This window comes from Rattus norvegicus, chromosome 13 (assembly GCF_021556685.1).
Source record: "Rattus norvegicus strain SHRSP/BbbUtx chromosome 13, alternate assembly SHRSP_T2T, whole genome shotgun sequence".
NCBI classification, from domain to species: domain Eukaryota; kingdom Metazoa; phylum Chordata; class Mammalia; order Rodentia; family Muridae; genus Rattus; species Rattus norvegicus.
The window spans coordinates 62,870,968-62,943,056 of record NC_141546.1 but is presented as its reverse complement, the minus strand read 5'-3'; the positions used below and the strand labels follow the sequence as shown (position 1 = coordinate 62,943,056).

The 72,089-nt window shown below is 37.7% G+C and overlaps 2 long non-coding RNA genes and 1 other non-coding gene across 3 annotated transcripts; 1 reads left to right on the top strand and 2 right to left on the bottom strand.

Moving 5' to 3' along the window:
• Positions 1–3,999: 3,999 nt before the first annotated feature.
• Positions 4,000–4,132, top strand: LOC120096405 (small nucleolar RNA SNORA17). Its single transcript, XR_015636426.1, has one exon. It is a non-coding gene; the product is annotated as a small nucleolar RNA SNORA17 (small nucleolar RNA).
• A 33,407-nt stretch (positions 4,133–37,539) lies between these two features.
• On the bottom strand, positions 37,540–45,105 carry LOC148001663 (uncharacterized). Its single transcript, XR_015636358.1, has 3 exons — positions 44,985–45,105; positions 42,279–43,486; positions 37,540–38,229 (listed from the first exon to the last, which is right to left on the bottom strand). It is a non-coding gene; the product is annotated as an uncharacterized LOC148001663 (long non-coding RNA).
• Positions 45,106–71,220: 26,115 nt separating this feature from the next.
• On the bottom strand, positions 71,221–71,732 carry LOC148001662 (uncharacterized). The gene is made up of 3 exons (XR_015636357.1): positions 71,644–71,732; positions 71,509–71,561; positions 71,221–71,382 (listed from the first exon to the last, which is right to left on the bottom strand). It is a non-coding gene; the product is annotated as an uncharacterized LOC148001662 (long non-coding RNA).
• Positions 71,733–72,089: the final 357 nt, after the last annotated feature.

Here is a 72,089-nt window from a genome sequence, read left to right as displayed (position 1 = left end):
ACACTAGATACACAATTAAAGGCAATGAAACACCATTGCTGAATATATCTGTAGCAAGTGCTTAATGTTCAGAAATTACAGAAAACTCAAACAGTTCAATGTAGAATGGAACATAATCCAACTATAATTGAGAAATACAGTGAAACTAACATTTATAAAAAAAATAAATAGATAAAACAAAAAATTAACAATCATATAGCATGTGTGAGGAAATTTACTATTAGAGGGGGTAGAAATCTGAATTTCAGTGAGATATCCTTATATTCAAGCTAGCATGACCATTAAAATAAGCATAAATTGAAATTATGTAGAAATTTATACTCTAGAGGTGAGAAGGTAAATAATAAGATTACTACTGAAAATAGTGAAGAGGTTCTATAGAAAATTAAACGTGGAACCACTAAATGTTAGATCGACCAATCTCAGCCAGGGACACATTTCCAAAGGAATAAAGATCAGTTTATAAAATACATGTCTATATTTTGTTCATTTCAGCACTCTTTAAAAGCAAAAAGCATTAACATGTTTCCAACAACTGAAAAACACAGGAAGAAATATTTCACATGATCACATTCTTATACTACTTCATAATGTAGGAAACTTCATTCTCAAGGAAATTGAGAGTAGAATCAGCACATCTGCAAGGGATTGTAGAAAGTAGGTGGTATACGGAATGTTTTGTTAATAGGCACTAAATTAAAACTATATTTTAAAAGATGTATGATGTTATATGCCATTCATAATTGTAAATAACACTGAATTTCTACACTTAAAACAGGAGATAAAAATGGTAGAGGAGTTGTAATCCAGGAACATGACTGTTCTGGCTGTATTACAGATACACGCTTAGTATACCCTTAATCCCAAACAATGTACATTAGGTTAGTTTGTAGAGGAATGTCACCATATTTGAAAATGAGGTCTAATTGAAGGGCAGACAAAGTGACAAATCAAAGAAAGAATAGGCAAACTGAGTCAGAGGTAGTTTATGCTCAGCTCTCATGAGGACAGCTCAGGAAAGGAAAACTAATAACAGTGCAGAGAGAGTCAATCATTTCTGCTCAGTCAATTGAGTTCAGTGCAGTGGAGTTTAGCCAATCACTTGGGAGTCGGGAAAATGAATACAGTACAGGGGAGTTGAGTTCCTTTGTAAGTTCATGCAGTTCATTGCAGGTCAGCAGAGGTAGTTGAAGACAGAGAATGAGAAGGAGCTAGAAGATTAAAAAAAATCCTATATTTTGAGGCCAATCAGAGCAACAGTGTAAGAAGCTGAGAGAAGCTAATTCCAATCAGCTTGAAGAGGAGTTTGAGCAAAAACAGCTGACTTGAACCAGCCAGTCAGAGTTCAAAAGGAAATAGAAAGGGTAACCTTATTCAACAGTAAGTCTCAGAAGCTGAAACATCCTAGTCCTAGATAAAATTATACTAAGGTTAGAATGTTGCAGGACTAGGCTGAAGTTAGGGGATGGAGACAATAGTCCTCTGAGATGTCAATTACTTCAGGAAAATAAAAGTTACTTTTACAGAAAATAATTTGAAGATATTTCATTCTAAACAATGCTAATTACTTAAAGAAGTATAATTAATTAATAAGATAAGTGTATTAATCTAACAAGGGAAAATCAATTGCAAATATTAAAATATATTACAGGGTTTTGATACTAGTAATAATTTTACCAACATCTCAGTCTGTTATAGTCACTCCTTCTTAATTATCTTGTTTGCTTTGCTGTTTATTTGTCCTTAAACTTCTTCCCTTAAGTAGATACATAAAAATGTCCCCGCTTCATGTTAAATACATATTTTTCTTCTTTGACCTTACACACACACACACACACACACACACACACACACACACACACACAAACATAGCACTATGTTTAATTAATTAGAGGAACTTCTTAAAAGCATTTAAACTGTAGATAATCTATACTATGTGCAGCCCAATATTTTAGCACAATTTATGGATACTTGATGATTCTGGAAGATGACTGTCTTTGCGTTGACCCTCCACAGCCTAACAATAACTTCATTGCTACATTATTTATTTCAGAATCATATAATTTGTTTTATTTCTTAGAATCCCAAGTTTATTATTAAAGAGAATTTTAGTGAATTTACCTCAAATGAGATTCCCATACTATATATGGCCTTTAACTGGATATCTGCAAGATTGCCCATCAGGTAAAACTTACTGCTGCCAACCTGAGCAAATTAGATAGATAGATAGAAAGATAGATAGATAGATAGATAGATAGATAGATAGATAGATAGATAGAACAAATGAAACTTTAGAAGTTTTATATCGTGAACATTGTGCTTTGCATGTTTAATATATGTATATATAACAATTAAAAATAGTAATTTAAACATTGTTAAGGTTTTATAATGTGTTTATTCTCTTTTTCACTTGTTTTGTTTTGTTGTCAGTAATTTTCTCAGTTATCCCAGTTTGGTTTTAGAATTCTTTACATTGAAGTCTGGGCTTGAACTCTGATCTGTCTCTATTTCCCAAGCACTGAGTTTACTGTCATCTTCTTCCACAACCAACTGTATTAAAATACATTTTAATTTTAATTTTTGAGATAAGAATATAATTACATCATTGTTTCCTTTCTTTCCTTTCAAACCCTGCCATATACCCCTGCCCCTTGCTCTCTTTCAATGTTTAACCTTGTTATCTTCGATTAGTGTTACACACATTTATGTATACATATTTTTCATACACCCAACTAATGAAGCACATATCTGTGAAAAATATTGAACATATGCACATTTTTTAAATCATGGCATATTAGCATAATGAAATGTACTATAAAGTTTAATGGTAAAGTAGCTTTTGGGAGTAACACATATTCCATTTCACGATGCTTTGAATGGAGAAGGCAGAAAGCACAACAGGAAATACTCTGTCGAATCTAAAGCATTCAATGACCTCTTTCCGACCCTAATGATCCTAGAACTGGAGAGTCTGATGCCAAACAGCTTGTGGGGGCAAAGTCTCTGGTAGTCAGCCACGGTTCTTTTCTTTCTCACTTATGTAGTTCTAATAAAAGTAGCTTGATGTGGTGATTAAATTAAATTAGATTATCCATGTAAAGTGCCTGCACCTACTAAATTCTTACTTAATGGTCATTATTAGTTGCATTAATTGTGGCATAACACCTGCTATAGGCAGCATCATGCAGGGAGAAGACAACTGGATTAAAATTGCAATGCAATAAACAAAATCCACTCTATATACTAACGTTAACTTTTTAGGGTATTCTGAGAAAGCAGCTACAAGTTTCCAGCATGCTTCTGTAAATCATTAGCTGGACAAGGCACTGTCAGTTAGGTTCATCTAAAATATTCATGTTATATTTTTCCTCCCTCTAATGAACATTTACTTTTAGTGGAATTGCATCTTATTTTTCCTTCCACATATTTACAGACCAGAAAATGAGAATTGCTTTTCACAGTAGGAAGGGACAATAATTATGCCTTAAAATTTTCTGTTTATTAGTTTAGCCCTCTCCATGTTGGAACACTGGAGAACACTAATTAATTGGTAAGATATAATTTATTTAAATTTTATTGTGCAGAATATTTTATGTGTAAAAGCATTATTAGTCATCTTGAACTCTCAAACTTATTAGGATTCAGAAAAATTAGTTTTATTCATTTTTCCTCTCTTTCCTTTTTATTTTTCTCTTCACTTAAAGTAAGATACTAGTTTTTTTTTTTAAAGATAGTAGATAGCTAAATGTTAATATATGAAGTTGTTTATCATTAACTCAACTTCTATTGCTGTCTGTCTTGGTGTACAAAGTATTTCTTAGTTTCTTATGTGTAAGAAGGCTTACTTATTTTATCATAGCTATTACTATTACTATTAATTATTGAGTCATTTTGAGGTGTGAAATTAATTGGCTAAGAAACAACATTTTAATTTGAAATCAAAAAGAAAAAGAAGGGAGACTTTAGGAGTAGAATAAAGAAGAAAATAAAAATCATGAATTTGTCCCTAGAAGCATTGCAAATGTGTCTATTGTGTCACATATGCATCAATCGGCAGCAGAGAGGAGAGATACTATGTCTAAACTCAAGTGTTCTGTCCTATGAACAGCTAAATGATTAGTAGCCTAGCATTACCTAAGGAAAGCAAACCTGAGACAACCACCAGTCTTTTGCTACAAAAGCTCTTATGGCTGCCAGGAAGATGAATCATCCAGAAACTAAAAGAACTCTCCCTGGGACAAAGAGAGCAAGAGAGTTGACCCTGTCCTTACCCAGCTCCAGAACTGTGTGGAGTTGTGGGAAAGCCAGTGCCGAAGGATAAGAGATTGGGAGACCTGGCTCTAATACTCATCTATTGTGAAGGTGAAGTAGATACAGGAGAGATACCCTACTCTTCCTGCACTATTCACTGCATGCAGCAGGTAGGAGACCTGGCCCTGGGGACAGGAGAGTAGAAGAGTGGATCTTGCCTACCATCAGCTGTAGCACTCAGGAGAGTGTGTTTTACAAAGACTCTTAATGGTTCCCAGGACCATGAGCCAACCAGAGACTACTGTGACTAGAAAACACAGTATAGCTGACTCTGGTAGCCTGGTAGGACAGAGGGCATGGGCATGTAAGAGCTCATCCTGGAACTTGTCTGCTATATGGTGAAATGGACAAAGGAGAGGTGATCCCCACCTTTTACCCACTGCTACCTACAGCAGGCAGGAGAACCTCTCCCCTGACACAGCACTCAGAAGACCAGACACTGGACCTCACCTGTGTAGCATAACAGAACTGACCTTAATGGCAGAGGTATGGGTAACCTAGCCCTGAGGACATGAATGTGGAAGTATTGTCTGCTGGGCAGTGGTTTTGGATGAGGAAAAGATGCCCTCCTCCTATCCCTAGTCCCTTGCCATCCATGGCAGGTGAGAGAACAAGGTCATGAGAATAGGAGTACTTGTCATGTCCCTCACTGGCTACAACACTCTGGTTTGAAAGGGTGGGGGGGTGGGTATGAAGTGAGTGGAGAAGAGTCAAATAGGAACGGATGGATGATGTGAAATTCACAAAGAACCAATAAAATGTTAGTTTAAATAAAAAGAAAAATAGGAAATAAAAGTTCAGGAAAAACAGTGATGTGAAAATACGTATATAATCATAAACATGACTTTCCTTTTAAATAAACTTATATTATCTTTGTTAATAAGCACAGGCATTAATTATATAATTACTTTCTTAATATTAGATTTAAGCCGTGTATATTGGCTCAAGCGTATATTCTCAAATACTGAGTTTAATCAGCTCTAAAAAGTCCAGGATCGCCTGGCTTACAGGATAAATCCAGGGCAGCTTAGTAATAAGTGAGCCATGTCTCATTAAATAGATAAATAAATATACCCAAATTAGCACATTATCAAAAAATACACAGGTATAATGAATGCTATTCTTTTTTTCCATATTTATTAACTTGAGTATTTCTTATTAACATTTCGATTGTTATTCCCCTTCCCGGTTTCCAGGCCAACATCCCCCTAGCCCCTCCCCCTCCCCTTCGATATGGGTGTTCCCCTTCCCGTCCTCCCCCCATTACCGCTCTCACCCCAAAATCATGTTCACTGTGGGTTCAGTCTTGGCAGGACCAAGGGCTTCCCCTTCCACTGGTGATCTTACTAGACTATTCATTGCTAAATATGAGGTTGGAGCCAAGGGTCAGTCCATGTATAGTCTTTGGGTAGTGGCTTAGTCCCTGGAAGCTCTGGTTGGTTGGCACTGTTGTTCATATGGGGTCTTGATTCTTATTATGTCCTAGGCACAACTGATATCATTCTGTTCAGAGTCTGGAGAGGTGCAAAAATCAGTCCCATGATGCTGAACAACTCTAGAAACAGTTGTCTCTAAGTCATCACCAAGAAGTGTGGAGATTAGAGTTTTAAACTGTTCATCTTTCACTGTACTGCCTTCCCGGAAGCAAGTAGAGAGGAGTAGAGAACTATTGGCACCTTTCTAATGACCTATAGGCACAAAGTTCTAGCCCAAAGTACCCCAATTGCATTAGGAAACTATCCAGAGAGTATGGCTCGCCACTCCAATAGCTGTTCTATCATCACTAGAAATCTCAATACTTACAGAGTCTGCCAACCCATTTCTATGGGGTTCTGTGCATATTCTTATCTAATCCACACATTTGCTTCTAAATTTCACACACCAACCACAGATATAATTAAATTGCATTATATTGTTAACCTACCTTTCCCTCTTTATTTCTTTCAGCATTGAATCTACTTGGCAACATCTCTCTTGAGAAATGTTTTATTGAAGGCATACAGTGTGTTGCTGTATTCTGTTCTTTTCTTTCTGTCTTAAATCTAACACCAGAAATAGAAATGGAATAACAATATCCTTTCCCTCTTGTCTTTGATCCCAGATACTTGTCTTTGGTACATTGACCCTTCAGAATATAGATCACTATATTCACACTATTGGCAGCATAGGAACTGCCTTTCAAAGTTTAATAATTTCAAAGGATACAGTATCTGTATCATTTCAAAGTTACCTAATCATATGTTTTAAATAGTATTTTCTGTCTCTGCTGAGAAATATGATAATCAGTTTAATTTTACTTAAGAAGATTCTTGTAACCAGAGCTAACCAGTACACTGTTCTGTTTGTTATTTGCTTATTATAAAGATTGAGAACTAATTCAGAAATCTTTTAGTAGTTTGATGACCTCTATTAATAATTAATTATGTAATTATCCTAAGCATGAACTCTTTATATTCTTATTTCATTTTTTTATACATTAGAGGAAAGTTTTCATTTTGTACAGCTTTAAGTAAGTAGGAATGAAACAACAAAAATAACAAATATCTGAATTGTTACATGATACGATTCCTAGGTCCTTTTGTTGGCCTATAAATTCATGATATTTAATATATTGATGTCTAGTGTATTGAATTTCTTATATAATTTGGATGTTAGCCCTCTGTCACATGTGGAATTGATAAAAAAATACTTCCAATTCTCTAGGCTGGCATGTTATTCTATTGGTGGTGCCCTTTGCCTTATAGAATCTTTTCAATTTGATGAGGCTCCATTAATTTTATTCTTGTGCTTATGTTACTGGTAATCTGCTAAGGAATTTGACTTCTATGTTCAAGTTTATTCTCCACTTTCTCTTCTACCAGTTTCAGTGTTTCTTCTTTTATATTGAGGTCTGGGTTTATTGGGACTTAAGTTTTATGCACATGGTAGATATGGATGTATTTACATACTGCTACATGCCTACATACAGCATTCTACAACATCATTTGTTGAAGAAGCTTTTATTCTTTGTTTCTTTACTGTATATTTCTGGCTCCTTTATCAAAAATCAGAAGTCCATACGTGTGTGAATATGTGTCTGAGTCTTAGATTTCATAAGATTAATCATCCTTTCTGTTCTCAGGGCAATACTACGCAGTTTTTATCAATATAGCTAAGTAGTATAGCTTAAAATCAGGGATGTGAGATTCTGGAAGTTCTTTTACATATACAAGATTGTTTATCTTTATTGTTTTGTTTATATAAAGTTGAATATTGTCCTTTCAATGTCTATAAAGTGTTGGCTGGGAATTTTGGTGGGGATTGCATTGTAGTCACATGTAGATTTTTTTTATCATTGGCCTTTTCTTTCTTTCTTTCTTTTTCTAACTATACCAACCTTACATATCCTTGAGCATAGTGAAAACTGGAGAAACTAGAGAGAGCATAAACTAGCAGCTAGACAGCACACCTGAAAGCTCTAGAACAAAAAGAAATAAATACAGTAAAGAGGATTAGACAACAGTAAATAGTAAAATTCAGGACTGAAAACAACCAAGTAGGTACAAAAAGAAATATACAAAGAATCAACAAAATAAGGAATTGGCTTTTTGAGAAAATCAACAAGATAGATAAACCCTTAGCCAGACTAGCCAGAGAGCACAGAGACAGTATCCAAATTAACAAAATGAGAACTCAAAAAGCAGATATAACAAAAGAAACTGAAGAAATTAAAAAAAAAATCAGAACCTATTAAAAAGGCCTATACTCTACAAAACTGGAAAATCTGGAAGAAATGGACAATTTTCTAGATAGATGCCAGGGACAAAGTTAAATCAGAATCAGATGGACCATCTAAACAACCTCATCACCCCTAAAGAAATAGAAACAATCCTTAAAAGTCTCCCAAACAAAGGGGAGGGGGTGTGCCCAGGACCGATTGGTTTATTGCAGAAATCTATCAGACCTTCAAAGAAGACCTAATACCAATACTCTTCAAACTATTCCACAAAATAAAAACACATGGAACACTACTCAATTTTTTCCTTGAAGCCACAATTATGCTTAAACCTAAACAACACAAAGAACCAGCAAAGAAAGAGAACATTGGACCAAATTCCCTGATGAATATCTATGCAAAAGAACTCAATAATTTTTTTGCAAACCAAACCCAAGAACATAATAAACATCCATCATGATCAAGTGGGCTTCATCCTAGGGATGGAGAGATGGAACAACATACGGAAATCCTTCAATGTAATCCACTATATAAACAAACTCAATTGTTGTGGGGGGGACACATTATCATCTCAATAGGTGCAGAGAAGGCATTTATTTGACACAATTCAACACACCTTCATGGTAAAATACTTGGAAAGATCAGGAATTCAAGGCACATAGGTAAATACAGTAAAAGTAATATTCAACAATCCGTAGCCAACATCAAAGTAAATGGAGAGAAACTTGAAGCAATCCCACTAAAATCAGGGACTAGACAAGGCTGCCCACTTTTTCCCAACCTATTCAAAATAGCACTCGAAGTCCTAGCCAGATCAATTAGACAGCAAAGAGAGGTCAAGGGATACAAATTAGAAAGGAAGAATTCAAAATATCACTATTTGAAGATGATATGATAATATACTTAAGTGACTCCCAAAATTCTATCAGAGAACTCCTACAGATGATAAACATCCTCAGCAAATAGGCTGGATATAAAATTAACTCAGACAAATCAGTAGCCTTCCTCTACTCAAAGGATAAATAGATGATAAAGAAATTAGGGAAATGATACCCTTCACAATAGTCACAAATAATACAAAAATATGTTGGTGTGACTCTAACCAACCAAATGAAAGATCTGAATGACATGAAGTTCAGAAAGAAATCAAAGATCTCAGAAGATGGAAAGATCTCCCGTCTTCATGGATTGGAAGGTTTAATATAGTAAAAATGATTATCTTGCCACAAGCCATCTCCAAATTCAGTGCAATCCCCACCAAAATTAAAACTCCATTCTTAATAGAGTTAGAAAGAGGAATTTGCAAATTTATTTGGAATAACAAAACCCCATGATAGTGAAAGCTCTTCTCAACAATAAAAGAACTTCTGGGGGAATCACCATCCTTGACCTCAAGTTGTATTACAGATCAATCGTGATAAAAAAAACTGTATGGTATTTGTACAGAGACAGGCAGGCTGATCAGTGGAATAGAAATGAAGACCCAGAAATGAACCCACATGCCTATGGTTACTTAAGTTTGACAAAGGAACTAAAACGATCCACTGAAAAAGAGACAGCATTTTCAACAAACCTGCTAGTTCAACTGGCAGTGAGCATGTAGAAAATGCAAATCAATCTATTCTTATGGCCCTATACAAAGCTCAATTCCAATTGGATCAAGGACTTCCACATCAAACCAGATACACTCAAAATTTCCTGAACACCAATGGTTTAGGCTTTAAGATCAACAATCTACAAATGGTACCTCATAAAATTGCAAATCTTCGGTAAGGCAAGGGACACTGTCAATAGGACAAAATGTCAACAAACAGATTTGGAAAAGATCTTTACCAATTTTACCTCCAATACAGGGCTAATATCCAATATATACAAATAACTCAAGAAGTTAGACTTCAAAGAGCCAAATAACCCTATTAAAAATGGGGCACAAAACTAAACAAAGAATTCCTAGCTAAGGAATGTCGAATGGCTGAGAAGTAGCTAAGGAAATGTTCAACATCCTTAGTCATCAAGGAAATGCAAATCAAAACGACCCTGAGATTTCACCCCACACCATTCAAATTGTCTAAGATCAAAAAATCAGATGAAAGTAGATGTGGGTGAGAAGATAGAGAAAGAGGAACATTCCTCCATTGTAGGTGGACTGCAAGCTGATACCACTGTGGAAATCAGTCTGGCAGTTCCTCAGAGCATTGGACATAGTACTACCTGAGGACCCAGTTATACCACACTGGGCATATACTTAAAAGAAGTTGGAGAGAGCCCAGATGTCCTTCAACAGAGGAATAGATACAGAATGTATGGTACATTTATACAATGGAGTACTACTCAGCTACTAAAAAAAATGACTTCATGATATTTTTTTTGTAGGCAAATAGAAGAAACTAGAAAATAACATCCTGAGTGAGGTAACTGAGTCAGAAAAGAACACACATGGTATGCACTTACTGTTAAGTGGATATTAGCCCAAAAGCTCCAACTACCCATTTACAGAACACGTGAAGCTCAAGAAGGAACACCAAAATGTGGATATTTTAGTCCTTCTTAGAAGGGGGAACAAAATATACACAGGAGGAAAAAGGAGACAAAATGTGGAACAGAGACTGAAAGAAAGGCCATTGGGAGACATCCCCACATGGAGCTCCATCCCATAGACAATCACCAAATCCAGACACTATTGAAGATGCCAAGAAGTGTATGTTGACAGGAGTCTGGTATAGTTGTCAGGCTCTGTCTGTCTGACAAATACAATGTTGGATTCTCTCAGCCAACCACTGGTCTGTGATTGGGGTCCTTAATGGAGGAGTTAAAGAAAGGACTGAAGGAGTAAAGGTGTTTGCAAACCCATAGGAAGAACAACAATATCATTCAACAAGACCACCCCCCAGATCTCCCAGGGACTGAACCACCAACCAAAGAGTATACATGGAGTGAACCATGGCTCTAGCAGCATATGTAACAGAGGATAGCCTTCTTGGGCATCAATGGAAGGAGAGGCCCTTGGTCCTGTAAAGTCTTGATGACCCAGTGTAGGGGAATTCTAAGGTGGGAAGGAGGTAGGGAGGAGGTAGGTCAGTAGGGAGCACCCTCATAGAAGCAGGAAAGGGGGGGGATGTGATAAGAATTTCTGGAGGGGTAACTGGGAAAAGGTATAATATTTGAAATGTAAATAAAGAAAATATCCAATAATGTGTGTGTGTGTGTGTGTGTTGTTGATATCCTTACTAAATATCTTAAGTTTTCTACATACACTTGTTTCATCTTAGTGTCTGAAGTTAGAGAGTTAATAACCATTTATCCAATTGGATCCAGTTTTGTACTCTTTTTTTGGTTTCAATTGTACTTCAGTATATCTCCCTTTCCTATATATTGATGGTTCCTTTTTATGAACAGTTTTTCTCCAATATTTACAACCTTGCTCCTTCAGGATTTTATGTTTCTACTGGGTTTTTTTTCCAACATCAAATGATACTTTTTCATAAAATTGACTTCTTTTTCAATCTCTCCATCCTTCTTCCACAATTGTCCCTGTGTATTGGAGTAGTAATATAGATGTCCACTTAGAGCTCAAAACACATGAGTGACTTACTCTCAGAACTTTGAACTGTTATAAGTCCTGGCATTAATAATTGCCCATAGTAAAAGAAAATTAAAAGGGTGAGAGCAACACTAGTCTGTGGGTACAAACATAATTACCTGTAAATTAGAGGGCTGATAAGATTTCTGTGAAATGTTGTCCTTTGAATATGGCCAAATCATTGCACTCATGAACATGCGTAGGTTGTTACTTCCTACACAAACCTAGGTGTAACTGCTTACACATTGGAGATGGAGAGGGAGGGAGGGAAGGAGGGAGAGAGAGAGAGAGAGAAGTGGTCAGCAGCCATGTCTTGCAAATATTCAGAGTAATGAGGTTTGAAAGAAAATCGTTCCTTCAATATATTTTACTATCCACTTCTTCATCTCTCAATCATACACAACGTTTTTGTCATCAACTTATAATTTTATTTTTATATTGTAATTTAGGGCAGTTGCTGGGAGATAAAGGGAGGAAACTGTCTGAAGACATGTTATGCGAAATGTATATGATATAGCTATAAACATTGGAACAAAGGTCTCAAAGAACTGTTGTTCTCTGCATTTTGTCCAGTTGTGTTGTATGATGATGTAGAGGGCCGCAATAACATTCGCCACCACTAGATGGCGCTGGCTTCCACTGCGCCCCACGTGGAAGGCCAGGATAGCCTCCTCCATTACAAGATGGCGCCAGCCTTCGCCGCGCCAGCCGACTTCCTTTCAGGAAGTTCACTGTGTGCGCATGTGCAAGAGTGCCTCCGTTCCAGGTCTTTGCCCACTCCGGGGCGTGCCTATGAGATCATGGGTAAGCAACCAATCAGGCGTGGACACGCCACATTAGGGTGTATATAAGCAGCGCCATTCTGGGGCTCGCTCTCTCCTCTTCAAGATGTAATAAACGCTTTGCTGCAGAAGGATCCTGGTGTCTGCGCATCCTTTTTGCTGGCGAGACGATGGGCACGTGACATTTGGTGCCGAAACCCGGGACAAATGCCACACCATCGCCGGCGCCGAGGAGAGCCTCCGCTCTCGGAGAGGGTCCAGAACTGCAGGTCGAGAGGTAAGCTCTGAGAGGTATGTTTGGTCTTGATACAGCATGTCAGAAACAGAGTGGAATGAAAGATTAAAGAGCTCAAAGAGAAAAGGTGCACATAAGAAAAAAGGCCCTTCCATGGACTTTAGATCCGAGGAAGCGAGAGATAGGGGAAAGGACGCCCCGGGAGAGAAACAGGGAAAGGAGGAGAAAGCCCCGAAAAGGAAAAGCCTTTATCTGGTAAAGGAGTTAGAAGCTTTGGGGCTTGATAGTTCAGAAACTGACGAGCTTAGCCCCTCTGAGGAAGAGGATTTAGAGGATGAGGCAGCTCGCTATGAAGAAGAAAGATATGGGCCTAGGTGGAGAGCCACTGTGAAGAAACCGAAAGTTATGGATCCTTCATGGACAAGGCTGATAATTTTGTTTATTTTTTTCTTTGTGTGGGAAGCCATTACAGCCGTTAGGACAGGTCAGAGGGTCCTTACAGAACAACAAGAAAGTATGTCGGAGGGAGAAAAGGTCTCTAAAGAAAAAAACGAAAAGAAAAGGAGATAAAAGGAACACAGTATTTTGGGAGAAAAACGTTGTCTTGGTGCTTATAAAAGGTGTAATTAAGCTCCCGCGCCGGCCCTGGGGACGCTGCGGCTTCCGTGCGCTGACGCGACAGCTTTACAGAGTCATACTGATCAGATTTGATAGAGGCAGACCGCCTGAAAATTTATTCAGGAGTATCAAACAAAAGGACATTTCAGTGCCCGTGCACAGCCTGATGGAGTTAATGTAATTGGGTTGTGAGTAAAAATACTCAGGGCTGTGTTTCAGTTCCATACCATTGGCGAATGTCGGTCGTACTGCTCAGATAATATCTCTCAGTATCTTACAGGAATTGGGTTTCAACACGTTGGTGGACTAGTCCAGGAATTGAGACAATCCATCACCCATATCGACTCCACTAGAGTGGATAGTCGCGGTGAACACCATCTGGTTTTTTCCCTCTTTGTCTAGTATTTGTCTCTGGTGCACCAGGATGTCCCCATGTCTGTCAGTTTATGTCTGTGTTTCTTGTTTCTCGTTGTTTAAGTGTTTTATGTTTCATGTTCAAAAGAAAAAATGGTAAAAACTTTATCTGCTGGTCGTTCACACCTTGACTTGGTTTTAACTCATTTCAAGAAGGGAACAATGAATAAAAAGCAGTTTCAATTGGCTTTTGGAACCTACATATGTAGCTAGAAGCCTAAGTCCGCTGGGCAAGCTTCCTAACGGGGCTGGCTAAATGTTTATACTAGCAGATCCTAAGGCACCAGGAGCTTCACAGCTTCTATGGTACTGAAACTGAGAGCTGTTTCTCTTAGAGAAATCCCTGACTTAGTATTTGACTCAACAGGTGACAAGGTGCTTCTCTTAAAATCATAGCTAAAAAGGTAAAAATGGTGTTTGGTCTAAATATTAAAGATATGTGTAGCCACTTCAATTTTGTTTCTCATTGGTTTTAAATGTATAAATATGCTCTACTTGCCTTGGTTATGGACTATTGGCGTTCAAGTTATTGGATATGGTTAAAAAGGTATAATATTGGTAACAGAAAGTTGACATAAAGCTGGTAATTTGTATAAAGTCATTCTAGACAACATGTGGCATGAGCCAACCTAGGGAAACAGGTCTAAATTGAGATAATATTTTTATGGAATTCTTATTCTAGAAACCAGGCTTCTAAAAGAAATTAGGACAATGTCTCTTTGTTGAGGTACTAGAGACTACGCCATCGTGCGTTCATAGATAGGAATTGGCAGTCAAACTTTGTACTAGTTTGTTGGAGGTCGAGTTTTGTTTTCCAAAGTTGTGGTTTGCCCTGAAGCTATCTGTATTATAATGCTAATCCCACTGCCCCAAGGACAGCTTCCTAATCACGTACTCAGAACTCAGGTGACCTTGTGGTTGTGCTCTGGTGTTACAAAGAGAACTTAAAGATTGTGATTAAGGATTGCCAGGGTTACATTGACAAACTCAAACTTATTTTTAATTAAGAAAAAAATCAAACAGGTAGAGATTGTTACAAGATTTACGAAGGATTGATGAGGTTTTGGAACTTGTGAGAACATTACAGCCAGTTTACTTACTCCAACTGCCATTTCAAGATAGATTTAGAGGACTGATTTTGAGTTTTCATTTCGTGAGCATGCTTATAATTTTAGAGAGCCCATAGAGTGATATCATTAAGAATGGCTAATAGCCTTATATTATGTAATTTTGTTGCTTCTTCGATGTAAGAAGTTAGAACCTTAAATCTTTCAATGTATATGGAAATTTTTACTACAAACCTTTGCTCTCAAAATGAGCTTTAATATTTGGGGAGTAGCTGTTGCACTACTCCAGAAAAGAATGTTTGAAGCTAATTTTAAGCTTCTAAGGATATGTTAATTGGCTAAGTAGCTCACCCTACTAGAGGACTTAGGTCTTTGTTATACACATTGGAGATAAAGCTTCAGCTGTGTTAATACAGAATTGTAGACTAGAGTCATGGAAGTATTTTAAAAAGAAACCTGGTGAAACATATCTTATTCCAAACAACAGTTAATTGGTTATTACAAAATACTGATATTTGGCCTATTACATATACAAATTTTTCAGACGAAATTGATAATTTTACTCTTTACATGCTTTTGGACTTCCTGTATATTTGTGCATACAACCCATAGGAAATGCGCTTACTGCATTTATAGGTGGTTCATCTAGTGAAAAGGCTACAGGTATGATTGGATCAATTGTTTATTCTCTTGAGTTTCTATTGCTTCAACACAGATTAAATTCTGTAGTTTAGCCACTGTTTTTTTTTTTTTTTTTTTTTTTTTTTTTTTTTTTTTTTTATTAACTTGAGTATTTCTTATATACATTTCGAGTGTTATTCCCTTTCCCGGTTTCCGGGCAAACATCCCCCTCCCCCCTCCCCTTCCTTATGGGTGTTCCCCTCCCAACCCTCCCACCATTGCCGCCCTCCCCCCATAGACTAGTTCACTGGGGGTTCAGTCTTAGCAGGACCCAGGGCTTCCCCTTCCACTGGTGCTCTTACTAGGATATTCATTGCTACCTATGGGGTCAGAGTCCAGGGTCAGTCCATGTATAGTCTTTAGGTAGTGGCTTAGTCCCTGGAAGCTCTGGTTGCTTGGCATTGTTGTACTTTTGGGGTCTCGAGCTCCTTCAAGCTCTTCCAGTTCTTTCTCTGATTCCTTCAATAGGGGACCTATTCTCAGTTCAGTGGTTTGCTGCTGGCATTCGCCTCTGTATTTGCTGTATTCTGGCTGTGTGTCTCAGGAGCGATCTACATCCGGCTCCTGTCGGTCTGCACTTCTTTGCTTCATCCATCTAGTACAATTGGGTGGCTGTATATGTATGGGCCAAATGTGGGACAGGCTCTGAATGGGTGTTCCTTCAGTCTCTGTTTTAATCTTTGCCTCTCCCTTCCCTGCCAAGGGTATTCTTTTTCCTCATTTAAAGAAGGAGTGAAGCATTCACATTTTGATCATCCGTCTTGAGTTTCGTTTGTTCTAGGGATCTAGGGTAATTCAAGCATTTGGGCTAATAGCCACTTATCAATGAGTGCATACCATGTATGTCTTTCTGTGATTGGGTTAGTTCACTCAGGATGATATTTTCCAGTTCCAACCATTTGCCTACGAATTTCATAAACTCGTTGTTTTTGATAGCTGAGTAGTATTCCATTGTGTAGATGTACCACATTTTCTGTATCCATTCCTCTGTTGAAGGGCATCTGGGTTCTTTCCTGCTTCTGGCTATTATAAATAAGGCTGCGATGAACATAGTGGAGCACGTGTCTCTTTTATATGTTGAGGCATCTTTTGGGTATATGCCCAAGAGAGGTATAGCTGGATCCTCAGGCAGTTCAATGTCCAATTTTCTGAGGAACCTCCAGACTGATTTCCAGAATGGTTTTACCAGTCTGCAATCCCACCAACAATGGAGGAGTGTTCCTCTTTCTCCACATCCTCGCCAGCATCTGCTGTCACCTGAGTTTTTGATCTTAGCCAATCGCACTGGTGTGAGGTGAAATCTCAGGGTTGTTTTGATTTGCATTTCCCTTATGACTAAAGATGTTGAACATTTCTTTAGGTGTTTCTCAGCCATTCGGCATTCCTCAGCTGTGAATTCTTTGTTTAGCTCTGAACCCCATTTTTTAATAGGGTTATTTGTTTCCCTGCGGTCTAACTTCTTGAGTTCTTTGTATATTTTGGATATAAGGCCTCTATCTGTTGTAGGGTTGGTAAAGATCTTTTCCCAATCTGTTGGTTGCCGTTTTGTCCTAACCACAGTGTCCTTTGCCTTACAGAAGCTTTGCAGTTTTATGAGATCCCATTTGTCAATTCTTGATCTTAGAGCATAAGCCATTGGTGTTTTGTTCAGGAAATTTTTTCCAGTGCCCATGTGTTCCAGATGCTTCCCTAGTTTTTCTTCTATTAGTTTGAGTGTGTCTGGTTTGATGTGGAGGTCCTTGATCCACTTGGACTTAAGCTTTGTACAGGGTGATAAGCATGGATCAATCTGCATTCTTCTACATGTTGCCCTCCAGTTGAACCAGCACCATTTGCTGAAAATGCTATCTTTTTTCCATTGGATGGTTTTGGCTCCTTTGTCAAAAATCAAGTGACCATAGGTGTGTGGGTTCATTTCTGGGTCTTCAATTCTATTCCATTGGTCTATCTGTCTGTCTCTGTACCAATACCATGCAGTTTTTATCACTATTGCTCTGTAATACTGCTTGAGTTCAGGGATAGTGATTCCCCCTGAAGTCCTTTTATTGTTGAGGATAGCTTTAGCTATCCTGGGTTTTTTGTTATACCAGATGAATTTGCAAATTGTTCTGTCTAACTCTTTGAAGAATTGGATTGGTATTTTGATGGGGATTGCATTGAATCTGTAGATTGCTTTTGGTAAAATGGCCATTTTTACTATATTAATCCTGCCAATCCATGAGCATGGGAGATCTTTCCATCTTCTGAGGTCTTCTTCAATTTCTTTCTTCAGTGTCTTGAAGTTCTTATTGTACAGATCTTTTACTTGCTTGGTTAAAGTCACACCGAGGTACTTTATATTATTTGGGTCTATTATGAAGGGTGTCGTTTCCCTAATTTCTTTCTCAGCTTGTTTCTCTTTTGTATAGAGGAAGGCAACTGATTTATTTGAGTTAATTTTATACCCAGCCACTTTGCTGAAGTTGTTTATCAGCTTTAGTAGTTCTCTGGTGGAACTTTTGGGATCACTTAAATATACTATCATATCATCTGCAAATAGTGATATTTTGACCTCTTCTTTTCCGATCTGTATCCCTTTGATCTCCTTTTGTTGTCTGATTGCTCTGGCTAGAACTTCAAGAACTATATTGAATAAGTAGGGAGAGAGTGGGCAGCCTTGTCTAGTCCCTGATTTTAGTGGGATTGCTTCAAGTTTCTCTCCATTTAGTTTAATGTTAGCAACTGGTTTGCTGTATATGGCTTTTACTATGTTTAGGTATGGGCCTTGAATTCCTATTCTTTCCAGGACTTTTATCATGAAGGGGTGTTGAATTTTGTCAAATGCTTTCTCAGCATCTAATGAAATGATCATGTGGTTCTGTTCTTTCAGTTTGTTTATATAATGGATCACGTTGATGGTTTTCCGTATATTAAACCATCCCTGCATGCCTGGGATGAAGCCTACTTGATCATGGTGGATGATTGTTTTGATGTGCTCTTGAATTCGGTTTGCCAGAATTTTATTGAGTATTTTTGCGTCGATATTCATAAGGGAAATTGGTCTGAAGTTCTCTTTCTTTGTTGTGTCTTTGTGTGGTTTAGGTATAAGAGTAATTGTAGATTCGTAGAAGTAATTCGGTAGGGCTCCATCTGTTTCAATTTTGTGGAATAGTTTGGATAATATTGGTATGAGGTCTTCTATGAAGGTTTGATAGAATTCTGCACTAAACCCATCTGGACCTGGGCTCTTTTTGGTTGGGAGACCTTTAATGACTGCTTCTATTTCCTTAGGAGTTATGGGGTTGTTTAACTGGTTTATCTGTTCCTGATTTAACTTTGATACCTGGTATCTGTCTAGGAAATTGTCCATTTCCTGAAGATTTTCAAATTTTGTTGAATATAGGTTTTTATAGTAAGATCTGATGATTTTTTGAATTTCCTCTGAATCTGTAGTTATGTCTCCCTTTTCATTTCTGATTTTGTTAATTTGGACGCATTCTCTGTGTCCTCTCGTTAGTCTGGCTAAGGGTTTATCTATCTTGTTGATTTTCTCAAAGAACCAACTTTTGGTCCTGTTGATTCTTTCTATGGTCCTTTTTGTTTCTACTTGGTTGATTTCAGCTCTGAGTTTGATTATTTCCTGCCTTCTACTCCTCCTGGGTGTATTTGCTTCTTTTTGTTCTAGAGCTTTTAGGTGTGCTGTCAAGCTGCTGACATATGCTCTTTCCTGTTTCTTTCTGCAGGCACTCAGCGCTATGAGTTTTCCTCTTAGCACAGCTTTCATTGTGTCCCATAAGTTTGAGTATGTTGTATCTTCATTTTCATTAAATTCTAAAAAGTTTTTAATTTCTTTCTTTATTTCTTCCTTGACCAGGTTATCATTGAGTAGAGCATTGTTCAATTTCCACGTATATGTGGGCATTCTTGCCTTATTGTTATTGAAGACCAGTTTTAGGCCGTGGTGGTCCGATAGCACGCATGGGATTATTTCTATCTTTCTGTACCTGTTGAGGCCCGTTTTTTGACCAATTATATGGTCAATTTTGGAGAAAGTACCATGAGGAGCTGAGAAGAAGTTATATCCTTTTGCTTTAGGATAGAATGTTCTATAAATATCCGTTAAGTCCATTTGGCTCATGACTTCTCTTAGTCTGTCGACATCACTGTTTAATTTCTGTTTCCATGATCTGTCCATTGATGAGAGTGGGGTGTTGAAATCTCCCACTATTATTGTGTGAGGTGCAATGTGTGTTTTGAGCTTTAGTAAGGTTTCTTTTACGTATGTAGTTGCCCTTGTATTTGGGGCATAGATATTTAGGATTGAGAGTTCATCTTGGTGGATTTTTCCTTTGATGAATATGAAGTGTCCTTCCTTATCTTTTTTGATGACTTTTAGTTGGAAATTGATTTTATTTGATATTAGAATGGCTACTCCAGCTTGCTTCTTCTGACCATTTGCTTGGAAAATTGTTTTCCAGCCTTTCACTCTGAGGTAGTTTCTGTCTTTGTCTCTGAGGTGTGTTTCCTCTAGGCAGCAGAATGCAGGGTCCTCGTTGCGTATCCAGTTTGTTAATCTATGTCTTTTTATTGGGGAGTTGAGGCCATTGATATTGAGAGATATTAAGGAATAGTGATTATTGCTTCCCGTTATATTCATATTTGGATGTGAGGTTATGTTTGTGTGCTTTCATTCTCTTTGTTTTGTTGCCAAGACGATTAGTTTCTTGCTTCTTCTAGGGTATAGCTTGCCTCCTTATGTTGGGCTTTACCATTTATTATCCTTTGTAGTGCTGGATTTGTAGAAAGATATTGTGTAAATTTGGTTTTGTCATGGAATATCTTGGTTTCTCCATCAATGTTAATTGAGAGTTTTGCTGGATACAGTAACCTGGGCTGGCATTTGTGTTCTCTTAGGGTCTGTATGACATCAGTCCAGGATCTTCTGGCCTTCATAGTTTCTGGCGAGAAGTCTGGTGTGATTCTGATAGGTCTCCCTTTATATGTTACTTGACCTTTTTCCCTTACTGCTTTTAATATTCTTTCTTTATTTTGTGCGTTTGGTGTTTTGACAGTTATGTGACGGGAGGTGTTTCTTTTCTGGTCCAATCTATTTGGAGTTCTGTAGGCTTCTTGTATGCCTATGGGTATCTCTTTTTTTAGGTTAGGGAAGTTTTCTTCTATGATTTTGTTGAAGATATTTACTGGTCCTTTGAGCTGGGAGTCTTCACTCTCTTCTATACCTATTATCCTTAGGTTTGATCTTCTCATTGAGTCCTGGATTTCCTGTATGTTTTGGACCAGTAGCTTTTTCCGCTTTACATTATCTTTGACAGTTGAGTCAATGATTTCTATGGAATCTTCTGCTCCTGAGATTCTCTCTTCCATCTCTTGTATTCTGTTGGTGAAGCTTGTATCTACAGCTCCTTGTCTCTTCTTTTGGTTTTCTATATCCAGGGTTGTTTCCATGTGTTCTTTCTTGATTGCTTCTATTTCCATTTTTAATTCCTTCATCTGTTTGATTGTGTTTTCCTGGAATTCTTTCAGGGATTTTTGCCATTCCTCTCTGTAGGCTTCTACTTGTTTATTAATGATTTCCTGTGTTTCCCTAAGTGTGTTCATGTCTTTCTTGAAGTCCTCCAGCATCATGATCAAATATGATTTTGAAACTAGATCTTGCTTTTCTGGTGTGTTTGGATATTCCATGTTTGTTTTGGTGGGAGAATTGGGCTCCGATGATGGCATGCAGTCTTGGTTTCTGTTGCTTGGGTTCCTGCGCTTCCCTCTCGCCATCAGATTATCTCTAGTGTTACTTTGTTCTGCTATTTCTGACAGTGGCTAGACTGACCTATAAGCCTGTGTGTCAGGAGTGCTGTAGACCTGTTTTCCTCTCTTTCAGTCAGTTATGGGGACAGTGTGTTCTGCTTTCGGGCGTGTAGTTTTTCCTCTCTACAGGTCTTCAGCTGTTCCTGTGGGCCTGTGTCTTGAGTTCACCAGGCAGCTTTCTTGCAGCAGAAAATTTGGTCTTACCTGTGGTCCCGAGGCTCAGGTTCGCTCGTGGGGTGCTGCCCAGGGGCTCTCTGCAGCGGCAGCAACCAGGAAGACCTGTGCCGCCCCTTCCGGGAGCTTCAGTGCACCAGGGTTCCAGATGGTCTTTGGCTTTTTCCTCTGGCGTCCGAGATGTGTGTGCAGGGAGCAGTCTCTTCTGGTTTCCCAGGCTTGTCTGCCTCTCTGAAGGTTTAGCTCTCCCTCCCACGGGATTTGGGTGCAGAGAACTGTTTATCCGGTCTGTTTCTTTCAGGTTCCGGCGGTGTCTCAGGCGCAGAAGTCCTGCCGCTCCTGGGCCCTCCCCCACGGGAGCCCAGAGGCCTTATACAGTTTCCTCTTGGGCCAGGGATGTGGGCAGGGGTGAGCAGTGTTGGTGGTCTCTTCCGCTCTGCAGCCTCAGGAGTGCCCACCTGACCAGGCGGTTGGGTCTCTCTCTCACCGGGTCTGGGAGCAGAGTAGCCACTGTTTTTAAATCAAACTTTCTACTCACATACTGATAGCCAATGTGTGGCTTGTGGTTTACAATTGATTTCAATTACTTAATGCTTTATTAGAGACAGGTTTTCTACTTAAAATCAGTGAGTGATTTCAGTATAAATTGTCTGACAACTCACTGTCCTTTCAGTGCTCTGGCTCAGACAACTAAACAAAACCATAGACCCAGCTCTTTAAAAATGGTAATGGAGTTGATAACACACCCTCACGAAAAGAGGAAGACTCCAGTTGCTTACTTTCAATGCCCAGCCTCACCCTGCCAGCTCAGGGATTTCTAGTACAACGGAATCTGGACAATATTTACAAGATTTGACATTTCTAATTAATGCTTATGTTTAGGTAAATAAAGTTTGTGAGGTGCTAGAGAGATGGCTTAGTGGATAAGAACACTAAATACTGTTCCTTTATAGGACATTTAAGAACTCAAACTGTATTGCCTGGGCTCCTTAACAAGGGAGGGCAATGATACCAGACAGATTATAGGCCTTACATAGGAACAATTAGTCAAAAAATCTCATTCTTTATATATCCAAAACAATGATGCTGGAGACAATAATTTGGTATACAAGTCAATTTATAAATATAAGTGTTCAGTGTCCTCAATTTAATCCTCGAGGACTTACCTTAATAAATAATATCTTTACTATATCTTAATAAATAAAAAGGGGGAGTTATCCCTGTATGCTAAATAATGCTCCTTTTATTTCAATTTTAAAATTTGGATGCCAAAGTTTATGGCACCCTACAACTAGGCATACTTCTGCCTAGGTGAAATAGAGAGATCCACATATTGGCATGATCCTGTCCAGATATTTTATATGGGGAAGAGGGAATGTTTGTGTTTTTTCTACAGGATGCTACAAGAGTGTGCCAGCTGCCTGAGTGGTTGCTGAGACTTGCTGATCCTGGTTGCATAAAGATTCAGCTCTCCTGGTTCGGGTCCCTGGAGTCATTCCTCTGCCCTGAGAGGAAGATAGAAGATTCCCCTTCATCCTTTGTCATCACAGAGATTTTGGCGTTGCTGCAGTCAGTGTTACCGCTGCGTGTGTCCCGTCCCACTATGGCCCGCTCTCTGACCCTCTGTACACTGCTGCTTGCTGGAGAAGACTGGACTCCAGCCATTGCTGCCCCCCTCATTCCCCTGGTGACTCTTGCTGCCTTAACTGGTGTTGTCATCTTGCAGTCTGTAGCTTTACAGGAATGCTACCTGCGTAAAGCTACAGTGGACTGGGGAACTCTGTCCTGGTTATTCAGATCTCAGAAATGGTTCCATTGTATGCTGGTTGTTCCAGAGAAAAATGACTGATCCTGAACTGTCCTGGAAAAGACCTTGACACTTTCGCTGCTATTGTAGCAGCCATTACTGCTGCAGACATTGTGTCTTCAGTGTCTGGAGTTATCCTCCCCCAATCTATTGTTAGACAAGTACAGTGGGTGAACTTTCTGGAGTAGTTACTAACAATTGGGAATTCTAAATTTTATTATAGGAGCGGCTTGACTACGGCCCTTAGTGGTAACAGCTGAGGAGGACCAAATGAGGTGCCCATTACTTATTGGGAGTGGCTCTGTTTGTTGCAGCCCTATGCTGTGGATCAGTGTTCATACTATGGTTGGTTTGCAAACTCAGATCTCAACAGAAACGTGACAAGGCCGTTATCACTCAAGCACTTGTGGCCATTGTACAAGGGGCCTCCCCTGGAATTTGGTTATCTATGCTCAGGAATTAGTCGGTATCTGAGTTCTCTGCTCCTGCACTCCATGGATCTGTGGATCCATTGCACTGGGATGAGAGAGACTCAGTGATCCTTTGATCAGCCCTTGCACATTGCTGAGGTTTCCTCATTGCACGCGATAGGGTGATCATGATTTGTTATAAAATAATTGATTTGTTATAAAATAAATAAATAGGGGGAGATGTAGAGGGCCGCAATAACATTCGCCACCGCTAGATGGCGCTGGCTTCCACTGAGCCCCATGTGGAAGGCCAGGATAGCCTCCGCCATTACAAGATGGAGCCAGCCTTTGCCGCGCCAGCCGACTTCCTTTCAGGAAGTTAACTGTGTGCGCATGTGCAAGAGTGCCTTCGTGCCAGGTCTTTGCCCACTCCGGGGCGTGCCTATGAGATCATGGGTAAGCAACCAATCAGGCATGGACACGCCACATTAGGGTGTATATAAGCAGCGCCATTCTGGGGCTCGCTCTCTCCTCTTCAAGTTGTAATAAATGCTTTGCTGCAGAAGGATCCTGGTGTCCGCGCATCGTTCTTGCTGGCGAGACGTTGGGCGCGCGACATAATGATCTCCAGTTTATTGCAAAAAGAAGCTAATTAGATGAGGGGTAGTAGCTACGTTTTTCACAAAAAGGTTGCCTCAATTATCTCCTGGCTGTATTTTTAGATCTAGAGTTTATTACTTATAGAGAACTTTATGTGCTAATTGATATATTCAATAATTAAATGTTGTTTCAAAATTATAATTCTCCATTTTGTTCTATGATTACAGTGAATATAAAATCACAGTAAAGAAAATGTGTGTGTGAATATTGTATATAATTTTAATCATTGTTTTAATTTAATATTAATTACCACCAAATTTTGAGTTTTATTTTGCATTTATTTGCAAACTATTTAAATTTATTTTCTCTTTCTTAAAATCTACAAGGTGTAAAATTAATCTTGTTGATACATTTTATTCATGTTTATTTTGATATAGAAATATGTCATGTCTTCCCTTTGTTTCCTCCCCTCATCTCAGAGCAACTGCCCTCAAACCCTTCCACACTCTAATCTCACATTGAAAGCCTTTTCCTCTTTGATTATATTTATTACACATATATGTAATACATATACACATATGCATAGATAAATATGCTGAGTACATTTTTGTCATTTGGGTGTGTATTGTTTCAAGATCAATGTCTCTGAACTAGACCACTGATAAAGGATGTCATCCCCGAGAGAGGTTAATTGTCCTCTCTTTAGTCAGTAGGTGCCTGTAGCTCTTTATATAGAAGTAGGATTCCATGAAAAACTTAACTTTCCCTTCTGCATTAACCTGCCTACTGATATTGATATTGGTCCAGTTCTATTATACGTGAAAGACTGTTTCACAAAAGACTCCCTTATATTCTGGCTCTGCTAGACTTTCCACTTCATTTTCTGTAATTTTCCTTCAGCCATAAATGGAAAATGTATATGATATAACTATAATTATTGGAGCAAGGGTCCCCAGGAGCTGTTGGTTTCTGCAATTTTATCCAGCTGTATTCTGTGATTATTTCCATTTTATTCCAAAAAGAAGCTAATTAGATGAGGAGTAGTGCCTACACTTGTCAATACTTATCACAAAAAAAGTGGCTCAAATACTTCCTGGCTCTAGTTTTAGATCTGAAATTTATTGCTTACTAACTGTATGATATTTTTGAGGAACAATTTAATTTCTTAATTTCTTTATCTATAAAATGAATATAAAAGTTTATTATCTAACTTTTGTAAAAAGTTTTGTAGGGCATCAATGGGAGAAGAGGCCCTTGGTCGTGTGAAGGCATGATGACCCAGTGTAGGGGAATGCCAGGTAGGGGAGGCGGGAGGGAGTGGGGAGGTGAAGGGGGAAGCAGCCTTATAGAAGCAGGGGAAGGGGAGATGATATAGGGGGTTTCCAGAGGGGAAACTGGGAAAGAGGATAACATTTAAAATGTAAACTTAAAAGAAAAGAAAAAATTAACATAAATAAAAATAAGTCTGCTATGAAAAAATCATATCTAACTTTTGTAAAAATATGGTCTTGCATATTTTAATGAATTTTTGAGATGTGATTTTTGTTTAATTATTTTCAAAGACATAGATAATCTGTTAAATATGTAAATGTTTCTTTTAAGAAAAAACAAAGTGAGATCAACCCTTTCATAGGAAATTAATATATTAAAATTTTATTGTATAAAAAGACTTACATAATAACTCATTAAATACGCTTTGTACTGAGGTTGTCACCTTAGTATTATGCCTAGTGACATGTGTCATAGCTTATCATGCATCCTCTGGCAAAGGTCTCAAGCAAAGGTTCGTTGAGTTCTTGAATGGGAGATTGGAATATAGTAAGATACTCAATAATTTCTGGTCTCTTTGTTCCACTGGGAAAGCAAATTCTTAGAGAAAAGCAACTAATTTCATTTTTAAATACCATGTTTAAATATGCAAATGCCACCATTTCGAATATAAAAGTTTCCAACTCTACTTTGGAAGGTACTACAGAATTTAATTGGAATGACTTTTTATTTTAACCTTCCTTTTCTATTCATTCAACATTTACCACACCTAAGCAAGTGCTGTCTAAAATACATGCATGTGATTATAAATGATTCATAGTGCACACTTTTAAATGACATTGCACAAGCTATGCCAAAGAGGTAAAGGCACTGATACCTAAATAGGTTGATATTATGGTAGTATTTTTCAAGTACAATAATGCTAAGTAGATAATTTATAATGTAGATTATTTATATCTATATACAAAATTTATAAGTTACATAATTATGAAGGTTAAAGGAGAGAATAGCTCTCTGATAGATTAAATTTGTAAAATTAACAGTAATTTCTTTATTTGGAATTACCCACTGAAATCTAGAAATACAAAAATAATTTCCACAAAATCATAACAGATGGAAAATGGTATATGATTTTGAATGACTTGCAATTTGGGAAGGGAGATGTAAGTGAAGAAAGAGAACCAAACATGAAGATATAAATTTACTGGACAATTTTCCTCATTTTAAGAAAAATGATGAATTGCTTAGAACGTTAACAGAGACAAATAATGTGATGTGTTTTCAATCCACATTCTCTAATCTCAGTGTCAAAGACACCACATATATTGTAGGCTTCCTAGGCCTAATGTTGTGTTAATCTCATGGGTGAGATCCTGAATTTGCGGGTTATTATCACTGTATAATTTATAGATTTATTCATTCTGTTGTTTCAATAAAGTTTTAAAAATACCATTTAACTTATGGCATGTGTTTATTCATACAAATACATTTCCGTTTGTAACAGTCTGAAAGTTTTGTTTTTAAGTCCTTAGACATTTTTTGCCAGCCAAGTTTGCCAAGGTTGTAGAGAAACAAGTAGACAAGCAAAACAGGTAGGAGTCCTTCGGGTTTTTATTCTCCCTTGTTACAGAATTCTTGATCACATTCTTGTGAACTGGAGGTAGCTTATTGTCCTGTGGTTCAGCCTTGGTATACACTTTTAACCTAAGAACTCTGTCTCCTCTAAACAGATAGATGTGGTGTGGATCAAGCCTAGCACATACTTTTAACTTTCTCTAAGCACGAACTAAATAAAGCCAAGAGGGAGAGCAAGAAAGGAGATGACAGGGAGTCTGGAAGTAAACATAAGAAAACCAAGGGAAAAGAAAGGAGGGCCTTTGGGTTGAAGGGTATTTAAAACACTGTGGAGGAGAAAGGACCTTTTCCTTCAGGGACATCTGTGGGGTAAGTCTGTCAGTTGGGTGCTGTCTCTGCTTCTCTCAGTGAGCAGGCTTTCACCCTGCCATCTGGCTTCTCAGTCTTCATTGGTAAAATCGAATGGTTGGAATTTTTGTTTTTAAAACAGTGTCCCTCTATTTCAATTATTCTTAGATTTGGTCTTTTTACTGTGTCCTGGATTTCCTGGACATTTGTGTTAGGAGTTTTTTATGTTTTGAATCATCCTGAGTGAGGTAAATCAGACCGGAAAAGACATGCATGGTATGAACTCACTAATAAGTGGATATTACCCAAACAAAAAGTACAGAATACCCAAAATACAGTTCACAGAACTCAAAAAGGTTAACAAGCCTAAAGGCCCAAGTGAGGACTCCTTAATCCCACTTGGAGGGAGAGGAAAGCAGTCCCAGGAGGGAGGAGGGAGGTGGGACCTGTGTGGGAAAGGAGACAGGAAAGGGAAGGAGATAACATGATCAAGTATTGGGCAGGGGAAAAGGACTGAAGGACTGAGGGCCAGCAGAAAAATTGAAACAGGCAACCCCAGGAGGTAGGATGTAGGGGGTAGATGGAGTTACCATCCCATGGTCTAAACTCTGAGTCATAATTGTTCCTGTCTGAAAGAACTGCAGGAATAGAAATGAAGAAGAACCTGAGGAAAATAAGGTCCAGTAACAGGGACAATGTGGGATCCAGCTCAAGGGGAGGCACTATTACTGAAGCTATGGAGTGTTTACAAGAAGGAACCAATCATGACTGACCTCTGATGAACTCAACAAGCAGCTGAAAGAGTCAGATGCCCTGTAGCTAAGTGTAATGCCTACTGTTGGCTTTTGTGTGACTTTACACCATCATGTATGGATCCCTCTTTGTAGAGTTGGCCTCACTGAATTGAGAGGTCTGTTACCCTTCAAGAGTCATTCTACACTTTAAGAAGTTTGTCAATAATAATAGGATTAGATAAATGTTTTACATTAGAATATTGTTAATTTTAAGAGCAATTATCAAGAAAGCCTCCCGTTTTTTAATTATAACATTAGAATGAAAAACATATTTTATAATCTTAAATGCTTATGAACAGTTCAGTTCCTCAAAGTTAGTTTAAAAGTGATCACAGTATTAAGTATACTGTCCTATCCTCTTAGATAATAAATATGACTTTACAACCCAATTAATCTGAAACATACCAATTAAAAAATGTGATATCCAATTGTCTGAGAATATGAATTTGAACAAAATTACTCATGATGGGTAAAACTGGAGAGTATAGATCAAAACTATCAAAGTTAATTTCCTCTAGAAAGAAATTCAGTCTTTCCATAGATTAAGAAACATTTCAATCCTCATGAGTAATCTGATCTGTATGTAGTACCTGAAGGATTCCTGTCGTTCTGTTCTCAGGATTGGATGTGATTCTGTAAATAATGTTACCATAGAATTGTAAAAGCATTGAAATTTGTCAGAGCAGGTGGAAACAGGTCCATTGTATGTGAGATGTAGCTTTCCTTTATCGCAGTAGGCAGAGACTTCCAGTGTCTGTACATGTGTATCATTTTTAATTGCAGATTTATCCTGTAATTTTAAGTGATTGTTAGATATCTGAGAAGAGTGATTTCTGAGATAATCCTCCTTGTTTTAATAATTGTGTTTATATTTCCAGATATGTCACATTTAACCTTTAAAAATTCAATTGAATAAAACTAAAGGCCTACTTGATCCAACTGTATTTAATGATTGGTGTGATGTGTGATTTAAAATAAACAAATTGCACATGTAGATTAAGTCTTGTTGTTGACCCTCAATAAATTTTAAATGATAAAAAAGTAGGATTAGATTTATGTTGCCTGACTGGTTGGTATCATAGTTCATATAGCTCATAGTAGGGTAAAATCATTGTAACCTGTCTCCCTCTAAAGCCTACATATCACTTCCAACACTATGAAAACTCGTGAGCATCGTGCAAGCATCTGAGTCAATTCCAATTGGATTTCACAATGTCATGCTATCAAGATGTGTGTTGTCTCTCACAATAAGGTTTTATCATTTAGCTGCATTTTGGTGATCAAGAGGAATAACAAGAGCTTATCTTGTTCTCTGAAGGCCAGATTTCTTAAAAGAGGTCATTGTCAGGAGAGGGCAACTAGTTAAAGATAGAAAAAATAAAAATAGAGGAAATTCTGGGTGTGGACAGGCTTAATCTGGAAGAGAGGATGCAGGCGTAAGAGTAGATGGGATGGAGAGAAACCAAAGTGAGAAGGGTCTAAATATTCCTACTAGCCTAGATACTCATGTCATTCTGTTAGGACTCCTAAATCTCATTACTACCCTAAGAGCTTTGGATTCCATCCACAGTATAGTTATAACAGTAAATACTTACGTATATGTCCCAAGAAAGCTCTGATTTTAGTTCCTATGAGATGATGTGAAATAGACTGTATTTATTAAAATTGGTAAATTGAATAAAGGAACAAATGTCATAGGAATAAAGTAATTTAAGATCTGTAAGATATATCAGCTGTCAGTACTGGATTCAAGTTCTACAATGAGTGTATGTGAATACACAAGTATTCAAAGCATGAGAAACAGTGTAAAGCACTGAATGTAATGTACATAATAATGTTATATATACACTATATTATATGTATGTATTATTTATTACATTTATTACACATAATTCATAATAAACTTAATATGTTGTATTATGTTTTTTTCAGAACATGTGTTCTAAATAGTATACGTTTAGCAAACCCTATGGTGATTTGAATAGTTATGGCCTCCATTAACTCAGTAAATGTTTGGCCCAAAGGGAGTGATACTATTAGGAGGTATGACCTTATTGGAGGAAGGATGTCACTGTGAGTGCATACTATGAGGTCTCACATGCTGATGCTATGCCAGTGTGACACACAGTCTTCTTCTGCTGCCAGTGAACCAAAATGTAGAACACTCAACTCCTTCTCCAGCACCATGTCTGCATACATGCTGCCTGATTCTCATCATGACAATAATGGACTAAGACTTTAAACTATAAGCCAACCCTAAATAACATTTTCTTTTATGAAAATTGACATGGTCATGTGTCTCTTCGGATAAACAAGAGAAACCTTATCTGAGACAAACCCCTTCCCTCAAAGCCAGAAAGTAATGTGAAAGAGGAAGCAGGAAGATTTTAAGAGCTAGAGGGCATGGGTTTCTCCAAGGTAAAAATATCTCCCAGACGCAACAGGACTGAAGCACATTTGAACTCAAAGAGATTGTAGAAGCATGCTCAGGGCCAGCTCGAGTTCAGGCCACAGTTTCAGCTCTGAGAAACAGTAGACAGGGCTCCCATCCCTAATCAAAAGGTATCTCCACTTAATATCTACTTCAAAGGAATAAAACAGTTTTCTTTAACGGAGTCTCACTATGCTAACCACACTGAATGACAGACAATATGCCTAGCAGTAGATGACTAACAAAATAAACGGTGCGTTATTTCTTTTCTTTTCTTATTTTATTAATTTATATTCCAACCATCGCCCCCACCTCAAGTCCTCCTCCTACAGTTCCTCGTCCCATTTCTCTTCCCTCTTGACTCTGAAAGTGTGTTCCTGCTCTCCTGTCCCCCACTCTCACCCCAGGCATCCTCTTTCCTTGGGGCCACAAGTTTCTCCAGGGTTGGGCTCATCTTCTCCCACTGAGGCAAGACCAAACAGTCCTCTGCTATATATGTGCTGGGCAGAGGGTGGGAGGGTGGACCTCAGACCAGCCCGGGTATGGTGCCTGGTTTGTGGCTCACTCTCTAGGAACTCCCACAGTGGTCCACCTTAATTGAGACTGCTAGTCTTCTTATAGGGTCTCCCTCCCCTTTAGCTTCTTCAATCCTTCCCCTAATTCCTCCATAGGAGTCACAGACTTCAGTCCAATGATTATTTTTCTAAACACTTTCTTATATATTGCTTTGTGTTGGCAATTTTTGGTGTCACTGATCTTTTGATTTTGATGTTATAGTTTCTGTTATAAATTTATGATGTCTGTGTCTGTACATATGTGTATGTTTTGTGATATTTCTTTGTTATTTGTCTTTTTGCCTTTGGTTTTGTTTGTTTGAGTGTTTATTTGCTTTCCTAAGAAAGTAAAACAGAAAGAAGGGTTTGGGGTAAACAGGAAAAAGGAAAGATCTTGGATGAGTTATGAAAGGGGGAAACATGATCAAAATATATTTTGTGAAAAAATAATCAAAACGTACCTTAAGGATCGGACATTGGGCAAATATTTTGTAAGCAGGTAAAGAAGCAAGACAAAATGAATAAAAAAATAGCAATCTGAAGGAACAGGTAATCAAGGTCGTGTAAACTCCTAGGGCGGCAAAAAAGGCAAAAGATGGAATAATTTCAAAACAGATTGAAGGTAAATAAAACTGTGCAATTATTCATTCAGGTATTTAAGATAAATCAAATCTTGTAAAAATTCATTACTTTGAAAACATAATCACCTCAAATAATGTTTTTCCATTTACTTTAAGTATTTAGCTGACTTCGAAATGTTTTCTGTAACTTGCCTACTTTTTCTGTTGTGCAACAGTCGTATCATCTGCTATGAAAAGCTTGTTATCATAACCCAAAGTAATAGCTTATGCAACCTACAGATGGTGGTGAATGCATGTTGCAAAGAGAGCATTTATAATTCATTCACAATGTAAAATTTCACTTCAAGCCTTTTTTTAAAGTGCATTTCCAGTAGTCATCATTTTTTTCTTTCTATTAACACTCCATTTTATTAGGAAAATCAATGTGAAGACATAGCACCATAATGAATGAAAATATAAGCCAGATATGAGAACTTTAATGAGGATCTGATGAAAATTATCAAAAACTGGCTTAAAACTTTGACAAAATTATGAGCATAACTAAAGGAAATAGCTAATACTAGAACGAAATTTTTTTATCTTTATTAAGTTATATTTGTACTTTCCTCAAATTTTGAAATATAAATTAATATAGTAACAGCATTCATATATAAATATAGTTAATGTAAAGGTGTTCAAAATTAAATTTTATTCTGATAAATATGGGTTAAAACGTAGATAAAGCATCTTTGCTTAATATGTAGAAATATATATATATGCATAATACATATTCATCAGAACTAATTCATCTAACTCCAATCACATCTTATTTTAAACTCACAAGCACTGCCAATTTTTGCCTTTATTATGAGTAAAAAAACAATCACATTTGAGAGCCTTGTTATTCTGCAGGTAATGAGTCTAATATGACATTTTAGAAAATGCTTTGCTGTGACTGGAATAGCAATGTTGATTTTACATTTTAAAAGACTTCCAAACACATACAGTGAGGACAATTTCATGCAGGCATCTCTTTTTCTACCCATTCTAAGATTGAATGTGAGTTAAATTCTAAATTACAGTAATTGTGTACTGTTTTCATTCTACTTCAGAGTTTTAAATTGCAGGCTAAGTCTGCTTCTGAAAGCAGAATCATATCAATAGAATGTGATTTTCAATATTGCTATTATTGATCTTCATTTCAGGGCATTTGCTTTGTATTCTTGGCAAATTCTAACAATTATGATTAAAACTGAAGTATAAAATGAACGAAGTCTCTAAAGGCCACTGATAGTGAAGTAAACATTTCCTATTATTCTAAAATATTAAAACCATTGTGATCAAGTCTGGAGCAGAACTGAACATGGTCACTCACCTCAGAACGTATCAATGAAAACAGAAAGTGACAATTCGAACACAGTTTCTCTCTGATTGATATTGTTCATCTGGATTTTCTATATTAAAGTTCTTGTAAAAAAATTGAAACCAAAAATGGTATTTTGGGAAACATAATTTCATAAATTAATGAACACAAAAGTTGCAGCATTAAAAGTAAACAGGTAACATTTATTTAGGACTTATCCAACAGCAGAAAGAGAATATAGCATGGGCAGAAATGAATTCAATAAAACTTCAAGTTTTTGAAAACGAGGCATGACAATCAGGAGCTAGAGAAAAATAGATTTTGTCTGATATATCTATATCAATCAATCTAGCTATCTATTTGTGAAGATAGATCTTATATATCAAATATATAATTACAAGCAGTTGTTTTTTTGTTTGTTTTGCTTTGCTTTTGATGTTCAGTGTAATTCCAAATTTCATATGATAAAGAAATTCTATCCAACTGATCATCTTGCAGGGAACTGGCTGAATTCGTAATGGGTACATTTCTACCCTTCACCCAGCTCTATTCTTTTTCCATTCTCACTTTCCCACTCCCTTTTTCTCCCACTCCTCTGGCTTGGGGACAAAATAATTGGTTTTTCTATTTTACTAGATATTTTTAAAAATTGTTTATTTTTTAATTTTTTATTGGATAGTTTATGTATTTACATTCATTTTGTATTGGATATTTTTTATTTACATTTCAAATGTTATTCCCTTTCCTGGTTTCCCGTCTATAAGCCGCCTATCCCATCCTCCCTCTCCCTTCTTTTATGAGGGTGTTCCCCCTACCCAACCATCCACCCCTTCCCACTCTGACATTCCCTTACACTGGGGGGTTGAGCTGTGGCAGGACCAAGTGCTTCTTCCTCCCACTGGTGCCCAACAAGGCCATCCTCAGCTACGTATGCAGATGGAGCCATGGTTCTGTCTATGTGTAGTCTTTGGGTAGTGGTTTAGTCACTGGGAGCTCTGGTTGGTTGGTATTGTTGTTATTATGGAATTACAAGCCCCTTCAGCTCCTTCAATCCTTGCTCTATCTCCTCCAATGGGGACCCCATTCTCAGCTCAGTGGTTGGCTGCGAGCATCCACCTCTGTATTTGTCATGCTCTGGGTGAGCCTCTCAGGAGACAGCTACATCAGACTCTTGTCAGCATGCACCTCTTGGTATCCCCAGTAGTGACTGGGTTTGGTGGCTGTTGATATATGGGGTGGAAACCCAGGTTGTACAGGCTGAATGGTCATTCCTTCAGTCTCTGCTCCAAACTTTGTCGCCATATCCCCTCCTATGAATATTTTTGCTCCACCTTTTTTTTTTTTGGTTCTTTTTTTTCGGAGCTGGGGACCGAACCCAGGGCCTTGCGCTTCCTAGGTAAGCGCTCTACCACTGAGCTAAATCCCCAGCCCCTTTGCTCCACCTTTTAAGAAAGACTGAATCACACATACTTTACCTGTCCTTCTACTTGAGCTCCATGTGGTCTTTGGATTGTATCTTGGGTAATTCAAGCTTTTGGGCTAATATCTACCACTTATCAGTGAGTGCATAGCATAGTGTTTGTTTGTTTGTTTTGTTTGTTTGTTTTGTTTTTTTATGTGACTTGGTTACCTCACTCAGGATGATATTTTCTAGTTCCATCCATTTGCTTATGTATTTCATGAAGTCATTGTTTTTGATAGCTGAGTATTACTCCATAGTACTACTATGTAGTAGTAGTGTAGATGTGCTACATTTTCTATATCCATTCCTCTGTTGAAGGGCATCTGGGTTCTTTCCACTTTCAATCTATTATGATTAAGGTTTCTATGAACATAGTTCAGCATTTGAAATGTTATCCCCGGGGTTGGGGATTTAGCTCAGTGGTAGACCGCTTGCCTAGCAAGCGCAAGGCCCTGGGTTTGGTCCCCAGCTCTGAAAAAAAAAAAAAGAAAAAAAGAAAAAAGAAATGTTACGCCCTTTCCCAGTTCCTCCCTCTCCCATTCCCCACTTCCCCTGTTTCTGTGAGGATGCTCGCCGTCCTGCCTCCCCATTCCCAACTCATCCCCTTATCATTACCCTACACAGGGAAAACAAGCTTTCACAGGACCAAGGACTCCTCCTCATCTTGATGCCAGATAATGTCATCTTCTCTTACATGTGTGGCTAGAGCCATCTGTACACTTTAGTTGATGGTTTAGACCCTGGGAACTTGGCAGGGTTCTCGTTAGTTGATATTGCTATTCTTTCTATGCAGATGCAAACCCCTTCAGCTCCTTCAGGCCTTTCTCTAACTCTTTCATAGGGGTTCTTGTGCTCAGTCTAATGGTTAGCTGCAAGTATCTTAATATGTATTGATAAGGCTCTGGTAGAGCCTCTCAGGAGACATCCATATGAGACTCCTGTCAGAAAGCACTTCTTGGCATTAGCAATAGTGACTGGTTTAGTGGCTGCATGTGGGATAGAACCTCAGGTGGAGCAGTCTCTGGGTGGCCTTTCCTGCAGTCTTTGCTCCACTCTTTGTCCCTATATTTCCTTCACTGAGTATTTTGTCCCTACTTCTAAAAAGGAGTGATACATTCACATTTTGGTCTTCCTTCTTCTTGAGCTTCATATGGTCTGTGATTGTATATTGGGTATTCTAAGGTTTGAACTAATATCCATTTATCAGTGAGTACACACTATGTACGTTCTTTTCTGACTGGGTTACCTCACCCATGATGATATTTTCTCGTTCCATCCATTTGCCTAAAAACTAGTTTCTGTATGGCAAAGACACTGTTAATAAGACAAAATGGCAATCCACATATTGGAAAAAGATCTTTGCCAATCCTAAATCTGATAGAGGGTTGATATCTAATATATATACAAAAAATTCAAGAAGTTAGACTCTAGAGAACCAAATAATTCTATTAAAAATGGGGTACAGAGATAAACAAAGAATTCTCAACTGAGGAATATCGAATGGCTGAGAAACACCTAAAGAAATCTTGAACATTCTTAACCATCGGGGAAATGAAAATCAAAACAACCGAGATTCCACCTCACACCAGTCAGAATGGCTAAGATAAAAAACTCGGGTGACAGCAGTTGCTGGCATGGGTGTGAAAAAAGAGGAACACTCTTCCATTGTTGGTGGGATTGAAAGCTGGTACAACCACTCTGAAAATCAGTCTGGCAGTTCCTCATAAAAATTGGACATAGTGCTACCTGAGGACCCAGTTATACCATTCCTGGGCATACACCCAAATGATGCTCCAACATATGATAAGGACAAATGCTCCATTATGTTCATAGCAGCCTTATTTATAATAGCCAGAAGCTGAAACAGACCCAGATGTCATTCAACAGAGGAATTTCAACAGAGGAAAATGTGGTACATCTACACAATGGAATACTACTCAGCTATCAGAAACAATGACTTTATGTATACTTCTTCTTACTCCTGCTCTTGTTCCCCTCTTTCCTTTGGAAAGACATGTTTTGGTGAGCTTTCCTGAATTCCGATTCACTCTGCTGTGCTGTGTTGTTCTGGATCAGCACCAGCCCATATGTAAAACACCTAACTAGACATGGTTGAAACATATGCAATCACTAGGCAAAAGGCACGTTTTTTCCCCACCTCCAGAGTTAAGTTTGTGTGGATATTTTGTAACAGCCATTATAAGTTCACTAACAAAAAAAACTAGTTGTTTAAATCTCTTTGAAATTCATTTTAATTTTTTTTGTTCTTTTTTTTTTTTTGGAGCTGGGGACCGAACCCAGGACCTTGTGCTTCCTAGGCAAGTGCTCTACCACTGAGCTAAATCCCCAACCCTTGAAATTCATTTTAAAGAGTAGAAGTATTTGAAGTAATAGGCTAGGGAAATCATATAATGTTTTGATCAAAGATAAATTAATACTTAATGCGTTAAAAAAGGAAATTCTGGTTTAATTGAAAAGTACACCTTCATGAGTTATGTGCTAATAAGAAAGACAATGTAGGGAAAAGAAAGAGACCCCCTTCTGTCATTTATCTACATGCATTTATTTATTTATTTATTTATTTATTTATTTATTTATTTATTTACTAGTGTTTATGTGTATCTGTGTTCATCTAAATGCATATAAAATGGTGTCTTGTGGAAATTAGAGGAGTCAGTTCTCTCCTTCCATCCTGTGGGTCCCTGGGTTTAAAGTCAGATTATCTGCCATATCCCCCTAACCAGATATCTGGGCAGCTGTGGATTGACTGAACATTGTCTCTTTTGTTTTGTTTGTTTATTTTGTTGGTTGTTTATCTCATTTGTTTTTCAGAAGTCTGGGCTATCCATCTGGGAAATTGAAGCCTGTGGCCTATCATGACTGCCTGTTCTAAAATGGAATGAGTTAGGACCTTTCCACAGAAGGCTGAATTAACTGTGACACATTTTTTAATTGAGCTGAGAAAATTTTAAGACAACACAGCATTCAAATAAGGGTATGGATTTTATTGATTATCTTCAGGTATTATGAAATGAAAAGCTAAGCAGAATAACATGAAAAACTTGCAATTTTTCCAGAGGATAAGAAGGCTTAATGTTGAGTTCAAGGAAAGTATGGTTTTTATGGAGAGTAGCGCTATTGAAAAGAACCTGATTAATTTGTACCACATTAGGTAACTTGAGGCCACTTTAGGTATCAACAGAACACCAAATTACACTGAATATTAAAGTTCCAAAGTTATCCTATGATGAAAGATCTATGGATGTCTCATTCCCTTTTCAGGCATTACCAACTGTGGAATTGTGTACTGAATGCATTTATTTCTCTGTCCTTTTTCAACACAATGAGACATTTTGAAGTTAAGGGTGGAGCTCTTCCTAATGGAGTAACTCACTCTGGAAGTAGAAATTGGTATTTTTTCCATACTGATTTTGTAGTAAATCCAAATGCAAAAGGTGTATGATAATAGATTTCTGCTCTGGGACTCCAGTGGAAAACTATGGCAGTTAGAAAGTGTTTGGCAGCAGTAGAATCCCACAAATAGCCTTGTCAGAATGGTATGTGGAGTTATTGGAGTAAGCCAGTGCAATAGTAGAGCCCCAGGTACTCATACAAATGGTTTTCCAAGTAAGATGTAGGCAGACAGCATAGCTATCCATTGACAGTGTCCATATAAACTACAGGCAGAAAAGCATACACATGAGACAGCTCAAGCTTCGGACTCTAAATTTTATAGCCAAGTTTCAGAAAGGGCAGTTATGATGCTACATTATTTGTCTTCTTCCCCCTTCTATTTTCTGAGTAGAAGCATTTCTTTTTACCTAGACTATTAATGCAATGGGAAAGAAGAAAAGAGAAGAAGAGAGGAAGGCATGATACATGACTGATGATTGACGATAGATGATAGATGTTAGATAGATATATAGATGGATAGATGATAGATAGATAGATAGATAGATAGATAGATAGATAGATAGATAGATAGATAGATAGATAGAGATAAATGGTAACAGATGATATAGAGATGATAGATACATAGATATATTATATTGTTATATATATAGATCGATGGGGAGAGAGAGAGGAAGAAGAATAAGAGGAAGAGGGAGAAGAAGAAGAGAAGAGAAGAGAAGAGAAGAGAAGAGAAGAGAAGAGGAGAGGAGAATCTAAGAGTACTTTATTTGAACTTGAACTCTATAACAATGCTTCAACAGGTAATATTTTAAGGAGAATTGGGGATGAAGTGAATGATGCAATTTGTGTTTACATTTTGAGGAGGACATTGATTTTTGAGGACCTGGGATGGTATATGGTGTAATATGATTTAGTTGTTAAGTGACAAAGGCTTTGGAGCTAAAAGTTTGAACTCCAGCTGTTGGAGCTATGAAAACCTAGCAGAAACTTTGAGGGCCAAGATCCAGTGGAGAAAGGTTTGGGAGTATTTCTTACATGAAATATTGGAATAATGCACTCTCTATCTTTCTCCTCACCATGAAATGAGCAGCACTGATTTTGGTAAAATATGTGAATGCCTTCTACCATGCACACTGTCTGTCCACAACCTCAAAAGAAACAAAGCATTATAAGCATCTGAAAGCCACTTTCCCTGCAGAGCTAAAAGTGACCTAGAAGCCTCCTCGTGATGACCGTGTTTCATAGTAGCCAACCTTGCTACTCAAACTACTAAGGAGAAAATTAAGTAATAGTCCTACCAAGTTGTGATACCTACAAACCATAACAAAGAATACAACAGCAAAATATAACCAAGGGTGCAACAGTAGCATTTATGTGCAGAGGAGTTTTAATCCAACAACATGGCTGTTCTGGCACAGGATCACATCCAAGAACCTTCTAGTTCTGTGTGATCCAGCTGGAATATAAACATAACTTTAATGCCTTTGGCTAGAATGTAGACATTCCATTAGTACACAATTTTAATCCCAAATGATGAATGTAAAGTTAGTTTGGAGAAGGAAGCAGGCATGTTTGAAGGCGATCTCTAATTGACTAAGGAACAGATTAAGTGACAAATCAGAGAAAAAACTGACCAAATGAATCAGAGGTAGGATATGCAGAACTCACACTAGAATAGGACAAGAAGGAGTATATGGAAGTTTTTCAAAGATACTTTGCAGAAACAACAAGCTAAACAGAGGTAAAGACAGGACAAACCAGAGTGAGAAGGAGACAGAATATTAGATCCTATTTCCAGAATACTAGAAGAAAGTATGAGATCAGGCAGAGGATTCAGTCAGAAGCTGAAAGATGCCATATTGAATCACTCAGCTTAGAAGTTTAGATTGCATAGGGGCTAGAATCTTCCAAGCCTATAGCCAGGGACACTTACAACAGAGAAAGAAGTACACTGGCCTCACCCAAGCTGTGTATTCACACAGCTTTGGTATGGTGCCCATCTCATTACTTCTTCTGAGGGAATAAAAATGACATTTACATGTTAGTCTTGGGAGAAATGAATATCCACCTAACTGGACTTAAGGTCCTCTCAATAAATAAGAACTTATTTCTGGTACTGGAAACCTAGCCAATGCCATGACTGATGAGCTCAGGGACCATAGAGGAGAACCTAATTCTAATATTTTACTAAACAATTATAATTCTTAACTGCATTCTAAACACCTCTCCTTATATACAGAAATAAGTATATCTCTCACTTCTCAAGATGTTAGCATTACAGACACGCATTAAGAAACCTAGCTTTGACATTTTAAAGGAAAATTCTCTAACCATAAAAAGATGTAAACTTATAAGAAATTTACAACGCTATGCTCTTAGTTTGAAAATGTCAATAAATGGCATATATTTTCTTAAAGAGATTATTTAACAAGTGTATTACTCAGAATAAATAATGTTAGCTGCTTTGTCAAGCATTCTGAAAGCCTCTTAATCAGAATTATAAATTTCTATAGATGAAAAATACTATAAATAGTAAACCACAAAGATATGAAAATCCTGTGGTTTACAATTGTGCACATGATAAACCAAGATGTCTATGGTGAGCTTGCTGTCTTCTTCACCAGACTTGTGCTTTCCAAGATAATATTGATGCTGTTTTCATCACCATATTCAGGATGTTGTTTCAATAGCTGCTTCTCAGTTTGGTTTTTTAAGTACATTTTCTTTTTAACCGTATTTCCTCTTAACCCCAATACTTTCTTATTTGAACTTTTAATCTTTATCATGTAACACACTTTATATATTATGTCTAGTTTTATATATACATTTCGATTGTTATTCCCTTTCCTTGTTTCCTGTCCGTAAGCCTCCTATCCCATCCCCCACCCCTTTTCCATGAGAATGTTCCCCCTCCCCAACCACCCCCCTTCCTGCCCTGGCATTGCCCTACACTGGGGTGTCCAGCTTTGGTAGGACCAGGGTCTTCTCCCAATGGTGCCTAACAAATCCATCCTCTGCTACATATGCAGCTGGAGCCATGGTTCTGTCCATGTGCAGTGTTTGGGAAGTGGTTTAGTCCCTGGGAACTCTGGTTGTTTGATATTGTTGTTCTTATGGGATTGCAAGCCCCTTCACCCCTTTCAATTCTCCAGTGGGGAACCTGATCTCAGTTCAATGGTTTGTTGCTATCATTAGGCTCTGTATTTGTCATGTTCTGGCTGAGCTTCTAAGGAGATAGCTATATCAGGCTATCAGCATCTCCATCAATATTGTCTAGGTTTATATATATATATATATATATATATATATATATATATATATATATATATTGGATACTTTTTTCATCTTTATTAAATTGGGTATTTCTTATTTACATTTCGATTGTTATTCCCTTTCCAGGTTTCCAGGCCAACATCCCCCTAACCCTTCCACTTCCCCTTCTATATGGGTGTTCCCCTCCCCATCCTCCCCCCAGTACCACCCTCCCCCCAACAATCACTGGAGGTTCAGTCTTGGCAGGACCAAGGGCTTCCCCTTCTACTGGTGCTCTTACTAGGCTATTCATTGCTACCCATGATGTTGGAGCCCAGGGTCAGTCCATGTATAGTCTTTGGGTAGTGGCTTAATCCCTGGAAGCTCTGGTTGGTTGGCATTGTTGTTCATATGAGGTCTCAAGCTCCTTTAAGCTCTTTCAGTCCTTTCTAAGATTCCTTCAACAGGGGTCCCTTTCTCAGTTCAGAGGTTTAATGATGGCATTCGCCTCTGTATTTGCTGTATTCTGGCTGTGTCTCTCAGGAGAGATCTACATTCGGTTCCTGTTGGCCTGCACTTCTTTGCTTCCTCCATCTTATCTAGTTTGGTGGCTGTATATGTATGGGCCACATGTGGGGCAGGCTCTGAATGGGTGTTCTTTCTGTCTCTGTTCTAAACATTGCCTCCCTATTCCCAGCCAAGGATATTCATGTTCCCCTTTTATATTTTTTAATTTTTTTTTTAGAGTCGGGGGTGTGGTAGTGGTAGGAACGATGAGAGGGCAGGACAAGATGAGAGAGAGGGAGGGAGGGAGGGGAGAGAGAGAGAGAGAGAGAGAGAGAGAGAGAGAGAGAGAGAGAGAGCGCAAGCGAGCAAGGGAGCGAGGAAGAGCCTAAGAAGTACCCCATGTTCCCCTTTTAAAGAAGGAGTGAAGCATTCGCATTTTGGTCATCCTTCTTGAGTTTCATGAGTTCTGTGCATCTAGGGTAATTCGAGCATTTGGGCTAATAGCCACTTATCAATGAGTGCATACCATGTGTGTTTTCTATGATTGGCTTACCTCACTCAGGATGATATTTTCCAGTTCCATCCATATGCCTATGAATTTCATAAAGTCATTGTTTTTGATAGCTGAGTAATATTCCATTGTGTAGATGTACCACATTTTCTGTATCCATTCCTCTGTTGAAGGGCATCTTGGTTCTTTCCAGCTTCTGGCTATTATAAATAAGGCTGCTATGAACATATTGGAGCATGTGTCTTTGTTATATGTTGGGGCATCTTTGGGTATATGCCCAAGAGAGGTATAGCTGGATCCTCAGGCAGTTCAATGTCCAGTTTTCTGAGGAACCTCCAGACTGATTTCCAGAATGGTTGTACCAGTCTGCAATCCCACCAACAATGGAGAATTGTTCCTCTTTCTCCACATCCTTGCCAGCATTTGCTGTCACCTGAGTTTTTGATCTTAGCCATTCTCACTGGTGTGCGGTGAAATCTCAGGGATGTTTTGATTTGCATTTTCCTTATGACTAAAGATGTTGAACATTTCTTTAGGTGTTTCTCAGCCATTCGGCATTCCTCAGCTGTGAATTCTTTGTTTAGCTCTGAACCCCATTTTTAATAGGGTTATTTTTCTCCCTGAGGTCTAACTTCTTGAGTTCTTTATATATTTTGGAAAGAAGTCCTCTATCTGTTGTAGGATTGGTAAAGATCTTTTCCCAATCTGTTGGTTGTATAGGCTGGATTCTTATAGGATGGACGATTAGTTTTTGTTAGGTTCATTGATCTTTTGGGCATCTATAAATTAATACCTTAAGTGACCTTAGTTTGACTGTCCTCCCTTGTTGCATTGTTAGTGTTGATTGCTGTAATTCAGGGCCTGCCCATTATAATGTGGATTTTGAAAGGTCTTAAAAGGCATTGTGGGATTTTAATCCATTTTTCTCTTTTCCTTTCCTTTAGAAGAGGTTAAGTAACTTTATTCTGCTATATGCTGCTGTCATTATGCGTAGCACTGTGACAAATAAAAAAAATAAAAAATTAAGAAAAAACAAAAACCACCAGACATGGAATGAAACACCAATTCTGGGCATCAAATTTTCCTTTGCATTAGAGTTGTTTGGTTTTTTTTTTTTTTTTTTTTTTTTTTTTTTTTTGTCACACCTACATGAAGCTAGGGAACTTATATCCTGAATGGTGCAATTTTTCATAGGTTTAACTGAAGTCTCTGTCCAGTGTTACCTAAATAATATCAATCTAGATCATTTTCTGTAAAAAAGAAAAAAAAAAGATTTATAAATAGATTTGAACACAAGTAAGTCTGGGGAACTCTGTGTTCACCAAGTAAGCGAAAGTGACAATCAGGGGCAAAGAGCACCATCAAATGAATCTAGGATTCTCAGGAAGAATAACATGGAAAACACATAACACATTAAAAATAGTAAAAAGTAAATTGTCAGCCCAGTTTACTTTGCAATATGAATGGCTTTACTTCCTTCCTCCACTTGGTTATTTTTAGTAATAGTTGTTATTTAGGTATATTTCCTGTTTGTACTCAGCAAATAACAGATATGAAAGTGTCCTCATATTAGTTTCATACATATCATTTCGACAATATGTTAATTGGTAATGTAACACACCGACATTAATATCTTAATCAGTGATTTTAAAATATTAATAAATGAATAAAATATGCTTTATATCTAATACTACTGACACCCATTATACAGGTTAACATAAGAACAAATCAATGGAAGGATCATATGCTGATTAAATTAAATGCCCCCCCTTCATGAAACTGAAAACTGAAAAGCAAAGAACATCATCAAAAGAACAAAATGACAGCCTCCAGAATGGGAAGATTGTCACCAACTCCACATCTGACAGAGTGCTGATATCTAAAATATATAAGGACTCAAGAAACTAGAAATCAATAAAGAGAATAACCCAATTAAAAAGTGGGGTTCAGATTTAACCAGAGAATTCTCAACTGAGAGATTTCAAATCACTGAGAAACACTTAAAGAAATATTCAATATCCTTAGTAATCAGGAAATGCAAATCAAAACAACTCTGAGATTCTCTTATAACCATCGCAATGATTAACATCAAAAACTAACACCAACTCATACTAGTGAGGATGTGGAATAAGGTGAATACTCCTACACTTTGTAGTACAAACTTGTACAACCACTTTGGAAATCAATTTGTTGGTTTCTCAGAAAATTAGGAATAGTTCTACCTCAAGATCCAGCTATACCTCTCCTGGGCATATACCCAAGGGATGCTCCACCAGACCACAAAGGCGGTTGTTAAACTATGTTCATGGTAGCTTTATTTGTAATTGCCAGAAACTAGAAACTACCTAGATTTATCTCGACTGAAGAGTGGATTATCAAAATGTGTTAAATGTACACAACAGAGTATCCCGACTGTTAAAAAAAAATTGACAGCATGAAATTTACAGGCAAATGGGTGGAATGAGAAAAGATCTTCCTAAGTGAGTTAACTCAGACCCAGAAAGTAAAACATGGCATGTACTCAGTTATAAGTGTATATTAATCATATAAAGTACAGAATAACCATGCTACAAGTCACAGACAAAAAGAAGCTCAGTAACAGGGAAGATTCAAGGAGGGGAAACTGAAATCTCACGAGAATCAGAAATAGATTAGGTATTAAGAGTGAATCCCCAAGAGGCAGCTAGGTTTGCAAGAAAGTGGGGATTAGAACAGGAGGTATGAGGTGGGGCATCTTGCAGACCTCACCTGTTTGGAACTGGGTTCATCATTTCACCCTGGCATGCAAGGGTGCTTGAACACCCTGAGGGAAAACTGGAAAGAGGAGGAACCATAGCTGGTTTACTCCACAGCAGCGCCCCCAGGAAACGCCCACTTATGACATCACAAAGGGCAATACAAAGAAACTAGTGAATCAACTAGCCTGAGCCCACAGGGACTAAAAAGACTCAACTGTCAACCAGAGAGCATGTATGGGATGGACCTAGGTCCTCTGCATATATGGAACAGTTTTCACTTGAGTTCCTTTGGAACTCCTAAAGTGGAAGCAAGGATCGTCTCTGACTATATTGCCTGCACTTGGATCCCTTTCCCCATAATGAGCTGAGTACTCTAGCCTCACTAGAACAAGATGCATCTGTACTTACTGCAACTTGGTCTGCCAAGGCTAGTTGATATCCAGGGGAGGCCTCCCCTTTTCAGAGGAGAAGGAAATAAGAGGTAGGTGGGGGGAAGAGAGGAGAGAGGGAGGGGATTGGACAAGACAAGGGAGGGGAAGCTGCAAACAGGTTGTCAATAAGTAACTTAATTAATAAACATGAAACAATTACATGACACTTGATAAAGAAAGGTTTCATTTCATTTGATGACTCTTAGGCCAAACTCCATAACTGAGAGTAATTAAGGCAGAAACTCTAGGCAGTAAGTGGAGCTATGGAGTACCTATGTGCCCATGGACTGTTCACTTTGCTTTTTTTCTTTTTTTTTTTAATTTTCTATTAGATATATTTCTTAACTTACATTTCAAACGTTATTCCCCTTTCTGCTTTCCTGTCCATAAGCACCCATTCCCTCCTCTCCCCCTCCCCTATACGGGTATTCCCCCTGTACATCCCCCTTATTGTTCCCCCATATTCCCCTGCACTGAGGGTCCAACCTTGACAGGACCAAGGGTTTCCCCTTCCACTGGTACCCCAACAAGGATATTCTCTGCTACATATGCAGTGAAGCCTACAAAACTCCAAATAGATTGGACCAGAAGAGAAATTCCTCCTGTCACATAATCGTTAAAACACAAAATACACAAAACAAAGAAAATATTAAAAGCAGTAATGGAAAAAGGTCAAGTGACATATAAAGGCAAACCTATCAGAATTACACCAGACTTCTCACCAGAGACTATGAAAGCCAGAAGATCCTGGACAGATGTCATACAGACCCTAAAAGAACACAAATGCCAGTCCAAGTTACTGTATCCAGCAAAACTTTCAATTAACAGAGATGGCAAAACAAGATATTCCATTACAAAACCAAATGTATGCAATATCTTTCTACAAATTCAGCCCTCCAAAGATAGTAGATGGAAAAATCCAACACAAGGAGAGAAACTACACCATACAGAAAACAAGAATATAATTTCCTTGCAATGAAAATGAGAGACAAACAAACATAATTCCATCTCTAACAATGAAAATAACAGGAAGAGACAATCATTATTCCTTAATATCGCTCAACATCAACAGACTCAATTCCCCAATAAAAAGACATAGAGTAACAGATTGGATACGTAAAGAGGACCCAGTATTTTGCTGTATGCAGGAAACACACCTCAGAGACAAAGACAGACACTACCTCAGAGTAAATGGCTGGAAAACAACTTTCCAAGCAAATGGCCCAAAGAAACAACCTGGAGTGGACATTCTAATATCAAATAAAATTGACTTTCAATGAAGAGTCATTCAAAGAGATAAGGAAGGGCACTTCATATTCATCAAAGGAAAAATCCACCAAGATGAACTCTCAATCCTAAATAACTTTGCTTTTTTTAAAAACTCCAGGATTACCTACCTAAGTGCCTACACTGGGCTAGGTGCTCCCACATCAATCAGAAATCTGCAAAATGTCTTACAGATTTATTTGCCTTAAGGCAATGGTGGGAGACATTTTATCAATTAGATTACTTCTTCCTACATATGTATAGCTTTGTGTCCAGTCGAAAAAATAATGAACCATGATACCTGAAGGGTAGTGTATCACTATACTCCTAGCACTATGACATCAGCTGCAGAGAACCATATAAAGAAATTGTAAATAAAGGTGTATAGGAAATGTGAACTTATATCAAGGCCTGATATAAGCCAATACTAAGGAAAGATTCAACAGAAGATAAAACACAGATACACGCAACTCCACACAAAGAAAGAGTACAACAACTTTTGCCATGTTAAAGGGAATATATGCATCCAGTGTAAAAGTGCTTTCATCAATGAAAATGTACATTTAATTATTTATTTTAAAATTTTAATTACTTTTATTTAAGTGTATGGACATTTATCTCTGTATGTATATCTTCCCCATACTGTCCCTGAATCTTGCTTCTAGATTCAGTTCCTCACTATTTTCTGGGCTATTTGTAAAATCATCACTTGATAGGTTATTCTCTTATCTAATTGACCCTCTTTTCAACTTGGCATCACAAAAATTAATTAAAGATATATAACTAATTTAGAATTATTTTACATAATCTTTATTTCTACAAAAAGAGCAGACTTTTTCCTCAAGATTAAGTTCTGGCACACTCAATCAATTGAAAAAAACATGAAAATAGAATTATTTTTTAATATCCTGTTTATAGTAAAAAAAAACTATCCTGTTTATAGTAGAAAACTTCATATTCTGTGATCAATTATTTTCCTGTTGAGATGATATTCTTAGACTATTACTTAATCTTTCTTTTATTGTGATCCCCCAATTTGGGATTCAGTTCATTTAAACTTGACTTGTCTCTTGTAACTTATAGTTTGCGTAGCTAATAAAATTGTTAATACAATTAGATATTAATAATGCAGAAATAATATTCAGGAAACTTGATCCACACTGACTGTTACAAAGTCTGACTGTTTTCTGGAAATATTGACCAAAATCTTGAACTTCTGCAAGACATTTGTATTCATAATTTTTAACTGTTTACTTATTTTTGTTTAGCCTTAGTATAAACTTGGTGTCTTTTTGTGGCCCTGGTAAAGTCCTAGAATCTCCTAGTGACATGTTCTCCGTGTTACCTTCCACTTTCCTGCCACTTAATCATAGTTGGGCTTGAAATTTGTTTCACCTAATATAATTTGGTAGAGATTCCCATTTTAATCGCTTGCCCTAACCTGTAAAATTTGAGCTGCTGGTTTCTCTAGGTTTCTAAACTGGCATGTGTTAAGCCTGTCACTGTATCTGGAAGAACATAGATGTAGAGCTAAAGCATGGTGAAGAAATGGGTGATAGAAATTGTTGAAACTATTGTTCTCCCTCCATATCTCTGCTCATGACCTGCTTTTTCTGTAGTAAGCAGGGATTTTATTATTGAAATTAACAGCCAAGTATGACTTCATCCTAAAAATATCTATTATCTATCTATCTATTTATCTATCTATCTATCTATCTATATATCTATCTATCTAGTTATATCTAGATATATCTAGATATAGTAAAATATGCATATGTATATTTGAGTTTATGATGTAATTACTTAGTTTTCCTTCCCTCTTATTCACTTCAGTTATTCCATGTTCTCCTCCTTGTTCTATTTCAAATTCATAGCCTCTTTTTACTTAATGGACTAATACATGCCTATTCTTAACATATTTATTCCTGGAAAAGACTTTTTTCCATGTGGTTCACATTCCAAAGTTTGAAATGATACTACGTAGCATGTTACAGCAGTTTTCTTAATTTGCCAGAAATTTAAGCTCTGCCTGTTCATCACCATGAACCAGAAACATCTCGTAAAGTCATCCCAGCTGACTTTATCTCCCACTAATGAATTATAACAGAAAACAGGAACAAGTTGTTATCTAATAACTCACTGGATGTTTCTGTTATAGGGCAATATATAATAGAAGTACAGGGTTAAACTTAGTCAATCAATGTGATAATTTGAATAAGAATGTCCCCTCATATATTTGAATGCTTAAGGAGCGGCATAAGAAGACACAGACTTATAGTAGTTATGCCTTCATGGAGGAGGTATGTCACTGGGGATGGGCTCTGGAGTTTAAAATGCCCAACTAGGACCATTGGCTCTTTCTGGATACTGTCTGAAAATCCAGATATAGAATTCCTTTTTCCATCTTTATTGTAATAAATAGCCTAGTAAGGGCACCAGTGGAAACAGATATAGAATCCTTAACTACTTCTCCAGAACTATTTCTACCTATATGCAACCCAACCATGCTTCCCATCATGATAACATCAGACAAATCCTCTGAACTCAAAGGTAGTCCTTGTTAAATGCTTCCCTTTTTAAGATTTACTATGGCCATTATATCTCTTTACAGCAATAGAAACCCGAAAAAAAATCGATAAAGACCCATGTTGAGTCTAAATTAACAGATGACTATGTGAACAAAGTAACAAATAGCACCTCAATGTTTATAATATGGGAACTGTGTGGCACACACAGAAGGGTGCTATTAAAATCAGAGGGGAGCAACACAAGCAACTTCAGTGTGTCTGTATTCTTCATAGCTGATTGATAGTGCTAACTTGTTAAGTCATCTGTTTTTGTTAGCTAATTGTACAACCATGAATTACAGTTAATTTAAAATGTCCTTTGAAAACAGGCAATTATGTTGTTAGTCAATTTGACTTACACATTTACTTATTGATTAACTCTGCCAGCAGTAGCTATTGTTTATTTAATGCAGTGTTATAAAATGTTTATGACAATGTATCCTACTCACTAGCAGCTATAACACTTAGAATAATGCTTTCAATTCCCCTTTGTTTGGATAAGAACTAGAAATATTTCTTCACTTATGTCTTGGTATGGTCAATACAGGTCTTGATAGATAATTTTATTGAGGACATCCCTGAGTTCACACTCCTGAGTTCATTTTCCTTTACATATTAAGTCATTGCCTAATTTTAAGAACTTGAACTTTCTAAATGTAAGACACTTGTTTTCAATCTGGTAGCATATTGATCGATTGATTAGTTGGCATTCCTAACTTTTGTTTAAAGCTAGCAGTTGAGACAATGACACACAAAATTGATTTGGGTACCTCATAATAGAGTTGAAAGAACTGAATGGCAGTTGTGTAACAAAAGACTTTCTATTTCTAGTGACTCATTTTCTTGGGATAAGCTGCTTGTTACTAAAAGTTATGAAAGCACAGAATCTTATGTAAACACAGAGTTGAGGAAGAATTGATGTCAAACTCAATGTTGTCTTGGCCATAAGTTATATTGAATACATAAAGCAACCTCTCCCTTTACTTTTCTGTTTTCTTTCATTCTCTTTTCCATTCCTTCCTTCCTCTTTCCTTCCTTTGTATTCTCTTCCTTCCTTCCTTTTTAGTAACAAGTTCTCAGTATTCAGCCCTGGCTACCCTGTAAGTGCTTTTATAGATCAGGTAACCTCAAATCAACAGAGATCTGCCTGGCTCTGCTTCTCAAGTGCTGGGATTAAAGGTGTAGACTACTACACTTGCTGAGCCAGTCTTTCTTGAAAGTCCATTTTCAGTCAGAGTATATGTCCTTATGATTAACAATTCTTTTCAAAATCTGAAATTATTTTATTGATTGTGTACTATTTAATTCTGAACTAATAAATAATTTTGATACTTAGGAATTTCATTGCAATGGGAATATTTCAATTTTATCAGAACATAACATAGATTGCACTAAGACATAGTCCTTATAAAAATGTAAGCTGAATAGGAAAATAAAATAATTTGCATTTCTATTGCTTTGTAAGAGCACATATTGCTCTTAAAATTTGCTAAATTTGTTTTTTGTGTGATTAAAATATAATTACAATGATTTTTTCCTCCCTTTTCCTCCCTCCAAACTCTCTCATTGACCTCTCCCCTTCCCCCCTCAAATTTGTGGCCTCATTTTTCACTAATTTTAATAATTTCTAATTTGTATTGGGATTACAGGCAGCTACCACCATGCCTGGTTTGTACAGTTTTTCAAATCAATCACAATGCTTATAAAACTGCTATAGGAAAATGTATTGAAGCATCTAAAAGTTCTCTCCTAAGAGTGATATTTTATGCAAATATGACAGCATTGATGACCCTGGAAATTGTATCCTTTGCAGTTTTTCAAAGTATTGAGAGAAAAAGAGAAACTCTTAGGTGTTCTTTAAAACACCAAATAATGGATGGTATAATCACTGCCCAGGTTTTCGGTTGAGATCAAGTGAAAAATGTGTGTAGTACAATACTGGTCTTCAAAGTTCAAAGGCCATGTTAGAAAACATGTTTGATGTCTACTACCCCTTTCGGGAGCATACAGGTCTCCATCATGATCATCTATATTTGAAATAAAACCATCATTAGTGTAAAAGTGGGGGGGGGAGAGAGAGAGACAGAGACAGAGAAACAGAGAGACAGAAAGACAGAGAAACAGAGAGACACCTTGTAAAAACTTAAAATCCCCTCCTTAAGGGTTAATCCAATGGGACATGTCAGCCACCATCCCATGCAAATTGAATTGTACCAAAGATAACAACTCTTTCTTCCCAGGTTCTCTGCTGCCTAGTATATTTCCTAAGTTCCCTGATGAGATTCAGCAAGATTGGCCTACCATTTCAGTCAGGACCCTAAGTGTGAAAGTATTTTTTTTTACTGCATTTTTATTTCAGGTGCTGGCCAGTAGGTTTTAAACTCCCTAACTTATCATTTGGGTCACTTTGTTCCTTTATTAAGGCCTTGTTCCCCACAGGTCCCTAATCTCTATGCCAGCCTATGTTCTTCCTTGTCCTTCCCTGGGAAGCTCTAAAACTTACAGCTTATCTGTACTGAGATTTTTCCTTTCAAACCCTAAGAAATCACTCTCAAACTCCCACTTATGGCCCATTCTTAGTTTTCTTTAATGACAAGACTAAGAAGCTCAAGGTCCCCAAACATTTTATCTTGTATTTGTGATGACTCCATGTAATATTTCTAGTAATGCATTTTCCTGTCTTTTAATTCTTGAATCAGCAGATAAAATGCACTGACTCCTGCACGCCTAAATGACATCAATCTCATTTTTTAAATATTAATATGAAATTCAACAGACTCCATCATCTTGATTACTTCCCTTTAAACAATACTAAAACTGGCACGGATATTAAAGCACAAGGCTTTTCCATCAGAAATAGAGAGTAAGATTATATCGCAGAATACGGCACATCCTTTGTTATAGGATAAAGAGAATGAGGCTCAATTTGAGCCAGAAATCTTCCCCATTTGTACCCCTATAGTGTGCTTATTGAATTATTGAGAGAGAAAAGACAAAATAGAATTTGTCCAGCTAGGGGATAATACTCTAATCCCAGGTAACAAGTCTGTTCTAAGGAGGTGGTTAGACACAGGCAGGAAGCACATTTTTAGCTAATGTGACATAGGGGTAAATTACCTTCTAAATATCCATGCTCACAGAAGCAGCTCTCAACCTTAGACTGAGAAGTCTCTCCATGCAATGAATGATAACGAACACAGAGATTCACAGCTGCCCAAGGTACATAAATAGCCCAAAGATTGTAAGTTCAGACCTAAACCTGGTATTTATTTAATGCCTAAAAAATCTCACAGAATATTACAGATAAGGGGGTGGGAAAATAAGATCTAGATGATAGAATGAGGTAGGATGAAATGCCACTCTAGAAAATCTATACCACCATTGCATTTTCAACTTATAACAACTGTGGTTACATGCTCTGGGCCCTATCATTAATAGGTCAAAGAGTGAATAGGAACTTACCTATCAAAGCTTTATCTTTTGGAATATTGGTTATTAATAGGTTGCAGGAGAGAGGATACATGTGTATATATTGGTGTACCTACTGTTGAGCCCACTAGGACCAACGCACAGCTCGAAACTAATGTTCACATGGACAATTTGGTTAATCTCAGTTGCTTGTGAAACACAATGAATAAACATGAATGCCTGAGAACAGTTTGTAGATGGAGGGACAGATAATGTGATAGACTTGTAGAGGTTAAGAGTGTTCAGTCTGCTTATCCTATATGTGTAAAATCATCTAAGAACAAGTTCAGTTTATAAATGTTTTAATTAAAAACTGGAACTAAAATCTGAAGTTAACAAAATTTACAGTAGTTTCCCAAATAAAATTACGGAGATAAATATTGGATCAAAATCATACCTTTAAAACATTATCAGCATAATTCCATATATTTATTAGCACCTTAATAAAATTTTTGATGTGAGAAATCTAAATCCTTATCACTCTCCTCTTATATAAAGCTAATAGGAAAATATCATGTGTAACCTTGTAATGTGTAATCATTAGCAAGTTGTGTTGCTAATGATTTTTTTTAATATATAAAAGACAAATTTGAGCCATGTATGTTATAGACATTGTTACCTTTGAATTAGAAAATGCGTAGAAAATCTCCACTATGCTTTCTGGAGAAATAAACAGATGCCTGTGCTTGGAGCACCTCCCTGAGAACAAGTATGAGCCCAAAGTAATACAATAACTTGATATTTTAACAGAATTCTTTAAAAACAAACAAATGCCCTTTCTCGAATAAACAGTACTGGTTTTTTTTTTCCTTTTTCTGGCATTCATTTTTAAAGAAATTGGACATGTTAGACTTTTTGTGGTAAAATTTGTTAAAAAGTAAGTCCATATTTTCCTGGAATTCGTCTAGTGTGTTTTAGATTTCTTTGTTCAAGCAGAAGTGGCATTTCTTTTATTATTCTTCTGGAATTACATAAAATCACCAAAGACGACCATTAAACAGAATAGCTGTGCACATTAGAGATTCAAGGTTGAAGTAACCAGAATGAAGCAGCAGATTTAAAGGAAGCAGACTGTCACTTAGTGTCAATGCTACAATTCCATTTATCAGCACCATTAACTTCACGAACAAAACATAAAGAAATAAGAAATAAAGTTAGCAACAAATCTACTTCCGTATAGTTTCTTTCTCTCGCACAATCTCACTCTAACACACATGTGATTAGATGTTAATGTGAAGTAACCTATCAGCGTTCTTTTACACAGTTTTACTGTTTCCCATAAAATTCTATTACTGAGATAAATATAATGATTCCATACATCTGGCCTAGCTGTGTAGACTCTAAGTTTTACCTCCGTCATTTCCATTCAAGTCTTTTATTCTGCGTCTTTAACTTAGGGCACTTCTGTCCCAGGTAGGTGGAAATAACAAAGGGTCAGAAACCTCACCAAAGAAAAACAAGTACTTTGCCACCTGATAGGAGATTTTTCTTGTGAGCCATTTTAGATAACTATTTATCTCTCTCCTTCTCATTTATATTGCGGACAGTCTCACAATGGTCTTCCTGGTATTTAGTGCTGAAAAACTCAATTGGTGGTATGCAGTAAAATTTTACTGCTTGTCTCAGTAGAAAAAGGAGCAATTCCTATACCTACCTTGCAGTTGAAAAGTTCAACCTTTATCTGTTTAGCCAGCTTTAATTCAAGTAGAGGTCTCTCCACAGAGGGAAGAAAAGCTGAGACATCAAACTCTTTACAGCAATCCCTTGAGCAAGCGATCTGCCTGCTGATGCTCCTGCAGTTATGGAGACTTTATGCTGCTTCATTTGTGCAGAATTCTTGGGCAACAGAAGTATCAATCGCTCACCTTTCTTTCTGGATTAGCCCATTCATTTATAAATATTAAGAATAACATGTTTTTGGCTTGCTATGCATTTCTTCACTCAGAAGAAATCCCTTGAGAATCCTAAGCTATACTGGGAGTACTGAATAAGATCAATAAATTAATTTGGTATATAGTTTATTGATAAATGTTAATTGTCAAAGTTGTACTACTTGACCATATAGATTTTATAGATTACCTCCACTAATTTTAACCTAACATCTCCTTCTCACAACTTTCTCTGTATTCTATATTTTCATAGAATTTAACTGATACAATACCTTCAGCTGATTTATCTTTCACTTATTCGTGCAAGATATGCTATAGACACAATGATAAGAGAAATATAATGTATCACTCTTATTTCTATTTATTACAATAATTGGTGCCTTAAATGTTTTAAACAAAGCCTTTTCTTTTTCTTTAATCCAGTCTCTGCAAAAGAATGGTGTCAAAAAAATGCTCTTTCACAGCACCACTGCTTAAAGATGTGCAAATTTGATTTATTCACATAAAACCTGCTGCTATTGCAATAATTTTAATAATTCCCATGGGATAATGACTGCTTATATCTTTGTGAAGATCATGTGAGAAAAAGTACAGTGCCTATTTTCTGAAAACAACAAATTGAATAACTAAAACATGAAATAAAGGCACAGTAAAATATTTGGACAAAGATTAGTTTCGTTACCACCATCTGGGTGTAGCTAACAGCCAAATGTCTGAACAATACATCTTAAGGGCTAAAAGACATTAAAGGCCTGTTTGTGTAACGAAAGTATAAGATTATAAAAATATGTATCATTTGGTCCATCAGATAAAATATTTTAAGTGAGTAACTAAGGTGATAGAATTTCGGATGAAAAAGGGTGGATAAATTGTTATTTTTCTATATGATAAAACGTGTGAACTTTTATTAGTTGTAAGGCAAGCTTAAAGGAAGAGTGGGTTAAGTCTGTTCCTTTTCCATCATGCAAGGCTTCATTTAATTTGAAATGCATTGCATGCCTCAGGTTCTGCCCTTTATATTTTTACTTATCCTCTGCATAGCAAGCAAAAATGTAAGTCTTCTGCTTCATTTCAACATTTCATTCAAATGCATTTTTCCAAATTGAGATAGAAAGTGTGAAGTGTGACTGGCTTCTATTTTTAGGTGTTTTTCCCAGGTGCTTTTAAAACTCGCCAAATGAAATTTTAATCACCTTGCAAAGTATATGAAACCTGACCTGACAAATAACATTTTTCTCTTAACATTTATGGTTAAATATTGTGCATGATATATTTCATGCATACCCTTGCTATTTATTATAGGGTTCAACTTCTTATAATGGTCTGAGAGAAAAGGGGGGAAATAAGTGGTGACTCAACAGATAAAAGCACTAGTTACAGAAGCAGGAAATCTTGGTTCACACCCTAGAAGCCATACTAAAGGGCAAGTGTGTGGAAGTTTGCATTTGTAACTCCAGATCTATGAAACACAGAGCCAGGAAACGTGCTGGTACTTCTATTTGACCAACCTAGTTCCAGATTTAGGGAAAGAATCTATCTTAAAGAAATTAAGTGTCAAAGAAATGAGCAGGGTGCCTGGCATCATTATCTGGCCCATGTAGGCATGTATAACTGCACCTAGACACACTTGTGAATATACATCACACACATATACACACACGCACACGCACACACACACACACAGGCACACACACACATACACACACAGAGTGACAGAGACAGAGACAGAGAAACAGAGAGAGACTGAGAGAGACAGGGAAAGAAGGACAGAGAGAGAGAAAGATACAGAGAAAGAGACAGAAAAAAGAGGGACAGAGAGGGAGAATTAAAAAGAAATAAATTTCAATTTTAGTATGTCTTCCATCTCAGTGATTCAGGGATGTAGATTTGTGTATAATTTGTACACTTCAATAAAATTTTATAGTAAAAAATACTGAATGTGAAATCAATACCCAATAATTGAGCATATTTTAATTAAATTTTGTAGAAAAACAAGAGATAGTGTTTGTCTTAGTTTTATTTCTGTGAATAGACACCATGACCAAGGCAACTCTTACAAAAAAATTTTTTAATTGAAAGGCTGGCTTACAGTTGCAAAGGTTTAGTCCATTATGATCTTCATGGGAGAATGGCAGTGTGCAAGGAAAAATGGTGCGTGAGGAGAGATGAAAGTTCTACATCTTGATATGACACACCAAAATGAGACTGTGCACCATTCTGAGCATAGCTTGAGCATATGTGACCTCAAAGCCCTCCATAGTGACCCACTTCCTCCAACAAGGCCACACGTATTCCAAAATGGCCACAAATCCTAATAGAATTCTTCCCTATGTGCCAAGCTTTCAAACACATGAGCCTAAGGGACCATACCTATTTAAAACCACCACATGGTTATTAATTATTAAGGTATGAAATATGTGTTTTATCATGAAATTAGTTAACTGAGAATCTTATGCCTATAAAGTCCACACCCAGTCCCGAAAAAAATAGACTTAGTTAAAAGTGGACAAAATAGGGGTTGGGGATTTAGCTCAGTGGTAGAGCACTTGCCTAGCAAGCGCAAGGCCCTGGGTTCGGTCCCCAGCTCCGAAAAAAAAAAAGAAAAGAAAAGAAAAGAAAAAAGAAGTGGACAAAATACTAAACTGTGGGACTTTTTGTTAAGTTTTGAATCCAAGATACATATACTTTTATGTCTATAATTGACTGTTTTTGCCATTAGGTTTTACTTACAATTAGGAAAAAATCACTTCAGAGAACTCTGAGTTTCTCTAATATTAAAATTAAATATCATTCCATGAAAAGACAGTAATAATAATAGAAATTAAAAGTTGTATAGGTATATATAGACCTTGAAATGATGAAAATAGCATGTGTTGAAATGACTTCTCAAGGATAAAGATAACTACATTTTTTTTAAAATCATATATCGATAAAATTACAGCCAACCATCAGTCTGAGCCCAGGTACCTCAATGAAAGAGCTAGGGGAAGGACTGAAGGAGCTGAAGGGGAATGCAACCCATAAGAAAAGGCATATGGATGAACTGGACCACCCACAGCTTTCAGAGACTAAACCATCATCCAAAGAATATTCATGGAGGGGGCCAGGACTCCAAATACATATGCAGCAGAGGATGGCTTTATCTGACATCAATGGGAAGGAAGGGAGCTTGATGCCCCATGCTATAGGTGTGAGGAGGGAGTGGGTAAAGAAGTGAAGGAGCACCCCCATAGGGGGTCAGGGAAGAGGCAGGATGGGATGGGGTGGTTGGTGGAGAGATAACCAGGAAGTGGGGTATCATTTGAAATGTAAATGAATAAAATGATTAATGAAAATGAATGTCTTCTTTCATGAATGAGAGAAAAGTGTCCTTACATCTTTACTGTAAGACTTGATTCATTTTTACAAAGCTTTTAACTGAAATAGAGTTTTATCACTCTCCTTTCCCTTTTCTGTGTCCAAACTCTCCAGATACCGTTCCTTGAACTTTTTCCATGCTACCCACCCTCAAGTTGATAGGCTCTTTTTTCATGATTTTAATAATGTATATATATATATATGTATATATATATGTGTGTGTGTGTGTGTATGTGTATGTGTATATGTATATTTATGTCTGTGTATATGTGTTTGTGTGTCTATATGTATGTGTATGTGTGTGTATGTGTCTGTGTGTGTGTGATTGTGAGTGTGTTTGTGTGTGTGTGTGTGTGTGTGTGTGTGTGTGTGTACTGTCTACTGAGTGAATTTTTGTTGGTGTGTATATGGTTCCAAGACTAACTTCTCTGATTGGGCAGACAATAAAGGAACTTGTTCCTTGTGGAGGCTAATATCATTTCATATGTCAGGGGTGATCAATAGCTGTTAAACTACACATTCTGCCCATTAAATATGAAGGAAATCTCAATTATGGGAACTTAGCCAGCATCCAGTGAGTACTGTAGTCATAGACCTTGTAAAGAACCTATTATTACCATATTGCTAGTCCAGCCCCAATCCTCTCGAAATTATAAATATTAACTTTATATCACATGTAAATGATATAAAGTGATATCGCTTCTCATAAAAAGCTCCTCCTTACAGAAAATATATATCATCTTACACACACACACACACACACACACACACACACACACACAAACAACTAGACACAGTGCAGGGTTGAATGGCACACAGTAAGCTCAGCTCAAGGTATAGCAACATCACAGCTCCTGAATCTATTATAATATAACCTTAAGGAGACCAAGAAGTCTGATATAGCTGCTCCCAGAACTGGGGCTATCCCAGAGCCCTCCAAAATAAAGCTTGCCTTCAGAGTTGGTCTACTAAGAGCACTCTCCCTCCTAAGCCCACAGAGAGGACCCCACTTTCACTCTACTGTCCAAAGACAGACCCTCCAGGAGTGCACAGGATTCGGGAGCCTCAAATTGGCATGGGAGCTGGACCCTTTCAATCTCCAACTGCGCCCAGAGACAGGACTGTTCCACAGCCCTTGGACACAAAACCTACTTGTAGAGAGCTTCTCTGCCAAGAGCACCGGCCTTCCTAAGCATACAACACATATGTGAACCCTACATTCTCTCAATTGCCTGTCCAAGGAAAGAAACTTGAAGCAATCCCACTAAAATCAGGGACTAGATAAGGCTGTTCACTCTCACTATTGGACCCGAAGGACCACCACCAAATATCCGCATGTCCTCAAAGACCACCAGAGCTGAAATTCAATGCAATCAGCCAGAGGTTTATTCTGCGGCAAAAGAATTTATTCAGCCTTCAAGCGGGAGAAGGAGGAGAAGAATGCAGTCCTACAGATATAGGCTACTTTTAAGCACAAAAACCACAAAAGCCACAGGAATGGGGATGGGAACATCGAGGCACACAAGGATTGGTTGGAACCATTTGCACTTTAACTTCATTGGTCCACACTGTGGTCACCTTGTCCTTGGTGCCTGGAGCAATGCTATGGTTTTGGGAGGTGGAAAGTCCCTGCCAGTCCTGCTGGTCATGATACTACCACCTGTTGGTCATAGGACCACGAGGACAGGGTGTAACTAGTTCATAAAACCACAAATGGGTGGGGGAGGTATAACTGGTGAAAATTCCTGGTAGGAGAATTTTTCTTAGGGAAGGGGTGTAGCTTGTGGAATTTTCCTTTGGTTCCACATCACCATACCTAGTCAATATAGTACTTGAAATCCTAGCCATAGCAAACAGTCAACAAAAAGAGGTCAAAGAATACAAATAGGACAGGAAGAAATCTAAATATCACTATTTTCAGGTGATATGATAGTATACTTCAGTGACCCCCAAAAATCCCACCAGAGAACTCCTACAACTGAAAAAGAACTTCAGTAAAGTGGTACGATATAAAATTCATTCAAACAAATTAATAGCCTTCCTCTACTGAAAGGACAAACAGCCTGAGAAGGAAATTAGAAAAATCACAGCCTTCATAATAGTCAAAAATAATATAAAATACCTTGGTGTGAGTCTACCCAAGCAAGTGAAAGATCTGCTTGACTAGAATTTCAAGTCAATGAAGAAAGAAACTGAAGAAGGTCTCAGAAGATGGAAAGAACTTGCATGCTCATGGATTGGCAGGTTTAATATTGTAAAAATGCTGATCTTGCCAAAAGCAATCTACTGATTCAATGCTTTCCTCATGAAAATTCCAACTTAATTCTTCATAAAGTTAGAAAGAGATATTTGCAAATTAACTTGGAATAAGAAAAAAAAACCCAGTATAGTGAAAGCTATCCTTAACAATAAAGGAACTTCTGGGGTAATCATCATCCCTGACCTAAAGCTGTATTACAGAGTTGTTGTAATAATGAATAAATAAATAAATAAATAAATAAATACATAAATAAATAAATACATAAATACATAAATACATAAATACATAAATAAATAAATAAAACTGCATGGTATTGGTACAGAGAGAGGCAGGTAGATCAATGGAATAGAACTGAAGACCCAGAAATGAACCCTTTAGTCACTTGAATTTTGACAAAGGAGCTAAAATAATCCAATGGTAAAAGGACAGAATTTTCAACAATGGTGTTGGTTCAACTGGATGTCAGCATGTAGAAGAATGAAAATGGAGCCATTCTTATCTCCTTGTACAAAGCTCAAGTCCAAGTGAAAGAAAGACTTCCACATAATTCCAGATACACTGAAACTAATATAAGAGAACATAGGGGAGAGGCTCAAAAACATAGGCACAGGGGAAAATTTCCTGAACAGAACACTAGAGGCTTATTCTCTAAGATCAAGAATCAGCAAATGGGACCTCATAAAATCGCAAAGCTTCTGTAAGGGAAAGGATACTGTCAACAAGCAAAAACAGCAGTCAACAGATTGAAAAACGGTCTTTACCATTCCTACATCTGATAGAGAGCTAATACCTAATATATACAAAAAACTCAAGACCTTAGATTCCAGATAATCAAATAATCCTATTAAAAATATCGGGTAAGAGCTAAACATAGAATTCTCCACTGAGGAATGACAAATGGCTGAGAGGCACCTAAGGGAATGTTTACCATCCTTTGACATGGCGTGGGGGCACATCAAAACAATTCTGATATACCACCTCATAGCCATAAAAATGGCAAAGATCAAATTGCTACCAGGGACTAGAGTATTGCTGTGAAAGGTCTGACCACCTTTTGGTTGGAAGGATGTATATTTTGTGACTTTGGATTTGAAAAGCAGTGGAATGCTTTAAATGGGGCTTAATGGGCTATTTTAGTAGGAATGCTGAAGTCTTTGCTACTGAGAGGGATTTTTATTATGCAGGCCTGGCCCAAGAGGTTTCAGAGGAGAAGAATTTTCATATGTGCTGTAAAGACTGGTTTTGTTGTATTTTGGTGAAGAATGTGACTACTTTTTGCACTTGTCTGAAAAGTCTGCCTGAGGCACAGGTGAAAAGACTCAGATTAATTAAATTGACAAAGGAAGTCTCAGAAATGCCCATCATAGATTATGTTCTCTGGTTAAATCTCATAAAGAGCATTTTAATGAAAAAGGGGAAGCTGATAAAGGAAAAATACAAAATATATGGTTCAAGTATTAAAGGGACACCAGGAAGTGAAATGGAGCTGAATCCTGTGTTCAAGGATATTAAATTGAATTAAGGAAACAATGTCCTTGGGACAAGATCCCACCCAGCTAGGTTAGCCCGAGGCAATTTAGTACAAACCTTTAAGCCCAGGAGACAGGCATACAGATCTCTAAATTCAAGGTCAATCTCCTTGAGAAAGATCCAGGACAGCCAAGTTTAGCCAGTGAAGGAGTTGGAAAAGAGGAAGCTAGTGATAATGTAATGGAACAAGGGGGGGCAAATTCCAGCCACTGCAAGCAGCAGAACTCAGCAGCTTCAGCCATGTGTCTCTGGCTTTTTATTCAAGAGGAGAAGGAGACTACTGGGACAATTGATGCTGATCAGCTGGAGCTAAGAAAGAGATCAGCATCACTGAGGTGATATCTTCTGGAAAGTGTTTTTTAAGAGTTGTGTTCCAGAGATGCCAAGATTGTACATCCTGCTGTGGCTGAACTTGATACTTTGTAAGACTCACTCAGGTGGTACTGGTTTTGAAGGCATGAAAGGGTCATGAAGAGCAGCTGAGGCTGGGCACTGTGAGAGGCCATGGAAGGCCATTAGTGAAGGTGCACCCTCAGTTACAATTGATGGCCCAGGACTGAAGGGGTCAGGCAAAGGAGCTTGATGCTATGAAGAGAAGCCTAGATGCAAGGAAAGACCCCAGTGTATTGGAGATGCCAGTACCATGGGATGATCACCAAGAACAACAGCCACAGTTTAGTGTGGATCAACCTGAAGTTCAACTGTTACAGAGGGTAGAGCTGGAGAAGTGAAGTCAGTCCTTTGGAGGATCATGTGTGGATTCCAGACATTGAAATAAGCTATAACAATGAAGCTGCCTTGGAGACCCAAAGATGTTAAAGATGCCAGAGTCATGGACTATCTACTGAGGAAAGCTGGTGACAGGGAGTGGAACCAGTTCAGGAGAAAGAAATTTGTTGTAGTGAACAAGGATGAAAAAGAATTTGAAGATCTGAACACCATTTTGACATCAGAGCTGGGGATGGCAGAGTTTGAAATTTGCCCATCTAGTTGCCTATCTTAATTCGGGGATTACAGTTAAGTGATTATATGGATCTAGGAAGACACTTTGACCTTTGGACCTTTAACATTCTGATACAGCTATAGACTATGGGGAATTTGGAAGTTGAACTAAATTACTTTTTTATTATGCTTTGTTTTGGTATGACCTCCATAGACTCAAATGTTTAAACAAGCCTATGGAGGCCAGGGAGTAGAATGTGATGGTTTGCATATGCTTGACCCAGGGAGTGGCATGATTAGAAAGTGTGGCCTTGTTGGAGGAAGTGTGTCACTGTTGGGGTAGGCTTGGAGACCCTCCTTGTAGCTGCCTAGGAATACTCAGTCTGTCCCTGGCTTCCTTTGGGTGAAGACATAGAACTCAGCTCCTCCCGCACCATTCCTACCTGGATGCTGCCATGTTCCTGCTTTGATGATAATGGACTGACCCTCTGAACGTGTAAGCCAGCCCCAATTAAATGTTGTCCTTTATAAAACTTACATTGATCATGGTGTCTGTTCACAGCAACAAGACCCTAACTAAGACATGAATATTAGCTCCAAAGCTTTGAATACCTAAGAAAAAATTTAGAGATCATATGAAGCTCAAGAAGAAGGACTAGCAAAGAGAGGATGCTTCAGTTCTTCTTAGAAGGAAGAATAAAATACTCACAGGAGGAAATACCCAGACAAAGAGTGGAGCAGGGACTGAAGAAAAGGTCATCCAGAGACTGCCCCATCTGCAGATCCATCCCATATGCAGTCACTAAAGCAAGTCACTATTGCTGATGGCATAAGTTCTTGCTGACAGGAGCCAGAAGAGGATGTCTCCTGAAAGGCTCAGCCAGAGCTTTACTGATACAGATGAGGATGCTTGCAGTCAACCATTGTATTGTGCACAGGCTCCCCACTGGAGGAGTTAGAGAAAAACTGAAAGAGCTGAAGGGGTTTGCAATCCCATAAAACGAAAAACAATATCAACCAACCAGACTCCACCAGAGCTCTTCGAGACTGCACCACCAATCAAGGAGTACACATGGAGGGACCCATGACTCCAGTCACATATGTAGCAGAGAATAGCCTTTTTCAGCATGATTGGGAAGAAAATTCCTCGGTCCTGTGAAGGCTCATTTCCCCAATGTAACATAATGCCAGAGCATTACGTTTGGAAGGGGTAGGTGAGAGTGGGAGCATCTTCATAGAAACAGGGAGAGGGGGTAAGGAAGAGGGAGGTAAAGGAGATAACATTTGAAATACAATACATAAATATCCAAGAAAAATAAAATTAAAAAAAGTAGTCTGTGTTTAAATTACTAGAACAAGGGCAATATCAGTGGACATGACAACATGGAAGAGGGTCTCTCTTCTTAACAAAATCTACAAATAATGATTACTAGAGGAAATGATCTAGTTCTTCATAATTACTGGGAAATAAACAGACACACTGCAAATTAAATTGTAAATAATTACCACAAAAGAATATCAAATAATTCATCCATAACATATAAATATAACATTTCAGTGATGTTGAAACTGTACAATGTTTCAAGTAATCACAAGCACACAAAATTAACTGACAGAAGTGAACATAAATTATAAACAAATAAATATTTGCATGTAAATATATCATTTCAATTTTCTGTATGATAAAAGGTAAACATACTAATATAAACAGTAAATGACCTATTCCTCCTGAGAGATTACAGATCCATGATCCTTGCTACCAATGAATACCCAAAACTGTGAATAGGTTTGCTATATTTGTCTTGTATATATCCTATGATAAAGTTTTATTTATAAATAATGCAGGGCACGTGATAGACAATAACAAAATTTATGAAACTGTAATATCATTATTATGTTATACTGTATTTACATGCATGTGAATTTTGATTCCGTACAGCTACTTAATTGTACTTTAAATATAAGCAAACTCACTGGGCTATTTTTTCTCTTTTCCTGATATAATTTTGATATTTGATCAAAGGAGTCCTGTGTGATTCTGTGTGGCATATTTAAATCACTATCATATTTATATTAGAATTTTGGCACCACTCTTAAGTAAAATCAGCTTTGCTTGAAGGGCTACCAAATAACTGTGGCGGGCAGAGCTTACAGTCACCATATGGATTTGCTGAGAAGTATTGCCTTGTTTCCAGCAGGAAGAAATGGCATGACATGTAGCTCCATTAGACTGTGAAAGAAGGATACCTGATTACAAAATATGTGCAATATGTTACTGGAGATAGGCCTTTAGTGTTTTCAGAATGTATTTGACCATATAATAATGGAACCCATAAGAAGCAATGCTTATTTTGTCCCAATGTATGTTCAATTTTGGACTGTTTGGCCTGTGTAGATCATAACATTGGAATAGAACTCAGTTGATTGCTTGGAAGGAGAGGTTTCAAAATTGTTTAGAGGTCATTTGAAGGTAAGTTATTATCCAGAAGGGGGATGACCGAAGGATGACTTAATGTTAGGGATTCTTTCCATGCTTATCACGAAAATGATAATGCGAATAAAACTAGAGATTAAATTTGAATGAGAATACATCTTCAATAATAGAGACTTGTATTCTAATGCCATCACCCTAGAGTTTATTGATGTTAGAAATGAAGATGTACTCAGTATGTACATGGAAGAACCTGAAAAGGTAAATATTGAAGGCAAAATGTGAAGAGATTTTACCTCTAAAATTGATATTATTTTGTCCTTCTACTTGGTACCTACATATTTTTTCAAAGATTGTGATTTTAATTAGATAACAAATTTTAGTATACTTTTCAACTAGCTCTATTTTATTCAACTTTCATATATTGCAAGTTATTATATAAAGGCAGTTGTGCTTTTGCGTGAAATAGTATCTTAAGCATGCATATATATGTTAAGGATGCATAAAATATTGTAAAGCGTCAAATATGAGTGATTTCTATTAATACAAAATCAAAACTATTTAATAAAACAAATCTATCCATCTTGTTCCCATTGAGAAATAATGTCCAGGTCCCTTGGAGACACTAAAATCCATGAATGCATTGGCTCCTCTATAAAATAGCACAGTATCTGTATATTGTTCAAGCTATAATGCTGACATTCATGTTTCCATTATTTCTTAAAAACATGAACATGATATGTAAATAACCACTACATTCCTTTGTTTAGAAAATTATGAAAATGGGTACATGCCCATGTCCTATAAACCTAAGACAGCTGGAATAGGATGCACATGGCCACAACATCTGAAAATTATCTTTAACCAATTTTATTGGCTTAATGCATGGGTGAGGAATTCATAGTTATTGGAGGCAAGCTGTAAAACATATAACATATAGTCATATGTTAAACTAACTCATTTTACAAGTCCAAAAGAATACACTGTATTAAAATTATCATTAAATTTTAAATTACTGACTTTGTATAAACCTGATAAATTATGACTTACCTATTTATTGGCAAAGGACAGATCTGCATTAATTTTTAACGATTGGGAACTTCTAACTTTACCCATTAATTTAAACTTACAATAAGCAATTTACATGCATGCCATCTTCACCTTTGCTTTTTCCATGCTTTAATTAACTTAATGGACGTGGAATTTACGGATAGGTCACAGCTTTCAAGTTTAATAAGAAGAGTGAAATAAGTTTAATAAAAATTATTAAATTATCAATGTTTTTGTAGTAATTCATACATAATTTACTTTTTAATTCCAAGTGTATTTTGAAACATTTAAGTAAACTGAAAAACTAGGGTTGTTATATAAAACAACCCTGTGAGCATATCTCATAATATGTATTGGGAGTAGTAATCTGGAGCCTATAGGAACTGCTCTTTGGGAATTAGATAGTTTATTTGGAATTTGAATTAACTAAGATAAAAATAGCTTTATAATAGTAACCATTAAAACTATGGCCACATGAATGATAAAATATATCTATGATATATATATATATATATATATATATATATATATATATATATACAAATTCAGTTCTTTTTTTTTTAATTAACTTGAGTATTTCTTATATACATTTCCAGTGTTATTCCCTTTCCCGGTATCCGGGCAAACATCCCCCTCCCCCCTCCCCTTCCTTATGGGTGTTCCCCTCCCAACCCTCCCCCCATTGCCGCCCTCCCCCCACCAGTCTAGTTCACTGGGGGTTCAGTCTTAGCAGGACCCAGGGCTTCCCCTTCCACTGGTGCTCTTACTAGGATATTCATTGCTACCTATGAGGTCAGAGTCCAGGGTCAGTCCATGTATAGTCTTTAGGTAGTGGCTTAGTCCCTGGAAACTCTGGTTGCTTGGCATTGTTGTACATATGGGGTCTCGAGCCCCTTCAAGCTCTTCCAGTTCTTTCTCTGATTCCGTCAATGGGGGTCCTATTCTCAGTTCAGTGGTTTGCTGCTGGCATTCGCCTCTGTGTTTGCTGTATTCTGGCTGTGTCTCTCAGGAGCGATCTACATCCGGCTCCTGTCGGTCTGCACTTCTTTGCTTCATTCATCTTGTCTAATTGGATGGCTGTATGTGTATGGGCCACAAGTGGGGTAGGCTCTGAATGGGTGTTCCTTCTGTGTCTGTTTTAATCTTTGCCTCTCTCTTCCCTGTCAAAGGTATTCTTGTTCCCCTTTAAAAGAAGGAGTGAAGCATTCACATTTTGATCATCAGTCTTGAGTTTCATGTGTTCTAGGCATCTAGGGTAATTCAAGCATTTGGGTTAATAGCCACTTATCAATGAGTGCATACCATGTGTGTTTTTCTGTGATTGGGTTACCTCACTCAGGATGATATTTTCCAGTTCCAACCATTTGCCTACGAACTTCATAAAGTCATTGTTTTTGATAGCTGAGTAATATTCCATTGTGTAGATGTACCACATTTTCTGTATCCATTCCTCTGTTGAAGGGCATCTGGGTGATTTCCAGCTTCTGGCTATTATAAATAAGGCTGCGATGAAAATAGTGGAGCACGTGTCTTTTTTATATGTTGGGGCATCCTTTGGGTATATGACCAAGAGAGGTATAGCTGGATCCTCAGGCAGTTCAATGTCAATTTTCTGAGGAACCTCCAGACTGATTTCCAGAATGGTTGTACCAGTCTGCAATCCCACCAACAATGGAGGAGTGTTCCTCTTTCTCTGCATCCTCACCAGCATCTGCTGTCACCTGAGTTTTTGATTTTAGCCATTCTTACTGGTGTGAGGTGAAATCTCAGGGTTGTTTTGATTTGCATTTCCCTTATGACTAAAGATGTTGAACATTTCTTTAGGTGTTTCTCAGCCATTCAGCATTCCTCAGCTGTGAATTCTTTGTTTAGCTCTAAACCCCAGATTTTAATAGGGTTATTTGTCTCCCTGTGGTCTAAATTCTTGAGTTCTTTGTATATTTTGGATATAAGGCCTCCATCTGTTGTAGGATTGGTAAAGATCTTTTCCCAATCTGTTGGTTGCCATTTTGTCCTAACCACAGTGTCCTTTGCCTTACAGAAGCTTTGCAGTTTTATGAGATCCCATTTGTCGATTCTTGATCTTAGAGCATAAGCCATTGGTGTTTTGTTCAGGAAATTTTTTCCAGTGCCCATGTGTTCCAGATGCTTCCCTAGTTTTTCTTCTATTAGTTTGAGTGTGTCTGGTTTGATGTGGAGGTCCTTGATCCACTTGGACTTAAGGTTTGTACAGGGTAGTAAGCATGGATCGATCTGCATTCTTCTACATGTTGACCTCCAGTTGAACCAGCACCATTTGCTGAAAATGCTATCTTTTTTCCATTGGATGGTTTTGTCTCCTTTGTCAAAAATCAAGTGACCATAGGTGTGTGGGTTCATTTCTGGGTCTTCAATTCTATTCCATTGGTCAATCTGTCTGTCTCTGTACCAATACCATGCAGTTTGTATCACTATTGCTCTGTAATACTGCTTGAGTTCAGGGATAGTGATTCCCCCTGAAGTCCTTTTATTGTTGAGGATAGCTTTAGCTATCCTGGGTTTTTTGCTATTCCAGATGAATTTGCAAATTGTTCTGTCTAACTCTATGAAGGATTGGATTTGTATTTTGATGGGGATTGCATTGAATCTGTAGATCGCTTTTGGTAAAATGGCCATTTTTACTATATTAATCCTGCCAATCCATGAGCATGGGAGATCTTTCCATCTTCTGAGGTCTTCTTCAATTTCTTTCTTCAGAGTCTTGAAGTTCTTATTGTACAGATCTTTTACTTGCTTGGTTAAAGTCACACCGAGGTACTTTATATTATTTGAGTCTATTATGAAGGGTGTCGTTTCCCTAATTTCTTTCTCGGCTTGTTTCTCTTTTGTGTAGAGGAAGGCTACTGATTTATTTGAGTTAATTTTATACCCAGCCACTTTGCTGAAGTTGTTTATCAGCTTTAGTAGTTCTCTGGTGGAACTTTTGTATTCTGTTGGTGAAGCTTGTATCTACAGCTCCTTGTCTCTTCTTTTGGTTTTCTATATCCAGTGTTGTTTCCATGTGTTCTTTCTTGATTGCTTCTATTTCTATTTTTAATTCCTTCAACTGTTTGATTGTGTTTTCCTGGAATTATTTCAGGGATTTTTGCGATTCCTCTCTGTAGGCTTCTACTTGTTTATTAATGTTTTCCTGTGTTTCTCTAAGGGAGTTCTTCACGTCTTTCTTGAAGTCCTCTAGCATCATGATCAAATATGATTTTGAAACTAGATCTTGCTTTTCTGGTATGTTTGTGTAAGACTCTCAGAGAGAATCTTCCCTCAGGAGGGAGATCCTCGAGCCCAATGACCAGTCCGAGTCCACAGGTTGCAATCTGCAAGAGGATTTTTATTGATCAGGATACACAGGTATCTGTGGGCGTCCCAGTCAATTTGGAAGACTGGCGCGCCTTTCAGAACCAGGGACAGGTTTTTATAGGGCATTGAGGAGCAGAAGCAGGCTTACAGAAGCAGTTTCATGGTTACAGGAATGTGATTGGTGGAGTAAATTTGGGATACGTGTATGTTACCTATTTTGGCTATAATCATAACAGTGAGTTAGCAAAAAGTACATGGTGGTCAGGGCTTCGGGGAGTCAGGGACTTTTTCTTTTTCCTGCCAGGTGGCCCATGGAACAATGCCCATAATTTAGTCTGGTTTCTGCATTTTGTTTTCTTTTATGGTCTGTTTCGTCTAAATGATGGGTCAGCTTGTCCCACAAAGCTTGGACACATCTGAACTTTTTCAGGCTTATTTTAGTTCTGAGTCTGTGTATCTAAAAACTTACTTTTTACTCCTATAGTTGAGGGCCTTGGGCCCCTCCTTTCTGGGAGGGGGTCTTTCATTCCCCCATTTTCTTTTTTTGTCCTTGAGTGGAATCTTCCACTCAACTTTGTTAAGGTACCTCTGTTTTTTGTTGTTTCACCATCTGATACTGTTTTCTCAGCACAAAAGTTTGAATGACTGAAAGTCTGTATCTCTTACTATTCCTGTCTGATCTGCATAGAAACAACATTCTTCTTTTAGTGTAGCACACAGACTCCTTCTTTAAGGAATATCAGGTCTACTCTTCTCCTATTTTGAAGGACTACCTCTGAGAGGGAGGTTAGGTATTCTTGGAGGTCAGCTAAAAAGTCTTTTTTACTCTTTTTATATCTGAGTCAATGGCAGTTCTGAATTCTCTATAAGCCTTGCATTGTAGGGCAACAGCAGATGTCCTTGTACTGTCCTTGTAGCACCTAGATAGCCTTAAATAATTCTCATCTATTGTGTCTTATTAAGTTTTTAGCATCAGGATTCTAATCTGGACACTATCTGAACCTATAAATCAAGGTCTTTTAGAACTTCTCAACTTATATAGGTTGTGATCCCTGAGGCACAGTCCCAAGAAGTGTTAGGAGTACTAACATATGTAATGTTACATCATTTGTAATAGAAATCAAGCCTATTTCTACACCTATCTTGATGGAACCCAGGGCAAACATGCTGAGTGTCCCTCTAGGTCCCAGCTCTCAGCCCCAACAGCTAGTATGTGGCTGGTGAGGGCTGACAATTGACGGCTGTCAGGGTGGTCAGCAGCACCAGGTACAGTCCTTTCCAGTGAGGCTCGAGTGTCTGGGCTCAGTGTAGCTGTAGTCTCCGACCTGGAACTGATGAGATAGATGTCTCAGGGTCCCCGGGGCATAGGCTACTGTCAGCTGTGAGCAGATTTCTTTCTGTATCACCTGTAGGTCTTTTAGCCTGGCATACAAATCATTATTACTATGACATGTTGGTTCAGTAACATCATCTAATATAGTCAGGGGAGCTGAGGCCCCATTTAAGATCTCAAAGGGGGTAAAGCTGAATCTGGAAGGGGTATTTCTTGCTCTGAAGAGAACAAGAGGGAAGGAGTGTCACCCAGTCTGTGCCAGTCTCCATGGTCAATTTGTTCAGGGTCTCTTTTAAAATTTTATTTATTTACTCTATCTGTCCTGAACTTTGAGGTCTGTAAATATAACGTAATTTTCAATCGACCTCTAAATACTTGGCCACACCCTGGCTTACCTTGGCAACGAAAGTAGGTCTGTTGTCTGACCAGATTGCCTTGGGCACTCCAGACCTGTGGAAGATTTCTTCTAGTATCTTCTTGATGACTATTGAGGCCGTCTCTTGCTTGGTGGGGAAAGCTTCTATCTATTCCTGAAGAGATATCTATAAACACTAGGAGACATTTGAAATCATATTTTTTTTTTTTGGTTTTATCTCTGTGAAGTCCACTTCTCAGTAGTATCTAGGCCATTCCCCATGGAGCCTCCTACCACAGTCAACTTTCCTGAAAACAGTTACCTTTTGGCATGGTATACATCAGTGCACTATCTGTTCCACGAGATACTTGAGACCTGGGCCATAATATTTAGTTTTTGAAAACGTCTGGATGAGTTTGCTTACCCCTAAGTGAGTCCATTGATGCATTTGTTTTACTATGGCCTCTGCCTGTAAAAATTGTAGCAGGATCTTCTTTCTCATTGAGGTGTACCAGAGTCTCTTCCTCGGCCTGGCTGGGTCATGGAGGGCCCTTCTTTTTTTTTTTTTTTTTTTTTTTTTTGCCCTCAGATGTCAGTAGGCCCCTCTGCTGATGGGCTATAGCAAAGGCATACATGCTGCCCACATAGATGTTAAGTCTCTTTCTCAGCTCAAGGGCTTTGGTAAGGGGAGTGAGCTCTACCCCCTGAGTAGTGGTGTCTTCTGGTAGGGCCTGAGCCCAAATGACTCTGTTTCCATCTACCACTGCTGTCCCAGCCCATCTTTTTCTATGAACCAGATGACATCTATACCCTCTGCTGGCTGATCAGTCCGATCTTTATGCCACTCTTTAGTGAGCTCCTGCTGACAGTCATGAAAGGGGGTGTCTAGGTCGGGGTCCGGGA